This window comes from Megalopta genalis, chromosome 6, assembly GCF_051020955.1.
Source record: "Megalopta genalis isolate 19385.01 chromosome 6, iyMegGena1_principal, whole genome shotgun sequence".
NCBI lineage: Eukaryota > Metazoa > Arthropoda > Insecta > Hymenoptera > Halictidae > Megalopta > Megalopta genalis.
In genome coordinates this window covers 14,876,045-14,947,763 of record NC_135018.1, presented here as the reverse complement: position 1 = coordinate 14,947,763, position 71,719 = coordinate 14,876,045, and the positions used below count along the sequence as shown (strand labels likewise).

Below are 71,719 nucleotides of genomic sequence, written 5' to 3'. Positions count from 1 at the left end.
TTAGTGCCATGAACACGAATATCGTGCAAACCGACATAAACGCGTCCACTGCCTTCAAATACGAAACCGGAGGCAGGGACGCTTGACTTTTCGCGTGCTGCGTTGAAAGGGTCAGCAGAGACGTTACGCCTAGGGTCACTCTCGCTGGTGCTGCCTCCGGTTTTATCCAAAAGGACACCCACTGCGTAAAACGTCACAAATTAGACACACATTTGAAACGAGAGTATCAAAAAATGGAGCCAAAAATGTTCGTGAAACTATCAGAGAATTTTCTTACTCCTCGTTTAGTTCAAAATGTACAGATAATAATCGTAACTCGCAATTAGACTGCGGATTTAATGCATTTACGACAAATTGGTTGGTTGCGATTTGAAATAGATGAAAGATTAAAAGAATTTAAAAATGGACAATGTCTTGTCTTGAATCTAGTAGAGTGATTAAAGAAAGAATGAATTTACTGTTTAGTTTCTATTTCTTCCAAACTGTTTCCATCCAATGCAAACTACATTTTTATTTAACGCGTACAAACTATTGCCATTTATTTACTCGTATTCCTATTTGATGCAGACAATTTTTATTTTGCATAAAAATCCCCGGTCCGCTTACAATGTAACGATATCTTTAGATCGTCCCGATGTTGTTACAGTTTCGCGTCTCAGTTTCGCGATTTCGTCACAAATGCGTCAAATCCGCGGCGGTTTACAGCTACGAGAATTCCGTAAATTGCACGAACGTTTCAACGCGTACAACCGTGGAACATAAATTGGCAGTCCACTCACCGACATAATGACGATCAAACAAGTAGGAACGTAGGTGTGAAACAAATAGTATCCGAGCCTACGTTTCAGAACGAAGATTACCTCGAGGCAAGTGAAATTACCTAGAAAAAAGCGAGCATTAGCAGGAAACTCCTGATTCGCGGCTTCTAAATACAACGTGGAGAGATTCGACGACGTCGAGGATCCTTTGTTCGACCGTGATAGCCGTTTCATTCGAGAAATCGTCGTCCGACGGAATTATTATTAATAGCGAGCCGAATCCATTCTCGCATGAATTCGGCTGTTATTACGGACGAGTTTCTTTCTATTCACCGTGGCCGTCGCGGCGGCGTTAACGAAGCTCGGAAAAGGCACGAAGGGACGAGGCGTATCGTTTCGGCGCGTGGAATCGTTCGCGCGCGAAAACGACTCGCGTGAATGGACCCGCTCGCGGGCCCGCAAATCAGATTAATTACGCGGGAACAAAGGAACCGACGCGACCCGGCTCCCTTTCTCGTGACTCACCAGTCGAATAGACCTGCGTGCAATCGGCCGTGTAATTCTTAACCAGTTGCAGCTGCGGCAGCTCGATGTTCTCGTCGACGACGAGTGGCACGTCGGGATCCCATTGGAAGATCATCTCGTCCGTCGTGTGCGACACTGTTGACCGAGTTATTTTGTCGATGTCAAATCGGCCGGTGTTCGCCGAAAGCACGAAATTTAAAGATCGTTCGTCCGGGAACCAACCCCGCCTATTCGACGTCCCCGGGCCGTCCCCGCCCGAAACAAGGGACGCTCGTGTGCGAGCAGTAACGTCATCGACTTTTCAAACCGAAGGGGATTCGATTGCCATTGAATCGCAGCCAGCGGCACGGAAACGAACTGTCTCCCTTTGGTTGACAGGCGTGACAAGAAGATTCGACGTTCCGAGAGCGAAGAAGCTTCGGGGAACGTCGGACTGCGACTACGAGAACGCTCGATCGCAAGCATACTTCGAACTTTCGCGGTACAAATTTTTTATACGCGCGTCGAATAAACGACTTTAAAAAAAAATTACTTTAGGAACCCCCCATTTCCGGATTACGATTAGGAACCCCCCATTTCCAATCGCCGTGATCGTACGAAAATTATTCCACGCCGTTGAGAGTGACATTAGTCTTCGAATGAAATAAGGAATCCCTTTAAAGTGTATAAAAGTTTCGATTGAATTGGGTTTCAAAGTAATTGGACACATTGCAGAGAACGTACAGTGCGTTGAATGAGGTTCCGCATAAATATAGTTGGTAAATTGTGTAACAGTCGTTGCTACAAAGGAACGTGAATTTTTAAACAACAACATTTACGTGAACTCACAGCTTTCCATTTGCAGCTTGCACTCCTGCGTGTCGTGGGGATAGATCAGGAAATTCATGGCGCAGGATAGTTTCAATGTTAGTCTGAAACATGGAAAACAGATGCCTGTTCTTTACAAGAAAAATGATTGGAGAACAGTAATCTACCCTTTGCACTGGAAACGATTTCAATTGAAAAATTAACATATTTCTTTCAGCGTGTAGCAACCGTGATTTTGTATCAGTTTCAAATTGAACTTATTTGCTCGTAAGATAAACGCTTTAAATAGAAACCAATTTAACAATGTACAAAATTCCTTTAAAAGAAAAAATGGCGAAGCAATTTTTAGCGGCGCGTCAAAGTCGTCATTCGAGTGCAAAGGGTTAATTATTCGAACGAAGTTTCAATTCCCGATGAATTGCTCGTTATTCTGTAGAACTAAGGCGAGCATGGCAGCCAGTAAAATGATTCAGGCCGAGGTAAAGTGTATCGATTTGTTTGACTCTTACTTGACCATGTATAAAATAGTCTTGTCTTTGTACAGCCACAAGTAGTGATTAGGTATGGTCATCGTCTGGAAGGTCACGGATTTGGCGTTCTTGAAGAACGAGTCCGGCCGCCACATGTTCTTCAACCAGTCCACTTCTAGTAATCTGGTCGCAAGTTACAATAATCTTCCGATCAGATTCAGCGAGATCGAATTAGAAGACCGCGCAAGTCTTCGAAGACCGTGTCAATTTGATACGATCACGTACCTATATTCGGACGTCATGTTCTCCGGTAACCGTAATCTGTTATCTTTCCAGGTCTGAGCGAAAAATATATCGGCTGCGTAAGTCTACGGAAAACAAGTCACGATAATTGTACAATCGCTTGGAAACTGCAAACTTATTAAACGAACCGAAGCTTTGGCCAACGTCGAGCAATGAAAATCGAATGTAAAAGCAACGCATTTGGAATTTCATTTCTTATTATTGAGGCTCCCGCGATCTTGCCGGGTCTTACAGACTAGATCTTTCTGTAAATGTTGCACAATACCATGGACGTCTCGTCTATGGAATCGAGGCCCATCACGGTGACGTGGAAATAGACGACGGTTGCCTGTCCATCTTTCTTCGGCGGCCGCATCTTGTCGTAGAGCTTCGGGTCCTCCGGCAGGAGATCGTAGAACTCCAAGCTCCTCCTAAAATTGCACGTCGTCAACTCTTGTCGTTCAATCATTCGCGGCGTAACGGTTCAAGTATAAATTGCATCGCGATTTAATGGTTCCAAACGAGTCGTGAAACGACGACAGAAAAAGATGCTTGCGAACGGACTGCGGATCTTCGTGCATTCGGACTTACAAAAATTGCGCGACACCGCCGGTATTCGAAGTTCGATCAAATTTAACGAGGCCTCTACTAATTCTAATGCGAACGAAGCAGTTGCCACCGATGATAATCTTGCAATTAATTATTCGCCCGCACAAACATCGGCAGTCTTGAAACAGCGTCTACCATGATATGCGAATTATGTAATTGCACCCCGTGTACGTCGCATGCATGGCGAACTACTCGAACAAAAAATGCGAACCATGATTTGCACAGAAATTTGCGATCGTTTATTCAACTCTGAATCGTTTTGTACAAAAGATTCCAAAGTAGATGCTAGAATTAACACACTGTTGCACCGTTTGTTACAGATTTCGCAGCGTTTCGGTCGTTTTCACGAATCATAGAATTGGTTAGCGATTTAAAATTTAATTTTCGCATGATCAGATTATATTTAAAGATGCGCGGCAACGACAATCAACGCTTCGATCGCGAAACTCGTCCGCGTCGAGGCAGAGGAGAAAAAAAGGATATCACTGCGCGTCGCACCACCCGCGAATCACATGATGCAGTCCGTCACTATTGAAAACTCCGGAGCGCCGTTCTTCTGAAAAAATTTGGTGCTCCTTTGTTCACACCTCGTTGTGGTTCTTCTCTGAGACCCCACCGCGAGCGACGCAACTCCGCGGTGTTTTACTGCCGAAACAATAGAAATTTACGCGACGTAACTCGAAACGTTTCGGAAACAGAAACATATCTGTCTTTCTCTTTTGCCGCTGTCACTGCACTTCTGTCACTGCGATAATCCTTTAAGAGATTAGGTCACCAGACGTCGCGGCCACCATTTTGGTTTCCCAACTATCGCGCCGGATCTCGATTTACGAACGACCATAATTTCACTGTTTCCAATTGATTTTGTGAAAGGAATCAGTTGGCTCTGATAAATTCTTGATTTTATTCTGTTTAAACAACGGACGACATTGGAAATTGTAACGATTCGATGTCGAGGAAAAGTGCATGATTGAATATTGATGAATACCGTATCACGTGTTCCTTGTTTCTGCAAGAAAGCGCTTGATCGAATATCGACGCACGTTGTTGTTCATTATTTATTTTTTAGGAAAACAATTGATTGAATAGTTCAAGTATATATCGTTGTTCGTTGCTTTTGTGGAAGATAATCGATTAGATATTGATGGATATTGTGTCGTGTATGTATTCTCTGTTTTCGGGAGCACGTATTCTGAAGCAACGAACGCCGACTTTCGCGAAGCGTGAAATTAATGTAGACGTTAAAATTGATTTTGCAACACGAACCATTCTGTAATCGTTTCATTGGCTGTTTCGACATTCGAATTCAAAGATACCGTGAATGTCTTACAAAATTAAGAGTTGCTCTTGACGACGATCGTCGTATAGTTAATCGAAACGTCACTTTGAAATGAATTCTGTTCGAAAATACAGCAAGGATCTTCTTCCAACCACTTTGTTGACTTCGTCGACATCGGTCTCGAAATCCGTAAATATTATAAAATAAACCATAAATACGCCACAAGAGCTACGCAGTATACCTTCATTACTATACTCTCACAGAGATCAACGTTAACAACGAGATTGGCATCAAGAGCAATCATAAACGTGAAAAATCAAAGAAAAATTGTCCCAAGACCATTTCGATCCTAAATCTCCAGAGCATACCCTAACAGAAGACCCTAATCTCCACGCCGGAGCTTCCTCGTTCCCCAAAAATCATTTCGGAATACTCCGCGCACCCGAAACTACCGAACCCGAGGCTCTCTCCATGTGGAAAAAATATGCGTTTCAACCGGTGCACATCGTAAAATGTCGCAAGGTCCCCGCACAGGAGCATAAGTCCAATCAGGAGTGTCCTCTCCGGGTCGCCCTAAGATGGCCGCCTTGGCCAGCGAGCCGCAAAGGAGGGAATCGCGATTCACGGGTAGGATTCTTACTGAGCGTCCGCGGCGCGTCCCATCAGCAGGAGAAGAAGCACAGCCGATGATAGGATTGCGGAGACCATGCCGCCCCCATGCGTCTCGTCCATTGACATTCTTCGGGGTTGCTGCTCAGCGCATCTTCTTGCTACCAGAAGTCGAGGAACCGTGCGACCAGGCCGCGATACCGTACAGAAATCGCAATCGCGAAGCTGGCAAAGACTGGAGAAAGAATTCCGACGATCGCGTTCTTCCGGCAATGAAGCCGGGGTTCCCGTTGTTCCTGACGACCCCTAGACCGTATTCCTCTCTTTCTCTCTCTCTTTTTCTTTCTTTCTTTGCCGTCTCCTCTCGGTCCTCGGTGATCGTTATTCCCGAATCGCGAGGACGTGCGACCGTCGACTGACTTCTTCAAACGACTTTGCCGAAGCTGCAGAATCCTCATCGTCGGCGGTAGAGAGGCAGAGGTGGAGGTGGTGGCAAAGTTGGTAGCGGTGGTGGTGGCGATAGAGGTGGTGGTCCAGCATCGATATACCTACCCCCTCGTTCCACGTCCCTCCGCCCTCTGTTCCCGCGCGCTTCGGCCTCTTAACTCGATACAGAGGGAAGAAGAATGGGGTATAGAAGGGGTAACTCACGCTCGTGACGTACACGAAGACACAGGTTGGGAAAGGGTCGAGAGTATCGCGGAGGACCGGCGTCGTCGTCGTCGTCGTCGTCGTCGTCGTCGTAGACGTCGTCGACGTCGTCGTTGTCGGAGACGAAAAGAAGTGGTGGTAATCCCTCTGGGCTTGTACCGTCACGGTGCCCACCACGATCACCGACAAACTCACCCTCCCCCAATGCGGCATGTCCGTGGCATCGTCGTCGTCTTCATCGTCCGCGGATGCTGTTCTGCTGTAATCCAGCACTTCGGACAAAAGCTAATTGCACCGATCAAGGCTAACCGAAGAATAACGCTGCGGAGAACCTGGGTTAGCGGGCCTCCGCGTGGACAGCTTGTTCGGGGTCTGGTTGCTTCGTCGGGATTAGAAGTTGGGTTCAGGGGACTGACGGGTGATGATTTTGGGAGACTGTTGATAGAGAATGCTCTCGTCGCAATCCGCGTTCTCGAAGGAGGGATGTACTCAGTTACGGAATGTTGTTAACGTTTTGCGAATCGATTTGAGTTCGTATTTGTAGCAGGCTGATCGAAATATTTCGACAATTATTTGTATCGCGAAGAACTAAAATTGAAAATGTTGGAAGCTTTGACAGAAATTAAGGATACCTATATTTATTAGTTTCGAACCGCTAAAATTATTTGAGACAGTAAGACACGTTTGTTTTGACACTGTTTGGCGAAATTGCTGTAGAAATCGCGGTTTAGTAATTGCAATGAAATTTGTAATCGTTCAATGCCACTTTGATCGGGTATAATGGTACTCTATAAACAATTTATTAACAGATCGTCGACAAAACTATATCAATTTCGTCTATGTGTAGAAACAGTTTTCTTTTTGCGCTAATATAAAATGTATTAGTGGTCCTACACATGTTCGTTCATTTATTATTTGTCGATATTTGAAGAAAGCAACTAAGATCACCATTTTATATACGGTGAAAAAGTTGACAATAAGCAGAAATTTCTATTGCGCGAGTGAAATATTAATTATAGCATTATTTGATCGTTTCTAATATTATCCACTACAAATGTCCTTTACTAAAATTGATAGTGAACGAGAAATAAGAAGAAGAAGTTACCAACAGTATTTGTTCGTTCGTATTTGATGCATAAGATTTTACAGGATTAATTAATTTCAAACCACGCGCGTTGAATTTCGTCGAGAAATGCATAATGTCTGCAGTCATTGTTCTTTACGACGATCGTAAGCGAGCTGATTTTACTCCAGAGTAAAATGGTAGCATCATCGAGGCAGTCGAATTAATTTCATCGTCGAATGCACGTTGCAACGAACACGTTCGGCACTCGTTGCAACGCCGCGACTCTCCAGAGACTAACAAAGAAGAAAAGATCAGAGGTAGCGCACCGGATTTCTTTGATCGCCGCGACTGAAATCTTTAACCAGCGAAAACCAATCCTCCCGTGGTTTCTATTATCATTAGCGAAAGAACGAAAGGAAGAAACCGGACAGATACGTGAGGAACTCGTTGGTTTAGATATGCAATTATTCGAACGCTCGGGTACGGTTAACGGCAAGTGTCATCGTTTCAAGACGAATTTATTTGCATCTATTATGAACGGATCCATGCTAAAACATGGTCGGCGATTTATTCGAGCATTTCGTAAAGCAGCTTTGTCGGAGTTCATCTCGGTTACGAGATCGTGGGAGATTCGTTAACAGATTAATCGGAGTAATTCTGATGAAATTCAACAATTTTAGGAAACCTCCAAAATTATTCGGGGAGGTAACATTCGACTTCGGACGAACAACATAACGATCAATGTAAATCTTGATTCAATGCTAGGTGCAATGACTTGCAATCATTAGGTTCTCAATTAAATCTACGCTACCATATTTAATTGTAAATACACTATTCTGATTTCTATACGCTCAATGTTCTAAAATTATATTTTCTAATGCCAGAATTATGCAGTACACGTAGACAACTATAAGGGGTTGTAAATAATCCGACGAAATCATTATACTTGAATACAGTCAATACGGTCATTACAATCAAGAATCTCACTCGTTCACATAATAATAACAATAACAATTTTATGGTTCAAGAATACAACAAATCGTTGTAGCGATTATATAGCGAAATGAATCTTTTTAGTTTGTAAGGGCTGGAAAAACATGAACTGGAAAATAAAGGGTACCGTACAGAGAATAATTCGCAGTTTGATGACAGGGGCAATTCGCCAACCCCTAAACCGTTGTCGATACTGGATAAGGTATTTAGCAACTGGACTATTGTAGAATTAATAAAATTAAATAAATATTTACATTTGTCACGGATGATAAAAGAAAATCTTGAAAACAAAGTACACCGTACAGGGGATGATTCGAGTTCCAGCTCGATGGCGAACCATCGTCGCAATTAATAATATCAAATAAATATTTTTACTCGCCAAGGTTGGTAGAACAAAGCCTTGAAAACAAAAGGCATCGCAGAGGGGTATGATTCGAGCCACAGCTCGATGACAGGCAATTTGTCAGCCCTGAAACCATCATCGATACTAGACGAAGTATTTAGCGATCGTTTCAGCGATCGTTTAGCTACTTAGACCCTCGACGCTAGGGGCCCGTGCAATCACGTTCGCATTGGAATGGTGGTACCTGCTTTAAGGATGGATAGATTATGGCGTGGTAGTGTCGAAGCGACGAAAGAGGAGGGTGGGAAGAACGGTGGAACGTGACCAATGCCGAGGGGAAGAGGAAGAGGAAGAGGAAAAGGAAGAGGAAGAAGAAACGAAACGAAAGAGCCGAGGAGGGAAGAGGTAGAATCCTGCAGTGTCTCTCCTCTCGCTCTCGCGCCACCCTTCTTGAGGGTGACTCTCAGAGACGTTAACTACCGTGCTATTTGAAGACATCGTTGTCGACCGACGGGACACGCCGCTCGATATATCGATCCTCGAAAATTGTGCCGCGAATAGAATGCTACGTGTTCACGCGGTGCTCGTGCATCCTGAAGTGGCCGCTCTTCGAGAAGTTATACAGGGTGTTCCAGGTGTACGTTGGAATGGCTTAAGGGGTGGCGCAAACGGTTCAAACGGAATCGAAAATATTCTTCAGTGGCCTCTTAGTTTGCTGATTTTGTTGCTCTTATTTCGCACCGGCGATTCTAGCTTTCATCTATGCGAATAATTAGCTACGCTCTATTAAGCCTTTCTGAGCTAATTGGCTGAACCTCATGCTCTATACTCTACTGTATACTATGCTCTGTATTCTATATACTTAACTCTGTACTTCACATTAGCTTATAGAATGTAGATATTCTGATCGCTAAATCAATAAAAAAAGACAAAATAAGAAAAGAACTCTGTATTTTATATTTTACTCCTTATTCTATTCTATATTCTACTCTCTAGCTTATTGTAAATTGTATGCTGTTCTATTGTATGCTATTCTACACCCTGTTCTATTGTACACTCTATTCTATTTTATACTATATCCTACACTCTACTCTATTGTGTGCACTGTGTATTCTATATTCTACTCTTTCTTCTTTATTGTGTACTGTATTCTACATATATATTCTACTTTCTACTTTATTGTATAGTGTATTCTATGTATATTCTACTTTCTACTTTATTGGATACTGTATCCTATATTCTAACTTTTTACTTCATTGTATATTGTATTCTGTATTCTACTTTCTATTCTATTTTGCACTATATTCTACTTTCTACAGTATTGCATGCTGTATTTTACACCCTGTTCTATTGTACATTTTATTCTATTTTAAACTATATCTTACTTTCTACTCTACTGTGCACTGTATTCTACATATATCCTACTTTCTACAGTATTGCATGCTGTATTCGACAACCTGTGTTCTATTGTACACTCTATTCTATTTTATACTATATACTACTCTCTTCTCTATTGTGCACTGTATTCTATATCCTACTTTCTACTTTATTAGATACTGTATCCTATATTCTAACTTTTTACTTTATTGTATACTGCATTCTATATTCTACTTTCTATTCTATTTTGCACTATATTTTACTTTCTACAGTATTGCATGCTGTATTTTACACCCTGTTCTATTGTACACTTTATTCTGTTTTATACTATATCCTACTCTCTACTCTACTGTATTCTACATATATCCTATTTTCTACAGTATTGCATGCTGTATTCGACAACCTGTTCTATTGTACACTCTATTCAATTTTATACTATATACTACTCTCTTCTCTATTGTGCATTGTATTCTATATCCTACTTTCTACTTTATTGTATACTGTATTCTGCTTCTATACTATTTTGCATTGACTTTCTACAATACTGAATGCTGTATTGTATATTCCACTTCCTACATCTGCTGTATACTATATTCTATATTTTACTCGTTATTGTGCTCTATTGCATAATATACTCTATTTTCTATTCTATTGTACACTGCATTCTACACATGCTACATTCTACCCTATTCTACATTTTACTCTCCACACTATATTTTTCTCCCCGGGTTTCTCATTAGAAATTCCTCATTGACTCATAAACGACTCATCAAGCACGATTATCTAGTGATACATTTCCAAGCTTTTCGGGAGCAAATAATTAGACTTTAATCTCTCTGGATCAATTAACCAATCCTCTGTGAGTCAGAATGATTTAGATTACTTTCTAGTATACATTGTTATGTTTTTCCACTGAAAAGTCTCGAAAATAGATCTTGGCTTTTAGAGAAGATAATGTACGCTAAACACATCAACTATTAGAGATAGTGATGCTTATTTTGGATGGCTCTAAGATTCTCGAGGAGTTAGGGTGGCGTTGTAGGTTGTAGGTCAAGGTGTTCTTTCTTAACAGTTGTAGAGAATCATGGAACGACGATTATCTTTGTTACTTAGGTATATTTTTCTATGAAAATCAGTACAATATGAATTACGTTGTTTCTTCTGCAGCCAATGGAACAGTTAATAAACTATTAATTAAATTAATTAATAAACTGTACATATTTTAAAGTAGAATTCAGTTATCGAACCTTTCGTAACAAATTGTTGCTGTCAGATTAATTTACTTTTTGATCATTCTTTGTTTGCCTGAGAGATTTGACAATAGTAAAATGAATTCATTAAAATTGTACGATGTAACGCTGCATTTCGTTGCTGTCTTGTCATCGCTACGACCTGTAAAATTGTTTTCCGATGATAGTTTGGAATAGAGTCATCCTGTATATGCAGATACGTCAGTGCAACCGCTGCCCTAAACCGCATGTGTGCTCGCACGTACCGCAAAACGGGAGGGAAGCGTGGCCACGAGGGACGCTATGTGACAAGGGGTGCTTTCTGACACTATGTAACAATGACGGTGTCAGCCAGCAACGATGAAAAGGGTAAACTGTGAGCCAGTGAGCACGAGTATATAACAAGAGTTAATTATTGTTGCCTGTTTTCTTCGTCACCATTTTTTTTCGTAACAATAAAACCGATGAAGAAGAAACTGTGCTTTCACTTTATTTCTACTTTCAGCATTTAACTGTACAAAACCGTAATTGACACAATCAAGCAGGTTGAGATTTACTCTCAAATGTACGTTGCTTAATTATAAATGAAACGATTGCCGAGCGCAAATTCTCGATTAAAAGACAATTATATGACGCGTTGTAACGGAAGAAGTTAATAAAATTAGTTCGTGCAAATCCGGTTTCGGAAAATCGCGACCCGTTTCATTGGCCGCGATGTTGTTTTGCATTTTTAATTGGACAGTCTTCGTTACCCGCCACAGCTCGTCTCATTAAAGGGATGACACGGATAAATATCATTAATATACAAAAGCGGTCGAGGATAACTGAAATCGGTGTTTTTTGGTGGAACGACGCTACTTTATCGCGCGGCACGTGAAAAAGAAGCTACGGCCGCTCTCATTAGTGCCGGGACAACTAATAACATTACCAGTCTCGAATCATCTTCACAATTTACGTAGAACCGTCGCTGTAGAAAATTCGTTGAAGTACACCGTGTGTTTCGTGAAACATTCGTTTCATACTTACCGTTAACAAGCGACTCTTGTCATTGCACAAAGAAGTCGTAATTTATTTACAGCAACAAAAATTACTTGCTTCGTCCAGTAAAATTTGATCCGCGGGCCCTGAAATTTTGGTAAATTGTAAAATTTTTGTTTAAATCATTGAAGAACATTGTAGAGATTCTCGATAGACATACCTAGGGAGGTATAATTTATTTAATAATCTTACTTACTAAAAATGGTCTGCACATTCTAGAACTGGAATTAAATGTATAATAAAATTTTTGCACAAACCTTGGAAAACATTGGGAAACATTGTAATCAATAGACTGCGGATCTTAATGCAAAATAAAAATACATACAGTATTTGCACAGACATAACCTTATTACGTTAATTTGAATAAGTTGACAGTAATACAACAATATTTTCGAAGTATTTAAAAGTGTTTGCTGTTTTGCATTCGGTGTACTTATTTTTTTATCATAAATGCATGAAATTCATCAGTGAACTGCGAATCTTTATGCAAAATAAAAACGTTTTACACTAACTGCAGGAGCAAGGGTTGAGCATAAATTTATTCCTCTTCTTGGTAATTACGATAAATTAATTTGAAAATAATAGTGTTCTCAAATTCTATTAATATTGTCATCCCTTTTTTTTTGTTAAAAACGCATAAAATCCGCAATCTAATAATCATCGTTTTACGATTAGGTAGAAAAGAATTAGAAAAAATATTAATTTAATCGGCTACGGTCGGTCCATATGTTCCCACACCGTGTAGAAATGGGTAGTTTTTCTTTAAAAATCCTTGAAATCGTGTTTCGGGGGCGCATTAACGTTGCTGCGAGAAGCTACTACGGTAATACGCCCTCAGGGTGAATGTATTTACTTTTACCTTGACCTCGTGGCATTACCTTGAGAATGATAAGAACGAATTCCTTTTCCCTTCACTGATTCTAAGTCGTAGTATCGACCGGTCTCTTTGAAAAGCACCTTTCCACAATGTCTTTCTAATTGTCGAGTGCTTGATACGGTGACGCGACGACTCCGTCGGAGGACAAAACCATCGGAATTATAATTGTGGAAACATTTAGACACAGTCCGCAGAGAAAGTGCACCAATGATATTCGTTCTGAACCACCGCCTACCGTAATGTCAATTAAAAGTTATCTGTAATTTTGAAAACAATCTTCTTCTCCACTGGTAGACGGGAAAGATGCTGCGGTCCGCAGCCTCCATTTTTCTTTTCAAGGCGACTCGCAGCGTCGACTTTAAAAGATTCGCGTTAGTTTGTCAAATTTTAAAGAGACGATCGATTCTTAATAAACAGCCATCGAAATCATTAATAAAATCAACCAAAAAATCTTTATACGAACTCCCATTGTTCATGAGCCGTTGTATAAAAATTAGAATCAAAGAAAAGTTTCCTCTGTCAACTAAAAGATTATTCGTCGCAAAAATGAAAACGAAAATGCTGTTATACGTTGATTTACACGTTCTCGCGAATGTTAAAAATCTGCACGTGCGTTAAATGCATAGAAAACCGCAATTTAATTGTCGCTCGCTAAAGCAAAGCTATCGCTAAATAATTAAATAAATACTAATATAAACAATCCAAATAGTATAAATAATAAATTACTAATAACTAGACCGCAGACTTTTATGCGAAATAAAGATAGCCCGCATTAATTGTAAGACATAGGGACTAAATAGATATCTGTTTCTTTCCCTGATAACTTTAACGAGTTCGGTATAATGCAACAGAATTTTTATAAACTATTTAAATACTCGTTACATTTTGCGCTCGATATATTTTTGTCCTAAATGCATAAAATCCGCGACCTAATAACCAACAGTAATTAAAATAAAAATAACAGTATTTAGAAATTAAAAATAAGTAGTAATTAAAAATAAAATAGTAATTAAAAATAAAATAATACATAGTAATTAAAAATAAAATAACACTAATAACCAAAGGTCTCCCGTGCTTTTAGCGGGATGTTGATTAGAGTATAGACGATGGAGGAATGAAAGAAAAAAATCATAGTTTCTTAAGAAAATAACGAAGAATCTTTTCGTCTCCAGGATACACAGGATTGCTAACGTTGGACAATATCGTCGAACGTACAGGTTTCGGCGAAACCGATGTTGAATCGATCTCGACCGAACGGAAGACTGCATATTATCGAAAAAAAACGACGACATGCGGAACAGTATTCAATTCTGGAAATACCGCAGACATCATCCTCGTATTGATGGAGGGGGATCGTGGTAACGAACCATCGAGAGCAGCTTCTTTTTACCTCGACAATCAGGTCATTGGGCCTGTAACACCACTGGGAATAGCAGAATGCCGGTGAACCACTCGAACCGCTCCTTCAGCAATCCATTTCTCGGCTCTTTCCTTTCTAACGGCATGGCAGCCAGCCGCAGTATCGACGTCATGTACTACGAAAAATGACGTCATCAGACGCATGGAAATATATCAGGTCATCCGATAAGCGATTTCAACATTTTCTCCTTTGTTTTCGCTACCGGGAATAGCCTGCTTCAGGATACCGACGGCCATTGCGGCTCGAGATAATGCGGCTCGGAATGTAAACTCTGTCTTCGGGATTCTGGAAACACTGTGACCAGTCATTCTTGCAGCATGATCAAACTTCTCCACATTTTTACTTCACGTTCTGTTCGCTAGACTTGTTTCAACAAAATCTTATCAGAAGCAGAAGAATTTATATTTATCGCGTGTCCGCGTTAATTCTAACGATCAAAGTACTGATAACAGACAAATGAAGTTTGATTTCGATCTGAAATTGACGAATAATTGCGAACGGATTAATCCTCCTGCACCACAATTTATGTCGCAGTTATACGTTGATTGGCACTCTTGCGTTCTTAATGATTTCCCTGATAGAACGGGACAACTTTTGTTTCGCAATTTAGGCTGATCTGACCAGCGAATACAGTAATTTGCTCCCTAATTCGCGCTCAGATTGCGCCCAAAAATGGACAATTCTGGGAAAAGGAGATACGATTATTCGAGCCTTGCGGCTCGTTTTTATGGTTACCGATTGTCGACAATTATAAAAAAGGCTCGAATAATCGTATCTTCTCTTCCAAAATTGTCCATTTTTGTACGCAATCTGAGCGCGAAGTACAGAAAAATTACTATACTTGTTTGTTATGTTTAACGATGTTTCGTCTGTCTGAGAACAGTCAACTATTTGCCGCGTTTCAAGTTAGTTTTTAGAAATCAGAATTCTTCGACAGGAAAAGAATATTTAGTTCTGCCGGGAAATTATGTTATATATAGAACAGTGAAGAAGAATTTTGTTAAAGTTCCTTTCCTAAAGTTAATTGTTCTTCGTTTGACGCGGATCTACGAACGGACGTCGGTTCGTCACCCTCCCTTTTTCTTTTTCGGTAGGAACGTTCGGGTGCACTGTCAGATTTTTTCCCGCAGTAGGTTAAGGTGCCCCAGATAACAAAAAGAGATTATCGGTGCAAGATCATCGTATTATCGAATTCGAAGATCTATATTTGACGCGGTAAAGAAAGGGCGCGGGGGTGACGTTTAAGAAATCGAACTTGTCTCAAGTGGCCGAGGTGTTGTCAGCTTCTCTTCGATCACCGAACGGCAACGAAGCATTTACGTCAAAGACTCCGTGACGTCACTCGACGATCGGGTGTCTCGATTTTATGTTACACCGTCCTGGAACATTCTTGCTTCCAATCGAACGTTTCGATGAAATTACACATACGCGAGAAACGCAACCCCTTCCTTCGGCAACGTTAAGCGAAAGTTTTCTTCACTGTTGTCGACGAATTTCATTTTTGGTAAAAAAAGAAGAAACCAATCGTAGAATTTGTCGGCGACTTCGCCGAAATTAACGAAGGAACGAGTTTCGAGGAGAAGCTGTTTACAGTTAATTGGTCGAATTGAAATCCGGCCGCGGTGCCACCAGACGACTTAAGAAGCCGCAAAAAGTACTTCATCTATTAATTGCATCGCAGTCGGTGCTCAAGTGGCACATAATTAGAAGAACGAATCGGCCGCGGGCCTCAAAGCAGAGTGAATTGCATAAGAGATCAATACGTCGAACTAGCAACACGACGACGCTGCTTCACCCGTTAAGTACCCGGCAAGTCTATTTATAAGGCAAAACAGATTTTTCTAATTGCCGTGCTGGGTTGCTAAAAATATCTGCAGCTCTGATCAATCTCGCAGTGGGCTCGTTCCACTCCTTAACAACATCTTCAGGAATTCGCGTCACTCGCCATTCTTTATTTACCGCATTCGAAAAATTCGTCCGTTTTTATCCACTGTATCCGAAAATTCAGCTGTTCACCGTGTTTAGAAAATTATCTGCTCTTTACCTGTTACATTTATTTTATTTGAAACAACGTTACCTTTATTTGAAATCAATTTGTTCTCTCTCCTTCGAATGTTCCAATTTTTCTAGATCTTCTAACATTCGATATTCTTTATTTACAGTACTTGGAAAATCATTTATTCCGTCATTATCATTATTCTAATTATTTATCACAGTCTTCGTGAAATCAAGCTGTTAATCAACGCTTTCAAACGTTTCAATTTTTCGAAGCTTTCATATCCTGTGCAAAAGATTAGAATTTCAAGTTTAACGTTCGTAATTTAAGCATGGGCGATAAAACTTAATGCTTTTTATGATTTATCGTTAAAGATAAATCGTGTGAGATATTATAGCTACCGTATTTTTTTTTTTAATCATGTATCAGTATGAAAATTAATTTTTAACCTCTCTGTGCTCTTGGGATTTTACTTGGCCTAATTATATTTTTGTATCTATCACACTGATCATAACGTTTAAGAAAGACGCGTGAAGGAAAACCTACTAATATACATCTTTTTCCTTTTTTTAAACAATGAGTTCAATTCACCTGTGAGCTACAGCTGGTCAGAATCTTCTCAGTGGAGCAGGCTACGAAAGTTTGTCAATGACGAATTCCTGTACGACAAATGTACGAAAAGTCTTCTTCGATTCGTCAGTCTTTTTCAATCCAGAATAACAACGGAATTAAACTCAACACACCAATTCATAAATCAGATGTATATACAAGATCTAACAATTATAAATTACCAATCATAAAAGTAAGAAGCAATTTACGAAGAACCTAAACACGTCGACGAACTATCACGCTAATTTTACACGGTTTGACCGTCTGACCAACACGAATTGCTTATTACGTTAAATTTATTATTTACCTCGCCGGGGTCCTTCGCACCGTTTCAGTAACGATTACAATATCGACTAATTTCACAGGATTGAAATTTACTCGAATCGTGTTACTAATAATTCTCCGACTTGCCGGTGTTGAACAAAAAATTTGAAAACAAAAACAATCTGAAAACGCGGGAACCCGAAAGCTTGCTAGCAATTAAAGAACCGAAAATAGACGCTGCGGGGATTCCGCAGCCAGGAATTCGGGATAGAAGACTGCAAAGACATCGGTCGAGAAGACAACGTTAGGGGAAAGGGTGCAGAGCCCCAAAGTCGCGGCACGCGTTAAAGAGGATGGCAGAGATGCACGGCCAAACGAAATTAGGAAAAACGTCCAGATCCTGTGGACGAGGCTGGCTTTGCCCGATGACACACGTCGTCGTCGGTTGGTGTTTTTGCGAACGTCAGCTGAGGTACTCTTGGCCGAGGCACGTCGAGAAGTACGGCCCGGTGGAGGGACACGGCTACACGGCCTAGCTTGCCGTGTAGAAGCGTTTCGAGGTAGCTGGAGACGATGCACGATAAGCACGCCCGTTCCTCTTTCTTCTGACCTCACGCCGTTTTCATCCCCGTTGCAGCCGGCCCGAGCCAAAAGCCGTTTTCCCCACCGGGCCGCGTGCCTATTATTTTCGACCGATTGCCAATTGTCGTGCAACTGCCGACGTAGCTGCTCCTGCTGGATGGATCCCTGGTTCGACGGGACTCGAAAACAGCACCCCCGTTTTCGTCACACGATCCTATCATTTGCCGCAACCCTCCGCCCCCGGCCACATCGTTCTCACCTGCTTAGCTACCCTTCGATTAGATTCTAACTGCGAATTTCGTCACATCGAGATCGCGTTGTATTTGAAATCGTTTGCAAGAGAGATTGGTTTTTCGTTGAATTTCTGTTTCCTGTAAATCGGTTCCGGAGAATTTCGTTTTGTACAGATATCCAGTTAAATATCCTTTCCTTTTTTTTCTTTGGAATGAAACACTATGTTCGAATATATTCTAAATTAGTTCGACGAAGAAGATACAACGAGAATTGAACAGAATGTAAATGTATCTTCGGTGAAATACTTGCAAAACGATTTTCCATGTTTCTGTTCGAATAGCTTTACAATATTTGGAAGGTTAACGGATTCAATATTAACAATTTTATTGTAGTATTATTATATTATTATTTATATTATTTTTATATTATTTTTATATTATTATTTATATTATATTATTATTTATTGTTGTATTATTATATCGATAGTTGATTCGATCGAATTCTACTGCGGATTCGACCCTGTGGGAAATACGGTGTAAAAAATGAATAGATGACACGCGAAACTTTGGACGTGTTAGAAGAATTGGATAAGATCGTTACAATGTTTCTGATTTATTTAAACTGTAACTAGGAAAGACTAATCTTCGGTTGAAACGTTAACATGAAAGAATGTTTTCAATTTAAATCGTTAACACGAAAGAATGAGCTCGATCGGAATTTTTTAATAGGGAAGACTGACCTCGATTACGAATTATTGATAGAAAAGATTGATTCTGATTTGAATCGTAATTATATCTTGATTCAAATTGTTAACACGAAAGATCGTCTTCGATTCGAAATACTAATAGGGAAGATTGTAAAAAGCTGTGCCTTTAATTGTAACAAAATGAATACCGACGAAATCATCGAAAAAACTGTTGAAAATCAGCGAAATTGTTTCTGGGTTTCCACGATTGGCGGTGGTGAAGCGTGACGTAGGTATCGAGGAACGAAGAATAAGTGAACGGGGGTGCTGAGAACCGAGATTTTGGAAAAAACCAGAATCGATATGAGATCGAATTGTCTGCACTCGCCGATGACGCGCAAGATCAGCCCGTTACCTCGAGATTTCGAGGTCGATCACGTCCTCGTCCCAGAAATCCCGGTACGAGGAGAATGCACTCTCCGTTCATCCCCCGGAAAATGGCATACTCGGCAACTTGAATTAATTATTTCGTTGCGTCAAACATCTGACATTTTTTTAGCGACCGCAACCCTGCTTATTCCCAATAAGGAAATCGATTTACGCATTTCCAATCGAGATACTCAAATAATTCTAACGAGACTCCGGTCCGTCGGTTTTTTTACCAAATAAAACCAATTCTTTACAGACTACGATAAACAGCAGAACAGATATTAATTCTACGCTAATTAGTAGGACGTATTTTAGCGACGTACCTGGATTCATTTGTTCCACTTGGCGACACGTGCGATTCATTCTAGTGATCAAACTATGCGACGCGTGCTTCAATGCATTTGTTATTCATTGCAAACAAGAATAACACAAAAAGCACGGAGCTTTTACGAACGAAGTTTTGGGACAACGTCGAGACAGTGTTCGCACGTTGACCGACAAATCGGAACTGCAGGGAATCTGCAACTTCAAAGTTATTTAAAAAACCGAAACTGAGAAGTTGCAATTGATCGAGCGACTTGCTAAATTTACTATTGACTACTTTACAACAAATTAGGATCGAATACTGATCGAAGAGCGAGTTCGTCATGGCGGTGAACGTGTTAAGTAAACTACTGTAGCCTGCGAATTTCGTGCGTTCTCGACAAAAATGAGTAGGTCAAATGTAAAACGGCAAAAACGAAATTTCAAGATTTTCGAACATTACTGTGAACTCGTTCAAATTGACCCATTAACTGCCAAACTTCTGTTTCTGAATTTTTGACGGAGAAAGTCGTGTACATGCACAAAAAGTTGTGTAACAATATAATTATATTCAAATTATGTTGCGTTGTTAAAATATTTTATAGCTTTTAAAAAGTCCCAAATGGGGATTGTAACAGGTTACCATGAATAAAAAAAAGGAAAAAATTCTCTTTTATTGCATGAAAAACAAAAGACCGTGTAAGTGACACATAGTTACTATACCTCTGAATTACACATTTATGTGTGTGTGGTATTTAATTATAATATAAAAATCAAACCAAAAATATCATGCTTCAAATATGATAATTTTTTTTTGTGCGATCACTTACAGATGATTTCAAAATTTGTTCACTTGTTGAAAGGAAACGAAACACAAATACACACCGTCTGCTACAAACAATATCGATTGATGCGTATAAAATGACATTAAACTGTCAAACGCGCCTGATATATTCTTCGCGCCACACAAGTGGTATACGTAAAATTCCAAAATTCCCGGATGAGGATCGTGTTACAGTTAATTAGGTTAATAACAAAAGCATTAAACGTCTGTATAATTCCGGCACCTTGCGGTTAACCGGGAACAATTTTGATCTCGCATAAAAATCTGCAGTCTCGTAATCACATTATTGCGTTGATTTTCAGCGGGTTGGACTATTGCAAAAACGCTACGAAAAACAAAAAACGTGGAATTCCATGTGTTCGTATATTTGACACGTTGATTTCGTACCAAACGGAATTATGCTCGTTATCAATGTATGAAAAAAGTAATTATTAACGTGCATATAAATAGGTATACATACAAAATTTAATCACTGATATTGACAAAATTGTAAACGTTATAAATACGACGTTGGATTACCTTTCGGATAACTTTCTCGCGTTCGTCCACACGTTCCCTGTGAAAACTATCGTCGGCTCGCGTCGATCGACCACCGCGACAGTTCGGATCATCGATCGCCGTGTATCGATCGATCGGCGAGCATGGAATAAAGAAACGAATGCGTACAGTAGTAAATGCGTTTAATCCGTATCGAAAATAAAGTTCGCATATCTGAAGACGAACGTGCGCCCGGACTACAGTAATATCTCTCTCTAATTGACGCTCAGATTCTGCACAAAAATGGACAATTTGGGAAGAGAAGATACGATTATTCGAGCCTTGCGGCTCATTTTTATAATTGTGGACAGTTTATAACTATAAAAATAAACCGCAAGGCTCGAATACGAGATACGATTATTCGAGCCTTGTGGCTCATTTTTATAATTGTGGACAATTTATAACTATAAAAATAAACCGCAAAGCTCGAATACGAGATACGATTATTACCTTGCGGCTCGTTTTTATAATTGTGGACAATTTATAACTATAAAAATAAACCGCAAGGCTCGAATACGAGATACGATTATTACCTTGCGGCTCGTTTTTATAATTGTGGACAATTTATAACTATAAAAATAAACCGCAAGGCTCGAATACGAGATACGATTATTACCTTGCGGCTCGTTTTTATAATTGTGGACAATTTATAACTATAAAAATAAACCGCAAAGCTCGAATACGAGATACGATTATTACCTTGCGGCTCGTTTTTATAATTGTGGACAGTTTATAACTATAAAAATAAACCGCAAAGCTCGAATACGAGATACGATTATTCGAGCCTTGCGGCTCATTTTTATGATTGTGGACAATTTATAACTATAAAAATAAACCGCAAGGCTCGAATACGAAATACGATTATTACCTTGCGGCTTGTTTTTATAATTGTGGACAATTTATAACTATAAAAATAAACCGCAAAGCTCGAATACGAGATACGATTATTCGAGCCTTGCGGCTCATTTTTATGATTGTGGACAATTTATAACTATAAAAATAAACCGCAAGGCTCGAATACGAGATACGATTATTACCTTGCGGCTCGTTTTTATAATTGTGGACAATTTATAACTATAAAAATAAACCGCAAAGCTCGAATACGAGATACGATTATTACCTTGCGGCTCGTTTTTATAATTGTGGACAATTTATAACTATAAAAATAAACCGCAAGGCTCGAATACGAGATACGATTATTACCTTGCGGCTCGTTTTTTATAGTTGTTGACAATCGATAACCATAGAAAACGAGCCGCAAGGCTCGTGAAATCGTATCTCCTCTTCTAAAATTGTCCATTTTTTGTGGACAATCTGAGCGTCAATTAGAGAGACATAATAACTGTACGTCGAGAAAGTAACGGGAAAACGAACAGGCAAACAAGTTCAAGCATACGACAACCCTGTTCAGCCATTAGTATCGTATAAAACAATTGTCCTCGGTCGAATTCGCGGTTGCGCGGCTGCGATACAAATCGGTTCGTCGGACAAACTTAATCACGGATTCGGTGCTCCCGGGACCTCGAAATCAAGTAATAAGCTCATCCAGCCTCGATCATACCAGCATGCGCATACAATTCAAGGAGAAAGTCTCGTTACAAAGCACGGGCAACCGTTTCTGTTACAGATAATCTCTCGCGTTCGTTTGCGTCCGCGTACTCTGCATCGCTGCGAAGCGAGAATCTCTCGCGGCTCGAATTTGCCTCCCTTTCCTTTCCTTCTTATAGCTCGCGAGTTAGGGTTGCAAGAGCTCGTGGTTGATCTCGACGGTTCCGTGTCGCGCATTTTTAACCATTGTGCAGCGGTTCGGATCGATTTCTTTGCGATCTTGACGAATCGGAAACATATTTTGCAGGGTCGGTCGCCGGAAAATTAAGAATACACCGTTCTCCGCGGGGTGTCAAGGGTTAATTAACTTTTTAAAGATTTCGCGAGATTGCAGGAAACTGCGAAGGGAGATAGAGAAAACTATAATTATTCTTTCCGTTCGCAGTCAGTTGTGAACGGGATTAACGGAAAATATTCGAAAACGTACGGAGAGATAGAAAAATCCTTGTCCCGCGGCTTATACAGCTGCTGTTTCGAGGCCGCTTTCGCGCAATTGGATTCACGCTTCGTTAAAATCATTGTATAGCGTTCAAAAAGTATTGACGAGTTCGAGCGATTCGGTGGAAATTTTGTGCACTTCTTTGTGCGTTCAAAATACATTTAACGAATAGAGTTTACAAACTCTACCGCCAGAAAAAAGGGTGTGAAATTTTGATTCTCGCCGTCGTTGTCCCCTCACGCGCGTCGCTCGTTGACGCTGTAGAAAGCGATTTTTATCGATGGTACAATGATCAAGGGCCACCGGAGCCTCATTGATGAGAATCAATAATAATCGTTCGCCAACACCGTTTGAAACTTCGAATCGAACGAATCGCGTTTGTTGAACTTCTCGCGATGCTAAGTCGCGCAGCATCGAGCCTTGCACGTTCGCGCGAAAATAATATCGGTTGCTTATCTATAAAATCGGCTGAGAACCATGACACAATCTGACGTTGCAGCGCAACGATGCAAATTTCGGATACATCGCACGAGGAACCCAAGTGCTCGATTATTTCTCAAGGTCACAGATAGATCAAGGGTAGCGGACATTATTTGAACAACATCGCATTCCTTCGCTCCAGAATCTACTGCAGCTGTCGACGTCGAATTTTTAGAGCACCCGGTATCAGATGCGCATTTCAGCCAATGAGAATCTTGGAAGATCGATCGGAAAACATTCGTACAATCGTATCGTGCCGCCAATCCGGCTGCAGGCTGAATTTTCGAGAAATTCTTTTACCAAAACTATGCGTTACCTTTGCTAGTAAAAGCACACAAAATTGCAACTCGATCGGTTGATCGGTTACCGGGGTAGAAGGATCGCGTTGTGTCAGTTATGGCACTCGAAACATCCTTTCAATTATAGACTCGGCGTATTGTCTATTTTGAAATGGAGAAATATTCGATCTCGTTATCCTCAAAAATGTCTACTACCCCTAATAGCTTAGAAATCAAGAAAGTTGCGTCAGAGATGCGAGAAGGAAGCTATTGTTATAAACTTTCTTGCGCCAGTTGCGCTCATGATTTTCAGTCGCCGAGTAAGAACATTTTATAAAATTTCCTCTGTATTTCTGTAAAAATGAAAACATTACAATTCTTGGCACTTCTTATGGTTAAGGTTAAACATAATTCAGAAAAAAGAAGGAAAAAAAACGAAAAGGACAACCAGGGATTATTCGCTCAATTCGCAATCAGTCGATCCTAAACAAACGCACGGTCGCCGTTAAAGGCGACGACGAATTTCGACGAACCCTGTACAAAAAAGATTTATCTATTCTGTAACGTTCCTGGTTTTCTGAATCCCAAACGAATTACATTGTCAAACGCTATATGATTATTGCAGTCGAAAATTGATCGCCAGGATAGACTTATACAGGGTGCCTCAAAATTATGATACTTCCGGAAAATGGGGGGGGGGGATTCCTGAGATCATTTGAAGTAACTTTTTCCTTAGCGAAAATGCAATCCGCGGCTTCGTTTACGAGTTATTAACGAAAAACAGTGACCAATGAGAGGCGAGCTTGACTGGTATTGGGCGGCCAAGCCAACGAGCGGTCGAAGTCCAGTTCCGCTCACTGGCTCGGCCGTCTCTCGCCAGCTGACCTCGCCTCTCATTGGTCACTGTTTTTCGTTAATAACTCGTAAACGAAGCCGCGGATTGTATTTTCGCTAAGGAAAAAGTTACTTCAAATAACCTCAGGAATCAGCCCTTTCCGGCTGTTAACGTAATTACGGAACACCCTGTATACCCTTTGTACTTGTAATTGTGAAAGAAATTCGTCATTAGCTAGCACGTGCGCCGTAACTTTCAACAGCTAGATCGAAAACAACGGAGACTCTCGTTTGAATTTGCCGTGCGAGTAATGTGTCGATCAAAAATATTAGCTCTCGACGCATATCACAGCCGGAGTATTAACAGATTTTGATCCTTTCACACGAATTTTTGTGCTCACGGTTTCGCATACGTCCCCTGGACAAACGTAACGCTCCGTGAAGGCAATTCGATGTACTACATTCTATATGGAATTTACTTTCATTTCGCAGACGAATATTTCATCGACTATGTCTTCTTGTAACAACGATTAGGCGAATTTCAGATTCTTGATCGTGATTACAGATCGGTCAAGCTTAACAACAGAACATGCAAATTCGTCGACGGATTCTTATTGAAATAAGGATCAAGCAATAACGTGGTAAGAGAAATTGCAATTGGATGATTCATTGACGAATTCTTCTTTCAACGAAGATTATGTAAAGTTAGTAGGAGAAATCTGCAATTGGATATTTCTTAGACGAATATTTCTTATACTAAAGGGTAAATAAATTCCTTAAGATAAATTACAATTGGATATTTCATAGACGAATATTTCTTACAACGATGATTAAATAAAATTTAGTAGGAGCAATTTTAACTGAATATTTTTCATCGACGAAATCTCCTTGTAAAAAGATCAAGTAAACTTTTAAAGAGAAATTGCAATTGAATATTTCATCGACGAGATTTCGTTCGGACAAGGTTCCGGTAAATTTCGGAAGAGAAATACGAGAAACAGCAGGCGTCATTTTGGTGGGCGACAGCCATGCTTCCTTCGATCATCGAAGGCCGATGAAAGAAACAAATTACAAGCGCAAGGGGTTCGTTGTCCGCGCGATCGATCACGAAATGTCTTCGGAATGGGACCGCGTTGAGAAACGATCATAATCATCGTCGTAACGCTCCCGAAAGCTTCCTATCAATTCTACAGTTGCGATACGAACACTCGACATACACGCGATATGCAAATCGCCAAGTAATTATCAGAAAGAACGATTATCCTCGTTTGATTCGCTAAAAAGTGTGCATCGCTTGTCAGAGCTTGCGAACTCGCTTTTCCTTCTTCCGTTTTTTATTCCACTTTTTTTTCCGTTTTCTTCTTTGCTTTTTGTTACTATGACTTTGTCGTTAATTAGTTCCTCAAATCTCTATAAAAATGAATTCTTAACGGTGACACGTTAGAAAGTAAAAGGTAGAAAAATATATGCATACACCGCTTTACCGTTTCTCTGATCTTGTGCCGCGTGGTGGGGATCATCGGAAAAAAGCGTTTCCAGTCTCTCGTACACACATACAGAAAGCTCATCGAAACTGTGGTAAAAGGGAGGATGCCAATTTAAAACCTCTAGAAACGCCCCTCTATTAATCTACGCGCTCCTCGTCATCTTTTTTGTTTTCCCCTTCTTTACAGTTCGTCGAATCTACCGCAACGCTTTGTCATCGCTTCCGCAGCGCACTGACCGATGCACCACGATTTCCATCCGGTTATTCGATTACGGTAGCCCATAGTTTACATATGTATTTGTACTTTGTGTCGCAGGCTTACAAATCGGCTTGTTTACCGAACTGTTTCACATTCGACCAGAGTCCGGAGACGGTGGCCACTTGATGAGAAACATGCTAAGTGCGAGTTTAATGCGTTTGTTGCAACGCGTCGACACTTTAGAGTGCAATTGGAAACTTAATTCTTGGTGCAGAAAGACTTTCAACAGAGGCACCTACTTTATTATGATGTAGGTTAGTCTGTTCAAGTTTGTATTTGCAATATCTTGATGGTCAAAATTAAAATGACATTTGACATTCGATCTTCCAGTTTTACTGAGACAGAGTATGATTTTTATTAAAATAATTAGTCTTTCTGTAAGACTGAATATGATTTAATAAAAATAACTACTCTCTTAATAAGATAAAATAGGATTTTAATAAAAATACCTACTCTTTTAATAAAAAAGTACCTACTTTTTCAATAAGATAAAATGGGATTTTAATAAAAATACCAAACTCTTTAATAAGATAAAGTAGGATTTTAATATAAAAATTAATAAGATAAAATAGGATTTTAATATAAAAATTAATAAGATAAAAGATAAAAGATTTATCTTTTAATAAGATAAAATAGAGTTTGAATAAAAACGATTTAGTCGGAGTGCTCAATAGTGAAGACCAACCATATGTTTTCCTTTCAAGATAATTCTTACCAAAACTGTGGACTTTATTTACGTGCAGATAGCACGAATGCATTGCATAAAGAAAAAATAAATGTTACTGTATATACTCATCATAACGAATCATGTTTGTGACCAGGAAAGAATTCCTCGGAAAGAAAATATAAATAAAAAATTCAACAACAAGGAACAAGATCCTCGATCAAAAATGTCGTTCTTATAAGATCTAGAAATTGCTGATGATAAAAGCAACGAATGGATCAATCAAATTTCTGAATGAAACATGCGACCGGTTAATTGCTAAAAATTGTATAAATACCACTAATGAAAGTGTCTAAATGCAGCGTTAAAATGGCAAAATAGAAACAGGAAATTTGTCAACGAAGTTGCTAAGCAAATTGCAAAGCGATCGAAGCGATCCACGGTTTCTCCGGTTCACCGAATCGAATAACGCAGCATTGATCGTGGTACAACACGGCGCAGACTCTTTCCAAATAGACAGCATCACATTTTCTTCGCGATTCTCAGGTAATACAATGTCTACGCGGCTACAATACGTTCGAATAAAAAAGTTCCTTCGCCCGTCGGTTATGTCAAGCGCTGACTTCCCACTTTCTCAACTCTCGTAAGTCAAACTCTCTCTCTCTACAATCCTCCTGATCCGTCCGTTCTCGAGGGCTTGTATCCCCTCGGCGACACGAATTGGGACAAATATTTTACTTAAAAATTATCTTTCCGGTAGAATCAGCGCTCGAAAGGCTCGCTAGCTCGTACTACAGCAGTCCCCAGTTGTTAGAGTTCCCGCGGCTTCGATGCTTCGAGAATACGTAGTTGAGAGGAAATTTCAAAGTTCTAAAAATCACCAATGCTGTGGGCCCTCGGGTGTCAGACGTAACGCGAGTTCTTTCGAAATATCTCGAAAAAAAATCGGATTAAATATTTCGAAAACTGATCGAACTTATTTTCTTTTAATTAAAGAATACATTTTTCCGCGGCCGGGGAACCTATAATATTCCGAGTTACTCGAGATTTACTAATTTGTAAGGATTTCTGGAAAATTGATAAAAAAAGAAAGTGGACTTTTAAATGTCAGAAAATGATAAGAAACTTTTTTACACTTCCATCGAATCACTGTCTCGGAAATATCCTGCAGTTTAAGTGTATATTACATTCTTTTGTTACGAATTTTCCGACAACCCCTATAGAATAAAGCCCGTTTATTTTTGATAGTTGGAAACAACAACAAATTATATAATTTCTTATATATACTGACTTATCGTCTTATTTACCTTTGTTATAAAAAATGACATTCTTTTTGGCCTCCTAGACCAGAAGCGCCCCTTAAGTAGATGAAAAGGACGTTTTACTTTTATTGCGAATTGAATGGATGAAAATTCGAAGTACTTTCAAGAGTTGGTGCGAGCCAGTGACGTCGATGAAGCAGTGGGTCTACTAACCGGGGACTGTTGCACTCCGCCCCACTTTGCTGTCTCGAGCCCGGAAGATGCAGATTGCGAGCACGATGTCCGTGATTTCGTCTACTGCTCACACGACTGTGGAAAAAGCGACCATTCACGGAAATCAAATCGAGTCTCCGGCCAGCTGCGTCTTTATCCAGCGTCTGCCAGTTAATTGTCTCGCTTTCCTGTACTTCCGTTTCCGACTTGCTGATTGTACGATAGCGCCTTAACCGATTTTCTGTGCTCTCGAGACCGGGAACAGTAGCAAACGTTTCATCTCTTATCAAGAAAATCATCCGACAACGATCGAATTATTGCTCCGGTTGTGACGAAAATTAATAGAAGCCCCCGAGGAATCGTCGTTCCAGCATTTAATGTTTCGTTAATTTGTAACATTAACAGTGGTCTCGAAAGGATCGAGAAGTCGGCGCACACATAAGATCTATGGATTCGTAGTCATAGTTTTCCCTCCTAACGTCGCGCTGTTCATCCGTAACTTCCCTCCAAGTCACTCCGTAACAGTTAAAAAGTCCTCTTAAAATAACTGATCGGGTATCGAAAGTAGATGACGAAGAATATTTTTTCAAAGCATAACTATGATAAATCGAATTATTTACAGACCCAGCAGTGCAGCCTTCCGATATTTCAAAGCCGAATATAATTTTTACTTTGCTCGGATATAGGGACTAATTATTTCCCCGCCCACCGGCGGGCAGTGGTGGGGATAGAGGCGGCGCCAGGGGCGTGGCCCGAGCGCGACACTAAGGAGGGAAACGCCGCGCTTCGCTTTACCCTCCGCATTCTCTCGCAAAGCAACTCCGTCATCGCTCGTACAAACGGATTTCTCGGCCTCGGACAAACCGTACAACAACGCTCCTCGCTTTTTTCCCCGTTATCTCTTTTCTACAAAACGCCGTGAGTTCCTTTCGCTGCGTCCACACAGGGGATTGGTCGTCGAACGATACGAGAGGCAGTCATTCGGTGAAATCATCTCGTCCCGTCGTTAGGAAACATTCGGTTCGAATCGGAACGTACGTCACGGAGAAATCTAACCACGCTTTAATAAAGAGAAATGTTGTGTTCGTATCACGAAAGTGCTCGAAGCGAATCGTAACGAACGAAAAGAACAGCATCGTCGGCGATGCATTGTCGCGAAATCCAGGGAAACGTTAAAGCATCGGACCATCGGCGTTCTGTAAACAATTATTGTGGTATTTGAACAACATTACTGTATCGCGTCTGCAGCGTTCAATTTCGTCTAGACTCAACGTAATTGCACACTGGTGGATCATCTCGGATCTCACCGCTGCAACACCGACAATCGTGTATTTCCATTAGCTTCGGAAACTGTTTCGAGGTGACGTTTGCTCATTAGAGTTTCTTGTCCGCGGACTCGGCATACTCTTATGTATAGATTATACGCGTGTAAAAGTCAAAATACAAGTGAGACAGTCAGTGGAAAGTATACAAATGTGAACCCTACGGTGAAAGAAAATCGCCCGAGCCCCTTTCGAATCGAGATACCGACGAAATCGTTGCTCGTTAAAGTCGTCGGAGACAATTTTTTTCGTGTTTCCACGTCGGAACTGGGCCGAGAATGTTGTAGGCGGCCAGAAATGTTCGACCGATTGTTTCGGAAAAAGAAAAAAAAAAAGGAAAGAAAACCAGAGTGATGAGACGACTGCGATTCGCACGGTGTCATTGAACCGAGTATCGAACGATAATTATGATCGATACAAAGGCTACGAAAGTATCGCGAACGAAGAAATGCATCATCGATCGAAAGATTACAGAACGTATTTTGAAGCTTCGTAATAAAGCGCGCCCACGCTTAAAGAGTATAAAATGCAATTGTTTTTTCTGCTTTTCTTTCCATCTCGTGTGTTTTCGTTTGTTTGTTTGTGTATGTGTGTGCGTACGTTTACGTGTGTGTGTGTGTGTGTGCACCTGGCTCTGCGCCTCTGCTATGTATGTATGTATGTACGTATGTTGCTTCTTGTTTTCTGTATATCTTTATTATTTTTTTGTGCCTCTCCCTTTTCGTCACCATGGAAGTATAGTACTTATCTTTTTACATTCGTCGCTCGTCAACGGTGGTATTACCAAAATACTACGTAATATACGAAGATACGATTAAAAACGATCGGTTATTCATGCGTAATTATTCCTTACGATATAAAACGTTCTTTGAAAAAGGAAAGAAAAATATTCAGCAATATCTTATCACACCGTGTGTAAGGTAGATGATGCTCTAGCACACAGCGTTATTACCATTCCAGACAGAAGAGGGTTCAATGCCACCGACTTTTGTACGATCCCAAGCGTCGCGATGTGACGGCACGCCGAGGCATTCATCGGCAAAACGGAGGACACTGTCAAGCCCAACATTTTGTCCCTCTTGCACTTTTCTCCCCCTTACATTCTCATCGATAGAGCTTCCTAACGATAATCTTCTCACCATAATTTCACCGGTGGTGTGCTCGTGTACGAAGGGTCCACTCTTATCGCTAATCTGTTAGCTGCGCAAATTGAACGTCTATGCAAACACGAATTTGCACAAAGAATCATAGAACCGCGCCCCCTTTCGGTACGAAATCATTTTTCCCACACGCCCAGACCTTCTTACTTCGATTTCGGTGTGGAAGCGAGAAAACGCGATATTGAATAAAAAAAAAAAAGGTCACAGTCTTGGCTTCACTAAGAAAATTCATTTTCAATCAAATGGTAACGGTATCATAAGCTTAATTTAATTAATTCAATTTAATTAATAGTATAACGATCGCCATAATTTCGTTAAAGACGTACAATGTTCAAACGAAACGGAAATAATTACTACGAACACTTTGTCGTCTCTAGTCAATTCAGCTTACACATTAGCATGCTATGATACAAAGAATCGTCGAATAACTTCAGTTCCAAGAAGAAAACGAATCGTACGAATGATAATGTTGTAAAATCGATCTGTCGCGATTATATCATACGATATACGTCTAAAGAAACTCTTCTCACCACTAATCTATCACTTATATTTAACACGAATTTTATATAATTACCACACGAAGAAACTGTATAAATCATTAGAGGACCGCTTCACCTTCCATAAAAAGTTAATTACCTATCCGTGGAAACCAAACGATAGAAAAATGCTAATCAACGTAATTCCGCAAAGATATGCAATGCCTTCACATCGAATTCCAATAGAGATTTAAAGAGAATCCGCGAGAGGATCCGCGTCTAGTCTCGTATTTTCGAATAAATGCCTCGGCGTGGCCGCGCCTCGTTCGATTTTCTCGTGGGCAAAATCGAAATGGGTAAACGCGGGCCACGTTTGCCGTTGTTTGGCAACGATCTCGGGAAATGGCACAGTGATGCCCGCGAGTCCCTTCGCTGGTTGAGCATGTGTTAACTTGTCGGAATCGCTTGCAGCGTCGCAGAGGCTGGCGGTCCTGGTTTACCTGAGACAGCGCAGCCATTTTGGTAGCAGGGCCGCGCACCTCAAATACTCTCAAATGGATCCGCTGCTGTCACCCGGAAAGACCATCATGTTTTCAGCACCATAAGAAGGGGTCGGTGAGCTTCTGGCATCCAGGGAGGCCCTGCTCGCCGAGCTAAAGCTACTGGAACTTAAATCCTCGTAACTGGCAACCGATTGGCTGCCTCCTGTAACAAAGAAAAAGAGTTCCGTCCTTTACCAATCGCACGACTTCATCGATGGTTGTTGTTTTATTTTTATTGTTTTTTCTTTTTTGGTTTAAATATTCGTACGAGGCGCTTAACATGACCGTTCAGCGATTTCCGCCGTCGAAGTTTCCCGGCAATTATTTTCTCTGAAATGACCAAGAACAGGGTCCCGGGGGTAAACGAACAGATTAATCAGTCCTAGGTGTCGACGCATAATCCCCTCGATTCCATGAGAAGCAATTCCAGAAGCGTAATCGTGCATCTGTATTTCAGAATTACATGATCAAAGTGACGATTTGATGATAAGTTTTTGATGAATGTTGTTCGCAGCTTTCTTCGAATTTGTTGAGTGTACAATAGAGAATTTGATTCTTCGTGACCATTTGTGGAAAGTGATCGCAGGAAAACAATTTCGATGTTCCAAAGACTATTTCTATGGAAACTAGAAGTAGAAATTGTATCATGAAAGATTTTTCGTGGATAAAGATCGATGTATATTAATGCGGATATCCGTGCAACATAAAATATGTATGCCTCAATAGCAACAAACTGAAGTAAAATTGTAGTTTGTTTTCTTTATAGTATGTCTAACATGTCGATGTTAATGTTGCAGCTTTCTTAATGTAACTTCATCTACACATTTTTCTCATAAATGAACAAAACCCGCAATTTATTAACTATAAATATCTATATTAATCACCGGATTGCGGATTTTATGTATTTATGATTAAAACGAATCCGTACAATTGAAGACAGTAGAAAGATTTAACGCACACGAGCATGGATGTATAGTCCTCACGCAACAAGAAAGCGCCTTTGTGTTTACATCCCCTCTCTTACTAGCTGCCCCACTGCCGCAGCTAATGAAAGGGGGGATGTAAGCAAAGAGATGCCTTCTTGTCGCGTTAGGACTATAGTCTCAATATAGGACTATACTCTCAACTGATCGAAATTATTCAAGAATGAAACAATTTTCTGTCTGATTTCTATTCGTTGCATTCGCCGAAGACCATTTTTACTTTGCATAAATATACGCAGTCCATTAATCACTATCTCTGCCAAATTACTTTCCACAATTCGTTTAACGCTACTTCCCACTAATTGTTAGAAACAGTTACATGCATGTGTGTAACGTGCACTTACATTACAAAGCGTACGACTCGCATAACACGATTGTGAGAGATAACGTCGAATTTTCTGCAAGTTTATTGATCATCTTCTTTTCACATACACGCATACACGATCCGTATCATGGTTGACAAACTTTTTCTTTGTTTCGTTACAGCACGTTTCGTATACTTCGGCTACAACGATTGAAGTGCCGCTCTAGATAAAATCAGTATAACTCGGTAAGCCGATATTGATCGCCCAAAATCTCTGGATGGAGGGACTTAATCGATACGTGATTTTGTACAATTCATGAACTGACCTCGGCGTTATCGACTTCACGGATTACAGATAAAACACATGGATATTCATCGAACAAATATATTACAACTAAGAAACCATTCTCCTAACAAAGTTTCTTTTTTACACAATTTACAACGGGGGAAACACTCGAAAGCGTGACTTTCTTCTATAATCGGAACAAAGCTTGCACAGAACCTCTAGCTATTTTCAACCGACACTTGGATACAATTTAAAAATGTAGAAAACCAAATCGGAACACATTCTAAAAAGTTGTGAACCATCATCGAGACGAGAAAACACAATTTTATTACAGATACTCACCCAATCGGCATTAAGCTACGATACCAAATCTCAAAGAATGTAAGATATAACCTGATCTTGCGTAAAAAAATATTCATTAAAATATTTATTCTCCTCCTAAAACCACAATCGTGTCTGACGTACAACATTCGATACAGAACGGTCTTTAGAGAAATCTATAATGCACAATTAACGAACAATTTATATACTTTAGACTGCAAAGCTGATTCGTCGTTCATTCCGCGGTTTCGTACAATTTTTGCGATCATAGTTGAAACGAGAACTCGAAGAACCACAATCGTTTCTGTGTTTTAAAAAATCGATCGATCTCGATCAAATGTTTTGTGGAAACTTGATTGCACTGCACTTGCTACGTCGAGAAAATCATGAATCATAATAATGTAATCTCTGATGCTTGCTTCGTTTCGCTTCTCAGACCGGACACAACGCATTCCTTTTGTTCTCTTTATTGTTGTCCTTAACACTCCAAAATCTGGTATACCGTGGAAAGAACAGTGTCGAGCCGTCGTACGTGTTTTCTTTTCGTTTAATGTTTCTTTCACATACAACGTGTAAACTTAAAATATTCACAATTCGTTTTTTTTTTGTTAGTTTTGTCATCCTCTGCTTTGTTTTCTCGTTCGTTATCCGCTAATGTCGTTTTTCGTTGAATTGTTCTAACTAAACGGGTTCGATCCGAGCGAGATCTATTCTAGACGTAAAGGATAGTTTACAACGATCATTTGCTTGGATCGATCAGCTGCGTCGATTCATTGTTACAGACAGCGTGGGCGAAATGTAAACAACGGTGACAAATTCTTCGATTTTTATCGTGGGTCGTTCACTGAGTTCTGCGCGTTGTTTTGACACTTTCATTGTTGGCAGTTATCTAATACGGTCTAGGTTCATTCGAACAGTTAGCTAATTGTTCTTTCAATACATTTGAATTTTGTAGTAAAAATTCGTAATAAAAATCTATAATATCGAGTGTCGCATGCGAGCGATAATAATGTTTGACTAGGTTTTGAAATTCATTTGTACTGCGACGTATTAGAAAGAACTGAATTTTACTAGGATTTTTAGAATTCCAAAGCTTAGAATTCCGATCTTTAGACTAAATTGCAGCTTTTTCTAGTTTCGGGTTAAATAAACATCGATTTCGTAGAAAATTTAAACGCGCTAAAAGTAAAGAACAAATAATTGAGAATTTGAGACAACGTTGGTGGAAATTTTAACTATAGATCGTTACTTAACAGTACATCAATGATTGAGGCTTAAAATTTACTTATTCGATCGTTTTGCACTTCGATTCGTATTTTTAAACAAATGCGTCGAGTTAAGTAGAAATAAATAATCTTACGAAGATTAAGAATCGAGAACTTTTTTTACTGAAGAATTGAAATAACGATTATATACGAATATATAATACACATCTATTTAAAACCTATCTTTGATTTTAATTGATTTCTCAATTTTTAATATATATTAATTAAATTATACCTCTCGATACGAACACCATAATATCATATTATGGTTTTTTTTCATGCTTCTATACTCAGAAGAAAAAAAACACTAGAGAACGCATAATTATTCGCAGAATTGACTATCTTCATTCTATTTTGACTACAAAGAATCTTTTACGCAATGGAATAAAATTTTACCATATTTTAAATTCCATAAAATTAAAGATTAATAATTCCAGGCTTGGTAAATATTTCTGTAGTCACACAGTATTTTTTAATAATCTCTTACAAGATTGTTTTTTAAAAGGAAGTTATTCTTTTAGATGTAGCACAGCCATGGAAAAACCTGTCGCTAGGCTTCTCTAACAATCGGATTACACTTTAAGACATTAAACAATCCTCGTATAAACAGTTCATTACAATTATAACGAATCTTCTAATAAATAAAAGAAATATCTTCCTTATTTCAGATTTCATAAGATTCACATTCTGATTACTGGCAAAGACTTAAAAGTATTTCAAAAATCACAGATCAACCATTCTGGGCTTCCTATAGCTCCTAATAATTGCTTTTAGGATTATTATTTAAAAGAAAAGTGTCGGACATAATCGAGTCGCTGAAATAGAATATCGACACAATTCCAGTAAAGACAAACCATGCATTATGAAAACAGAAATTCGTATAAAGATGCAAGGTCTATTGAAAAATTGCGAACTACATTTTACGTTGAATTTCTCTAAACGAAAATTCTCGTCGCAAAACTATTACTACAATAATAAATATTTTCCATTATCAGAGATAAATTGAAAAAAAAAAATCCACAGAGCTTAGTGAACGACCGAATGAAGCAGACAAAAGAAACAGCACTTTGCTTTGCGGTGTACAATGATTATACACAGAACGATGCACCTTGCCACGTACAATCGAATCGTCGTAAGCAAAAATTCTCTACAATGTACACGAAGCTTGCTATGAATTAATTATTGAGATCTCGGATCACGTTCGAACACAAACTTCGAAGTTGATCTTACTATGCTATGCACAATTCGGAACACAATACGTTTTCTCTATTTAACCATAAATTAAATCGTTCGGAAATAAATAGTACTCTCTTTAGTAGTTCGCAAACAGGTAATAGAAAAAGTAGTAGAAGAAGAAAAAGTAGAAATAGAAGAAGAAGTAGTAGTAGTAGTAGAAGAAGAAGAAGAAGAAGAAGAAGTAGTAGTAGTAGTAGTAGTAGTAGAAGAAGAAGGAAAAGAGCTTTCCTAATTTCCGCTTACCTAATTTTCGCTTTCGTTACACGCATTCAGACGAAGAAGTAACTGCAACTAAACGTACAATGGCTCGTTAACAATATTCTTCGCGGCGAGTTTGTCTGAAATTTGAATGATCTTCACACGACGAACTCTCGTTAATACTAAATCTGTTTACGTTCATTTTGTTTCGCAGAAATGGTTGCTGAACCGAAACAGTGCTCGGCGATCTCTCGATATGAAACGTTAAATAATCTCTTCTCGTTATTTAATACATCGTACAATCTTCTGTTTTTCGTTTGCGTATCCGTGTGCAGCCCTCGCGCGACAAGAAGGCACCTTTGTACCTTCCAATGTAAACGACGTAAAGGTGGCCTTCTTGTCGCGCGAGAACTATACTTATCGTTTCGTCATTAACGTCTTATTTATATATACAGAATTATATTACACTCTAGTATGCGCCCCGCGGCATACGTTATACACCGTTAACGAGTAGTATACCTAACGGAGGTGGGAACAGAATCGTTCCGCTGTTAGAGACCACGTGTCGTTAGTTTTGCCAACGACACGGATGTACCAAAAAGGTAAGCACAAAAAGTAAATTAAAATATCGAAACTAAGGTCGAAGGTGCATGCTTGAAGAGTATCGATGGTTCTCGCCGCCTACACTCGTAATTAGAGAGCACTAGACACAGGCATTCGCCTACTCGTTCCGATGATCCCGAAGCAAACGAGACGACGTTCAAATATTGATGCCCGAAACGGATGAAAATGTGTGTCCTTCGCTTATGCTCTAGTAATATAGGTACCAGTTTCATCTACGATTAATACTCGGAACAATATTGTGGTTCGTTCGTTCGTTCGAAATCTGTATCGTTACCAAAGTTGTGCTAATTCAATTTCCCAATTTACATACATTCTATTTCTTTCAATTACATAGTAATTCATTTACATGATTCAAACCTTTTAGTTGACTCGATTACTAATTATTTCGACCACGAGGGCAATTCGAATACAATAAAATCGAAGTGCAATGCAACTGGCATAGAATGTAATTGAAGTACGGTTCTTCAAATTACAGTCCAAAATTTTGATGAAGTCAGGTACATTTTTATATTTTTCTCACGTATTATATATTACTTCTATTCTGCATTAATTAGCTCCGATTTCAATTCGATTCAATTACATCGCAATTCGCAATTCGCAATTTCAATTCAATTACAATTCGAAATTCGTAAATTCAATTCAATCGCATCTTAATTCGTAATTTTAATTCAATCGCATCTTAATACGAAATTTTAATTCAATTACATCGTAATTCGTAATTTTAATTCAATTACATAGTAATTCGTAATTTTAATTCGATTACATCGTAATTAATGTAATTCAATTGCTTTGTATTTTGTAATTACACTCCAATTGGAGATCTGAGTTACGAATCAAAATGTGATTGAATTGCAATGTGATTAGAATTCCTTGAGTGACTCAATTGTAATTCCGCACAACCCTGATCGTTAAACAGATGTACATATACGTCCGCGAAATTGGCGGTAATCAAAGTTAATGAATGGAGGGGAATACTGTGGAATACGCCCCTTATCATACTTGTTAATTAAATTTCTCTCTCTCTCTCTCTCTCTCTCTCTCTCTCAATGTGAAAATCTTCAAAATTTAGACGAAACTCGTTCCCCCAATTATTGCACAGTGCTCGATACGCAAGATGAAACACGTAAACGTAATTAGTAGACTGCGGATCTCTGCGCGAAATAAAAATGTTCTAAGTTAATTACACGAAAAAAGTAAATTGCATCCAGATGAATCTCCTTTTCTCGCAATTTCGAATGAGTCGGAAAATAGTGCAACAGTCAATTTTAATGAATATAGATCATATTCTTGTCGGGGATGTATAAAATCCGCAGTCTAGAAACGCTGGAAAGGGCGAACAATGTTGCAGAAATGATGATCACACATCGATCCGCGATTGTTATAGCGATCGAAGCTGAAAGACAACGCAGTGGACGCCGAGTGCGCTCGCTTATCTTCGTAGACAATTTTGCTCGTTGGTCCAGGAAAATTGTTTCCCCGAACGATCCAGAAGCGATAAATGATAAATGATATTGTCTTTGAGGAATACTATCCGCGCGATCATTGTCGGGCGCGAATCGTTTCATCTTGTTGCAGAATTTCTTGGTTGCTTCGATTTTGAAAGAAATCTGTCGTGTTCCAGAAATATTACACGCGTCTATGATAGATTGCGGATGATTATAGAAACTCTTCGGCGCCGTTTTACCATATCCTAATTGTAACGCGATCCTTGTTAAGCTTATGTGGAAACAAAATGAACCTTTCCGTTAATCGATATTCAACAGTTACACTTAACGAAATTATTATTTTACAGTTAAAGTTAGTGTCAATAAACGACGCGACTTACGGGGATAATACTTGAACCTACGAATAAAAATCTTTGAATCCACTATTTTTTTTTTTTTAATCAAGAGTTAAATGTAACTCTGTAAAGACATGTATGTATATTCTTAAATTCGTTACTATACTGTGAATTTGATGCATTTACGGGTACGTGCAACTTGAAACGGTAAAAGAATTAAAATAATTGTAGAAGGTACTATATTTAATTAGCTACGATTTTTAAAGAAACAACGAATTGTCTATTATAACGTCTCATGTTTCACGTGATCGACATAGAAAATTTGTATCGTGCATAAAGATCTGCAGTCTACATTATTGCACAATTTTCTGCACCCAGTTTTAAAAGACCAAGGTTACTATAGATTAATAAAATCCGCACGCTGCCGATGGTAAATAATAAAAGTCATGGTGAATCGGTGTGATTTCGAAGAATTATTTTCGCGAAAGAACGTCGAAAGAGGAAAGAGAGATATACGCGATCGCGAAGGTCGTTTTCCTCGACGTAGCAGCGATACAGCATGTTCGCGAGCGTAATCGCGAGGACGAAATCGTCGACGGAAGCTTTGTACTAAAAAAAAAAGAATCTCACCGTAATTTCGCCGAAATAAAAAAGAAAAAAGAAACAGAACGTCTCTAGTCGTCGATCATTTGTACTAGCAACGAGTCTTAAAGTGAATCAGGTGTTCGATATTTTCCCTAAAATCATGTTCCAACGGAGCAAATACTGATCGCATTATGGTCGTGTGCGACGAAGTCCGACTTTGTCGTGAGGAAATAAATAAATACGGAGGGGTCGAGACAATACAGAGGAAAAATTGAACTAAGTCGAACGAAAGATCCAGCCATCACCATGCTTCCGGAAGTGTCGAACAATTGTAACGACGTCTATTATATCTAGATTTCCTGCTTAATTAAAACTGGCCACTTTCTCATCTAAAGCTGAACGGTTAACTTGCAGGTGCCTACGTGTTCCGTGTGAAATCATTTACATCCTAATCGCTGGACTGCGGAGTTTCTGGCGGAAATTGCGAAACGAGACAAGAATTTTACGAATCTTTAAACCGCCGTAGCCCAATATTTTTTTTTACCAGTTGTAAACGATTTCTGTAATTCGAGATCAACGAATATGATTTGGACAACGAATTCGAGATTCATTGAAAAATTCATGCACAACTTCTTTGATTAAAAAGTAGAAACAACAGAAGATAATGTTATCACGTCGTGGCTAAAATGAGTCACGCCGACAAATCAGTACGCGTCAATAGAAGCTATATGGAAGATTAAAGAATTTACACATGTTATTAACAATCGATTGAAATTATCAAGAGAACACGTACATTTTTGCGTGACCTCTGTCGCAGGCGACGCGAGAAATGTTCGCGTAAAAATCCGCAGTCCGCTGAACGTACACTGATATAGTCGTACATCTTTGGCTTATTTTTTTTTATCGTTTCTCTGTTTTGCTTTCGTTTAAAAACACCGCGGGATTTTTCTAAGAGATACAATTCGATCCACGAAGGGTATCCGTAAAAAAAGGTGAACCTTCCGAGCCTGTTAACGTCGAGAGACCCGGGCCTCGAGTTTCTAGATCCTTAATTAGTGTACCCGAAAAAGTTCTGTCGTATTCAAACCCGCCGACGATTGCGTGCTTATGGTTATTGTTGGATAAGTTACTCTTTTACCCGTGTTTCCGATTAGAAGATCGTTTGGTTAACAGGTCGAGATCAGTGTTATCCGTCTGAGAGATCATCTTTGTCCCAGACACCCTAAACGTAGAAGTTTGGAGGCTAGCTCGATCGTAAGGAGGATAATACTTTAGCGTAACGTCGTCGGCGCGATCGACATCGCATTTCCGAAGAAGTTCTCGGCGAATTGATTCGAAAGTGGCCGATAGATCGACGCGCGACCCCTTGTAATGAAGACCTGCATCATTAATCAAGAACTGTCTCTGCACGAAGCGTGCCTACCGGTGCTACCGAAGCTACAGTTTGAATCAGGGATTGCGCACAACCGAGAGAGACCTTGAGAGTCGACCTTTGAGAGCAGACCTCCCTGTCGATGCACAGTAATTGATCCTCGAGCGAGGTCTGCCTTCTCGTTCCTCTACGAACGGAGTCCTAGATCGTCTACGAAATACCTGTCAAGTTTTTTTGGAACCTTTGAACACACTGAGTGAAGAAACCTCCTACGTCCGAACGTTTTAGCTTAGAGGAGCCTAAACACATATACGCGATCCCTAAAACCGAATCTAACGCGGCTACCGTTCACGTCGTCGCGCTCTCGAAACTAGCACATTCAATAAATAAAAAGAGCTTCGACCAGACAGATAACTGGCCGGGATAAAACGGGACACAGGTGTACCGTTGTCGAAGAGTGCACAGGTCAAAGTCACTTGTAATCTCGCGTTGTTTTGGCTGTCCAAGATTTTTGAGCCCAAGAAAAGAGAGCGAAGAGTTGAGAGGGAAAGAAGATTGTACAGAGACTGCCGTGTTCTAGACTCGCCGACCATTTCGGTGACTCTTCGAGCGGCCATTTTCTTTCGACAACGGTAGACAGGGGTCCCGGTGTCCGCGGATTCTTGCGCGCGTACAATGCAAGAAATTGCTTTATGCATATCGATATTATACAACACACGTCCAATTATCATACGCATTATGAATTCATGTGATCGAAGGTTAGGATGAATATAATTACCGGTGAACTTGCACCCGATTCGCAAGATTTGTAAATCACAAATCAACGGAAATCCTTCGAATTCAACGGGATCAACCTCGTAAGACACTTTAAATCGCTATTCTTGTGAGTATCGCGGAAGTGCGTGCAACCGTGACACGATGCAGGCGTGATCCTTTTTCTGTACACCTTGGGTCAGCTGTCGATGTGTAAAATTAATTAGTAATTGTACTATCGATGAGCGCCGATGGAAAAATATCCTAAGAAACCTGCCGTGAGAATGAGCTCGAAGAGGGACAATGAGGTCACCGGTACTCGGATTAAAAAACTAAAGAAGTATAAAAAAATCCAGTGCCGAGAGCACACAGAGCACAGATATTTCTGATGCTCGAAAGAAGCATCGACGACGACGGATTTGTCGTTCCTAAAGTATTGACCTCAACTGAGAACCGAGAGTTCTCGTGGAGCTCAATTGTTAAACGAAGAAGCGTTTTCGTGGAGCTGAAAGGTGACGAGCTCCAAGCTACAGAAGAAGCGCTATTGCAGCTTCAAAGACAAGGGGACAGAAACTTCCATCTTCGCGGAAAAAGAAATAATAGCACTATGGATTTTTGCTAAGATTGAACGAAGAACTTGTGTAACACGTTGATTCTGCTGAAAATTTTCACAGCAAGTTAGTTATGTTTCTAGTTGCAACAGTTCTGTCTCCTGGAGCGACATCGTAAAAAAGAAAAACAGCTTCTCGCTGGAAAGCGACACGAAGAAGCATACTGACGACACAGCTGGAAGAGAACAACCGAGCTTCCAGCTGGAGGAAAGGAAACTCCGTCGCAGACACGTGGGATACGTGTCGTCGAAGGAGCTCGTAGCTCTGCTTGCTCATTCTTTTAAAAAAATGTTCGTTACGGCACAGATACTGGAAATATGGAACATTAATATAGAATATTATCCACGTATGTTCCACAATTTCAAATGGTCCTACTGTGAATAGTCTCCGAGCAATAAGAATAGTGTGACAAATTTTCATTCCCACCTCCGAAAATTAACAATTTCAGATAGGAAAATAATCGAATATTTAATGAGAAACTGTTCTAGAATTCATCAAAGTCACCATGTTATAACCAAACATTGTCCCGTGAAAATGACGCATAGAACCACCAACCGTCCCCGAAACCTTTAGCGACTATAGATCCTGATCCAGAAATGACGATTTGGGATGAATGCTCGAATTCTCGAAGAATCATAAATATTTTCGCAAGACGGCTTTCATGGAAAGCATTTCGGTCTCGGCGTGGCATAAAGAAGATAGTAAACGATCTCCGGGTGACAGATTTATACGGCGGGGTGAGGGAGGGGGCGGGAGGAGTGTATACGTATTGTGCAAACTGAAAACCGTGACCTAATCGCGACCGTGCGATTCTCGCGCGATTTCAACATCTGCATCGTCCGAATTACGTGTCTAAATCATACAACCAGCTAGAAACTAGAAAATCAGTATCTTATTGTAACTCATGTATGCACCACACGGACAGCGCCCATAGAGTGGACCGAATTAGCTCGACGACGATTCAGAACTGTCGAGGAGCCAAAAGAATAGTTATGAAATCGGTTTTAAACCACAGACGGAGTTGCTTTTTGTTACATAGGGATTTCGTGTTCGTTTGATCGGTTCGAACATGGCGCATGCACATCCGGTAGAACAGCCTTGCCCTCGTTACCTTGAAGATGTCATCCTCCCAGTATCCTGATCAATTTCACTCCTGAATCTACTTCTTATCCAAACGAGTATACCTCTTTAGAAAACATTCTCGAAAAATACCAGATCTCTTCGCCATAATCAGGACACTTTGATGGACCGAGGATCTAAGCAATCATTCGCGCGCTCTCTCTCTCTCTCACACACACACACTCTCTCTCTCCCTCTCTGTCAGCTATTACGCTTGATCACCAAGGTAACGTGATAGTTTGCTCGGGAACCAGGCGAGTTCCCGGGTGGAATTCTCGCTAGTCGGCTCCGGTGACTTGCATCAGAAGAATATAGAGGGCAAGGCTGGCCCTAGGTACATCCATGCAATCCTCCACTCATCTGCGTTTTTTCTGCCTCGGCCTGTTGCCTTTCTTGGGGATAGCTACCGAGGGGTTCGAGCCGCTGTCTACGCTTCGTTCGACCACCTCGCGGCTCGAGAAATCCCCATCAACGAACACGACGTTCGCGTTCAACTCATCCGAGGAGTTCCAGCGCTTGGGAGCAACCGCTTGCTCGGAGTCGCTCCTCTTCTCGGGATCCCTCTCCGGCTCCGAAGAGTCCTCCTTCGAGAATGCTGGGTCAGCTTCTAGGACTCCGTCGTCTTTGTCCTTATCAGTGGCTTCCGGCTTGGGGGATCTCTCCTTCTTCTCCTCCGGCTCGGCGGGGCTGGAGAGGTCCACGAGAGGGCAATACAGAGGCTCTTCGACTGTGTCAGTCTTCGCCGCAGCTTCAACCGGCTTGGACTCGCGATTGGAGTCGTTGTCCAGCAGTTCGGAGAGGATCGTCGACCTGCGGACCTTCTCCTCGATGGCAGAAGGCAGCAGAGGCTTCGGCTTCGGTTTCGGCTTCTTTACAAGCAGAGCTACGAGCTCCTTCGAGGACACGTATCCCACGTGTCTGCGACGGAGTTTCCTCTCCGCGTCGTCAATGTGCTTCCTCGCGTCGCTTTCCAGCGAGAAGCTGTTTTTCTTCTTTACGATGTCGCTCCAGGAGACTTGCCCCGAGGATTCTTCAGTGTCCTCTTCTCCGAGCTCTCGCAACTTCTCCCGAGTCGAGGACTCGCTCTTCCGAGACTTCTTGTCGTCGGCGTCCTCTATGCTAAGAGCTGCATCGAGGTTCTTATCCTCGAGCTTCTTCTTCTTGACAATGTTGCTCCAAGCAGAGTCTTGACCAGAATCCTTGGAGTCCGTCTCAGCCACGGCTTCCCGAAGCTCGTCGATCACATTGGCCACCTTCTTTGACGAAGAGTCGAGCCCTTTCTTGTACATAGGGTCTTTCTCAGGAGCGCTGCATTTGGCGGGAGCTGTAGATTCCGCTTCTTCTATAGCGTGGAGCTTTTCGTCTTTCAGCTCCACGAAAATGCTTTTTCGCTTGACAATAGAGCTCCAGGAGAACTCTGGGTTCTCTGGTGAGCTCATTTCTTTAGGAACGACAAATCCGTCGTCGGTGGTCTTATTAGCATCGGAAATATCTGTGCTCTGATTGCTTTCGGCACTGGATTTTTTATACTTTTTTAGTTTTTTAATCCGAGTACCAGTGACCTCGGATCCGGAGAGGATTTTGCACTCGGGAGTGGTCGTGGGATCCGTCAAGACCTCCATCTCGGCCTTCTGCAACGCGTCTATGTCGATGATCTCGATCTCACCGGGTGATCTTTTAGGAGCGACGTTGGAAGGGGATGTTTTGTTTTGACGTGTCTTGATCTTCTTCAAAGGACTAGAGTTCTCGGCTCCAGGGTCTTTCGCAGGCTCCTCCTCCTCCTTTTTCTCTTTGCTTTTCCAATTCTCAGCGGGCTTTATGATCACAGTAACGTCCGCAGCCATGGTGTCGCTCTCAATTACTACCACATCCTTTGTTTTCTTCGAACTCTTCGATTTCGTGGACTGATCCTGCGTCTCCTTTTTTTCATCATTGCTGATGTCAGGCATAGCACAGACGTCCGAGTATTGGACGTGCTCGAGATCATCGTCGGAGAAGGTACGCTTACTAGCATTCGAGTCACGATCGCTTTCCTTCTCAGCTTCTAGCTTCAGATCATCGCTGCTCTTCCTATCAGAAGTCTCGATCAGTTCCGAAGTATGTATGTACTCTAAATCATCATCGGATATAGTGTTCTTACTGTTTTTTCTTTGCAGAACTGGCGAAGGGTTCTCACAGTACAGACCGTGCCCACAATTGTCACCCTCGCAGCACTCTGCTTGCTGCAGCTGAGTGATCTCGGAGCTCTGAATGTGCTCAATATCCTCGTCAGATGGAACCAGAGTATTATCTTTCCCACAGCAAGCTGTCTCCACTATGTGGTACTCGCTGGAGCTAAAATCATCAGTCGAGTCTGATGGAGGATACTTGTAGGCATCGGAGTCAGCTGCGACATCCACCTTAGGTTCCTCCTTTTTTTTCTCCGCTGAACTCTCAAGCTCCACGATCGGTTCCATCCTCTTCTCAGACTTCTTGAGCTCAGCCTTCGCCTCTTTCTTATCCTGCGCTGTAGAAGAACACTTAGCCTTTACTTTGGACTTGTTATCCTTCTCTTTCGACTCCTTCTCTGCAGCAGTCTTGCTCTCAGTACATTTTCCTTTAACCTCCCCAGCGTTTCCAAGCCTCTCATCCTTCCTCCTATAACAGTTCTTAGCATCCTCACAGGAAGTGTCCTCGATAACAATACTGTCCTCATGCTCCTTAAGAACGTACTTCTTCACCGAAATCTTGGGCTCCACCTTCTTCCCCGAAGAAGAACCTCCATTCTTCTTCTTCGCTTCGCTTGACCTCCTGCAGTGCGAGACGCCTCTGCGAGCCAGCTTATTCTCCATTAGCACGACGCTCTCGTCGTCGTAACTGACCACGTATTGGGCCTCAGACATGCTCCTCTCGTGTGCTTTTTCCTCCTTCTTGTCGAATCTCTTGCACCAGGCAGTCTCCTTTGCCCGGGTCATAGGGCTGCTGGGTATCTCGCCTGGTTCCACGCACAAGCTCAAGCTGGTAGGAACATCCCTGAACACCTCTTCCTTCTCAAAATCTATGGAGGTACTGCCGGCGGGATTGGCAATCGCTGCCATCTCCACACAGAGCGCTTTCCTCTCCTTAACCTCGTGAATGTTTTCGTCGGGGACACTGTCGATCGCTGGCTCGCTCGCCGAACGCTTCTCCGCGCAGATCTCTGTAAGATCACGCAGGGTCTGGCTTTCCTGGTCCAGGTCAAGGTCGCCGAGCGACGCAGGACCCTCCTCCGCGCACACGCTCCTCGGCGGCTCCGGCACGTGGCTCTCCTCCGCGGAGTCGAACTCCTGACTGGAGTTTACGTCCTCCTCGTCGGCCGACACGGTAATCACGGTGCCAAGAGGGTTGACGACTTTAGTTACCGGTTGACCCACCCTCTCAAATACCGATCGCCTCCCTAGTAACAGAAAAAGCCATTGGCAGGTATCAATAGCGAGAACTTCTCCAGTTTCGTAAAAACTTTCTCGTTTTGTTTCATTCATTTCTTTGGTCTTTGTGAGGTTGCGTGTGTTGGGACTAGATGTTTCTCTTGGTAGTAGTGGAATGTCATATGAGAGGGGTAGTCGTGAGAATGAACGGAGAGTGTCGTGTAAAGGCAGAGTGGTAAAAAGAGCTTTTCTAGGATCTGTTGTTTTCACACTGCACACCACAAAGACACAAGCCTCGTCGCTTTTATATTCTTTTTGCATTCTCGGGGTTGAATGGTACAAGAGAGTAGCACTGGGTGCTTGTGTAGTTATTCGACGTTGGAAATGTTGCGTGAATTAATAAAACAAAAATATAAAAGAATGTAGAGAGATACTCTTACAGAATTAGTAGACTGTCCTCAGCCTTTATCAAAGTGTTCACTTCGACTCGGGGGATAAATGTTAAAAGAGACATATACATTGCTGCTAGTAATTAGAAGTATATATATATATATATATATAAAGAGAGAGAAATATATAATGAATATAGAACCTCATTACAAGGGAGGAAAACGGAGATACCTGCCTCTGGCCAGTTCTGTATCCACCGCATACTTATAATCTAACAATCATCCGTCACCAAATGCAGAAAGCGCAGCCACTGCATCTATTGATAGACGCTTGTGCTCGCAGGCATTGTTCCAACGAGATGCCAACAGATTAGTATCAATTACACGCCGATTTTTTCTTTCAGCAACAACGCGAGAAAGAACTTTCTAACGGTGTGGTATTAAAGAGTGTGAACGATCGACATAGATAGAACTGTTTCTCCCTGCGGAGAGCAATTTCATCTATGTTATTTAAGTGAATTTATACTGCATTCAGCAGGAAGATTCTTCGATTGTAAGAACGTGTTACAATTCACGTGAACTCGCAGATGCTCAGAAACGTATCGAATATTTCGGATTATATCTAATAAATGTTTTATTGTTCGTTGCTACGAATCCAGCGTATAAAATATGAAAGTATGTGAGCGTCGACAAATAGGACACGTCAGGATGTTGAGAATTCTCTGTTTCAAAACAAAACTCCACACACCTCATCGAGCAAACTTACTTACCTGGCGCACGATGAGGGGCAATCGACGTTTCTAACATCGCCTCGGCCAGGTCCTCCCGCAGCTGATTTTCCCCGCCGCAGACACTCGCGTTCTCGCCATCTAAGTCTCCATAGGCTTCCATGAACCTTGGTGACTGCTCATAACTGCCTGGAAAATAGATGAACAGGTCAGACAATCAATCGACATGCTCCACAAATATTTGTGTAAACACATCTGAATATATATATAATATAATATAATTATCACTAAAAACAGTAACTACTACACTACAATACAAAAAAAACAGAAAAGCAATGTACAATAATTCTCGTAATTCTTCGCTCGCCGAAGTTGTAAGCCGTGTTCGTTATATAATTGTCGATGTATATGTCGCTTGTCGGTATATAATGTCGATGTTCGTCGCGTTCTGCCTCGTGCCCTGCGAGCACATCCTTTTATGTGCGCTGGCCGAACGTTACGATTCTTTTTTCGAATTTGGCCGTTTCGTTCGACCAGTGCCTAACGCTCACCGATCGTCCTAGCAGCGTCGCGATGTTTAGATCGCGACGTTCACGTATGCACGCACACGTACGTCACGTGGGGTTAACGCACGGGAGTCCGCTAGCACCCATCGGTTCTTGTGATTTTGGAGGTCGCTCCGAAATCGTAACGCACTCGCGGACGCTTCGGCCGTTAACCGTCGACTCTTACACTACTGCGAACATTCTTTTCATGCACAAGACACTCGAAAATCAATTTTATAAAAACAGTTAATAACAAATAATTATTATTTTAACTCCAATTATTAAAAGTAGCACAATTGGATCTTGATACATCAACAGGAAATGCAATCTTGATGATAAATTTGCAACAATAGTGAAAATGGAGGCTAAAATCGTGATAAGATAACCCAATTGTCCATTCGAACAATATGATTAATGGAATCAAGCAAATAATTGCATCACGCAGATCAATCATTCGTTGCGATGAATTGTCCACTATTTGGTGTAACATTTCCTTTGAATAGAAATTAATTTTTTGATTTTGAGACTTACTTCCTGATCCATCGATTACCACGGGTACCAACGATCTGGATGCGGTATGCGGCATATTCATAGGGTTTGATCTTGCTGGTCGAGATCCACCAGTTACGCCAATTTCAATGGCTTCGGCCTCGACCAGATTTACGGGTGCTCTGCAATTATTTGGAAACCATTAAATTACAATACATGCCAGTACGAATAGACATAATTTACAGTGACCCACAAAAGTGTTATGTATATATATTTTTAAAAAACTGGACTAAGTGACTTGAATTTTTTTTAAATGATATTGAGACTAGCCTACTAGACGATGAGCAAAAAGCTTTTTTTAAATTTTGCTATTACTTAAAATGGCAAAAAAAAAATAAAAATCTCTCGTTTTCTAACTTTTATTTTAATTTTTTATTTTAAATTTATTTAAAAATATTTGTTTTAATATTTGAAATATACTGACAAATCGATCCAATATACTCAAAACGTAAAACGAAGTCTTAAAAGAGAATCGGTTTCTAGGACGAAAAAAAAATATTTTTAATCATTAAAAAAATGTCTTTAAAGTCATGCGAATAAACCATGTGATATGAAATTGGAAAAATAAAGCTTGCTTCATGAAAAAAAACATCTGTCTCCAACGGGACACGAATCTTAGTGTAGTGTCTTTGTAGTCGGCCACCTTACCCACTCCGCCAACCAAAGATGTTAAACATGCATGAATATTTAGATATATATCGGAATGTGCACATTACAATTTTTTCTTTCACTTAAATCGCATTTTCTAAGTTAAAAAATTGCTTGTTTTAATGTAATAACGTTTAAAATGATAACTTATACTTGTGGTAAACTCATAAGTAGTAATTTTCTTCCTAACAGCAAAACCGACGACAAATTCGGTTTTCATTTTTTCTGACAATGACGCAGTCAGACGAAAAATCTGAGAAAAATTAAGCACACTGCTTCTGATAATACCTTATTAGGTTGTTGATATAAAAAAGATTCCTATTTTTGTTTTCGAGAAATCTTCAATCTCGGATTTTTTTTTGGTTTTCCATTTTTTATAACCACAGTTTACAAATGAAAAATATGAAAAAATTCTATAATATGCGGCTTATTGTCCAAAATAAGCCACATTTTTTTCAAAATTTTAAAAGGTCACCAGAGGGGGAAAAAGTGCACAATCTATTTTACTGTATAGCTACCCCCACTGACAAGTTACAGGGTTGAAATTTTGCACAGATGAGTTTTTCTTACGAACGGTACTGTACTCATCAAAGAAATCTCTATGGGCAATTTTGACCATCTGAATTGGCTAGGCCCTTTTCAGCATGCATAGAAGTTACCGACATCTATGAAATAGATTATATAAAAAAGTTAAAAAACGAGAATATTTTATTTCTTTTTTGTCATTCCAAGTAATAGTAAAATTAAAAAATGGCATTTTAGTCATCGTCTAGTAAACTAATCCTTCTATTGTTTAAAAAAAATTCAAGTCGTTTAGTTCAGTTTTAAAAAAGTTATTACGTTTTAAAAGGTGTACAAACACTTTTGTAGCCCATGTAAGTATTCTGAGGAACTAACCCACTGGTCGCATTGTAGATTTTAAAGACAAACTGTGGACCCATCCAAAGCCGTCTATGGGGTCCAGCATGTGTCACGATTTCCACTTGACTCAACCACCGATCCTCCGCCAAGTCCATCTCTTGGATGCCTTTTGGTAAAGTCGCGACACTCAGCAGAGAACTGGATGTCGGTAACGGTGGCACGATTTCAACAGAATTCGGAGATCTTATCAAAGGCCACTGGCCCTTTGCCTCGACCTCCAATTCGATCATTGTGTCATCGCACACTTTCTCTTTTGGTACACCTGTAAAGTACCATTATTTTTTAAATTCCGGAAGTGTTTAACAACATTAAATGATTTCTTGAAAAGTGATAAGAGTGTTCACCTGCTGCTGGTTTCGGTTCCAGGTCGTATTGTATCATATTTCCATGGCACGCCATGATGAACAAGGAATCTACCGCCCTCTTCATCACTTTGGCGGTGGACTCTCTTTGCGCATACATCCATGCTCTCGGAGGAGCGAAGCAAGCGCAAATTTTTAGTGGTAGAGTCGTACTATCGTCCGAATGCAATCGTTGTCTTTGTTGCGGTCTGCTGAAAAATATCATAAATACAAGTTTAGACCGCAAGCAACAGTAAAAATAATCTGCTGGTGGTTCCAGCGCTTAAATTTGATATATAGTGTTATTGTGATTCTATTGTGAATAATACCTTTGTTGAAGTTGACTGTTCGTGTAGTTCAACGTAGACTGCTGCCGTATTTGGGCCAATGGATGCAATACGGTTGGGTGAGGATATGGAGGGAGTCTTGGATTAGAGTAAGGGTACACCGACAAAGGCAATTCTGAATGGGAAACCGGAGAATGAGATCTGGTACCATCGTCCATTAAACCAGCGCTTCTATGAAATCTCGAAAGTCTATTTACAACATGAGGTGTGGAATGGGTGCGCACCCCCACTGGACCACCGTAGGGAGCAACCGGAAATACGTGGGTGGTGCCTCGTACTGTAGAAATTGCCGCCCAACGGGTGTCGCTGGAGAACACCATATCCTATGACCAAAAAATATTTCAAGTGAAAACGACAAATTATGCATGTTGCCACATGTCGCCTCGAACAGAGTTCGAAGTATTAAAATTCATTGTACCTGCACTTTGGCTGTTGTGTCTCCGCGATGCAAAATATATAAATGGTGTACTGCAGCTAACGTGGGGCCGCCCGGATGCGGCTGAATTCTAAATACATGAAAATCATGCCCTCTTTTGTCAGCGGTCAGCAGCAATGCGCCGCTCAAATCAAAGGTCATGGCAACGATAGCGTCGCTGTGGGCAGTAAAATGAGCAATTACAGTTTCTACGTTTGGGTCGTCTAGTTCCTTCTCCTCTGCAACTTGGAGATCTAGAATCGTTATCACACCCGGTTGAGTCATATCATTGCCACTATTATTGACGACTATAAGCGATGCTGAATTGCCAGTTAGACTGGACGCGACCGTCTCTCCTAAACCGCGCAATCCTTTGCCCAAGGACTTCGCAGCGTAGAGGACAGTCGCGGTGTAACTTTGAACTCCTTCTCCTTCGCAGCCGCCGCTGCTTCTTTTCGCTGGTAATAATTTCTTTTCGCTAGAAATAATGGTGAAGCAATTAAAAAATTTATTCGGTTCTTTAGAGTAACGTTTACACGTGTGTCCTCTTACCTGTATGCAAGCCATCTTGTTCCTAATGCGACAGGATTTGGATTTGGACCAGGACTGGCATAGCAGGTAGTGACTGTTAAAACGTCTTCCAAAGTCCGAGCGTTGAACACTGCAATTTTTTCTAGAAATGTGACTACTATGGATCGCTTGTTCGCCAAAATGTCGCAAACTGGAGTTTTAAATTTGATGCTTTTCGCTTGATCTCCCGTCTTAAGCGATATGAAGCTAATATTACAGAACTGTGGACCAGGTCCAGCTGAATCACACACTGCCACTAACGGCCGTTTCGACTCAAATAGATCGATACATTCATCGTCAGTCTTTGGATTTGGTAAAATTCTCAGAGTGCGGACCACCCCTTGTCGCCATGATAACACTTCTGTTGCTTCTCCTGTTGCTGCTATCAGCCACACCTGCGTTTGCATAAAATAAACTTTAATGCACAATGTGGTGCGGAAATCCGAAAAAATCAGTTAGGTAATTCTTAAATATTTGCTCGATTCAACAACGAATATAGATGGGTACAAAGTTATATGTATCAACAAAGCTGCATTTACAATTTCTGGTGCTATAGTACCAAAGTACTAAAATTAGCAATTATGTATATGCATGAACCACCTTTAGCATTTCACTTTAATGCATTAAAAAATTTGAATTGAAATATTCTATCGATTTTTATGCAGTTAGAATACTTGTGAATTTCTAAAAAAAATAAGATATTCTATACACCAACGATTCTGAATTTTATAAAACAAATTACGCAAATAGAAATTTTTTGAAAGTTGATTAAATATGAAAAAAAATCAGACCTGAACCCCAGTGGTATAACCAAGCACCAGTAATAAAGGTGGTGTATTAGAGCCTTCATTGTAGTCTGGATATAAAACTGGATCATTAATGTCTGCATACTCAAAGCGTGCCCATGTTATAGATTCCTTGTTATCAGAATTGAGTGTGCTGGTATAAGCCTGCTCATAAATAAGATAAAATATATTTTCAATGAAAGAATGTTAAAAACGACAATGACCTGAAGGACCAACCTGTGGAACTATATCATTGATAATATCAGCAACGCTATCTATTATTGATCGATCTACTATTGGCTGAGGTGACACAACTTGAGCTCCTTTATGCACACCGCGCCTTGGAGAGTCTGCAGACATGTTTTCTTTCCAAACTCTATATTTTTACCTAGAAAGAAACATATCAATTTATAACAATGATATCCCATGCGAAAAAATATTATATACTTAATTTATAATTCGAATATGTTATTATAATTTTAAAAAATGAAGGAAGTGTTATAATTTTTAAAACTGTTTAAAAAAGCATTAACTTCGCTGTAAATAAAAGTATTTTTACATACAAGCGATTAAATGTTAATTTAAAATAGCATTTAAACATTCATCTACCTGCCCATAGCTTGTACAAATGATACACTACAAAAGAAAATAAATGAATACTTCGTTTACGATTTAAAAAAGCGAAGTTGACTATCAATTCTGCTAAACGAAACACAACTACGCACATTCAAAGTAATCTCTCGGAAAAACTTGAAAAAATATGCCAACGAAACTCGGGTAACACTTACTACGCGCGAAAATTTCCATTCATTATAAGAAAATTAAGTGCATGCAACGCACACGTTTCTATTAATAATAATTATAGTATTGTAGATAACGATAAGAAAACAAATCGGGTGAAAAAAATCGTGATCATTATTTAAATATAATGCAGCAACAAAAGGGATCGGTACGCCAAAGAAAAATACCCGAAAAGCAATCGGTGCGTCGAATATCGCAGAAACGAAGTTGTTGGGGAAGGAGTGGGAGAATCTATTTTGCCTGTTAAAGAACATTACACAATCCAGTACAGCTGTTCGTGTTGTACGCTCAGGGACAATTAATAAAATACGAACCGGAAATATCAAAACGGCGACCAAATAAGAATGCCCGGATGATTTTCCTATCGTTCCAGCAAGATCGGAAAACACATAGGATCCCAGAAAGAGAAAGATAGACGTTTTGCCGTGAAACGAACGACCCTCACATTTCGTCGAACAAAGGGGGTAGAAGGCAGATGGGTCACAAAGCATTCGCTTCACGCAATTTCTATACTACTTCACCGAGCAAACAGATGTCTACAGTGTCGATCATTTTAGGATGAAGAAAGCGCAGAACGTTCGATTTACCTCGCCATAAAACTGTATCCTCATACTGGGAAGTTCGCCATCTCGGAAACGACCTTCTACTGCGTCATTCTGCAAGCGACTAACACAACACGACCAGAAAACGATAGTGATGTCACCCCGCCCGCGAAACGTCGATCTTTTTGTTCGAAATACGAAGCGCGTCGGTGACGTTTCGAGCTGCGACGGAGATCGTCCGATCCGTTCGCCGTTACGAACCGCCGAAGAGGATGCCTCGGATACCGTCGCCCGTTAATGCGTATCGCGTACCATAACTGCAGCAACGGTCCGTTTCGTTGGAAATACGAAAACAATAATCAGCTGATTCAGATAAGGAAATGGTGGGAAAGGAGGGGAAAAGAAGAGAAAAGCGAACCACGAACCCTCGCCGATCACGATAGCCGAAGCGCGGCTAGATGTCACACTCGATAGAAAAATCATGACGACACAAATTCGCGACTAATTTACATTTCCAGTCTTCAATCTTATTTCCCTTTATTGCCAAAATTTAATGTATTATTCTATTGTTCTACCAACTTTTCGCAACCATTTCTTTGTTATGATTTTAAAGATTTTTAAGTTTGATCAAGTTGCATAATTTCTGAACCCTTTCACACCTTTCATTTAGGCGTCGAGACAATGATCTCAGTGTATGTTCTAGGGATTTATAGATGTATTTTTGAAAGTATAGGATTCAGATGCATTATTTTCGTTTGTAAAAATAATTTTATTTTATTTTTTGTTGAGGATGTTATTTCATAATGTTAAAATTATTTGACGGAGTTTGTGACATTTATCGCTAGAGGGCTGTGTTTGGTAGTCGATTCTTGAAAGCGGTAAGTACAACTGTGGAAGTTTGAGCTTTGCCAATGTGAAGATATCTATACACAAGTTACCACAATTTGATCATGACTTTTCACCTGTTATAAAAAGAGTGATATTAATATTTTTCTAATAATATTGTATATGTCTGTAATATATAGAATTTCTGGTATTGGTATGACTGCATCAGTTTATCAATCTAATAAGTACATGTTGCTATGGTATTTCAAGGCAACAAAATGCTCCTTGAGTTTCTAAATTATTACAACTTCTGAACGGATAATACAGTAAAATTCAGTGATGTCATTGGTGAAAAATATAATATGAAAGCCAAGCATTCCGCTTAACCAAATTCATTACTGGAATACTATTAAAACAGCGATCGAACAAATCGATATTATATTTTTTCATGGAGGTGTATTCATTGTCGGATTACTATAGAAACTGTTCTTAAGAAACGTATGTTCGTACATATGTATAGTCATCGATATCAGCGCCATCTCTAAGTACACTTATTTGAATTTAAGCGGTACGTTTGAAAAGTAATAAGATGAAATTGAGAAAGCACCTCTGTGTGTGTGTGACCATTTTGATTTAAATATATACATAATTCCATGGAACACAAAATAAATATAATAATTTTTGTTAGAGAGAAATATTTTGAAGAATATAGTTAAATACCTTCTGCATTTTCTCATTCAAACACCACCATTGATTATTATATTTGTTTAAAAACAAATAATATTATTATAGGAAAAATAAAAATAATTTCATTTGACTTTAACATTTATATGCAATTTGTTGAAATGCATTTCACGTTGATTTAAATATAAATAACACTTTTTGCTTCTGCGTGTTGCACCATACTTTATTTTACCGTACTTATTTTTTCGAAATGCTAGATCTAAGCAAAGCCTTTCATTAAACACAATTTGTAAATTGCTTGCGAAAATAAACATTTCTAATTTTAGGTTCGCATGTTTATGTTGCGTGACGCTTCGTAATTACGTAATTAAGCTGCAGTCAAAAGCAAAATTGATGGACACAGCTATTCTATCTTCAGAATTTGTCATTCCGTGCAACAATTACCCTTAATGATAGAATATAAGTTATCTTATGGGATCGAAAACATTTGTTTTTAACTTCTTATACATTGCCGCCGCTCTAAGATTGTTTTTCACTTTTTCCGAAAGAAGATGACCGATTTTCAAAAATTCTGCTACAATTATTTCAAAACAAAAAACAAAAGGAATGTTAAAAATTTTCCTCGGAACAATAATTCCAAAACAAATACTCAGATTAAATTACAGACGGTGATTTTTCTGTTAACAATAAAAAACCTGATTCTTCTATCGAAAAAGTGGTTAAATCTACAGCTATGAATCACAGCTCAGAAACAAGACATTAGGGTCGCGCCGTCATTCATTCAAATAAGGGAAAAATTGGCTTACCTGTCACATAATCGATTTAATACGTAGACCGATTAAATTTATATCTTTTAACCGGAGCTAGCTCGAAGAAGCATGATGCCTAGGCTATTCATGCGGCTCGATAAATCTTGCAGAGACTTATAAAGTACAATACCCGAACAGGTTGCTATAATTACCCCGAGTCCTGCCGAAGATTCATATTTCATGTCGGGTGAAATGCATAGGAAATTCTTGTCGTGGAATGCCCGATCCTCTGGTGCACTGTAATTATCTGTGCGTGTATTTGTGTAGCTGGTAGCCGACTTAATCGGTAAAGTTTGCGTGTCCTCCATGTCACCGATGTCCCCGTCCTGTAAGCCGAAAGGCATGGTCTTAGAAATGTGCCGGCTTCTACAGTTTCTCGCTGAGCCTCGACCAAGATAGATCAAAGAAAACGCGGTTGCAATCGAGTCTAAATAAAGTAGTAACTCTTTCAAACATGATGCGCCGGAAAAGGGTACTTGCGCGCTTCCGTCGCGAACTTAGAAAAATCGATTTTTAAACAGTATAGAATAAAAATCCTGGGTAATTAATACATATATATAAAAAAAATTGTTTGCAGGGTGGTTTGAAGTCCTCGCGGAAAATGGCCAAGAAAACGGTACCAGCGGCATTGCAAATCGAAATTTCAAATAATGAAGACTGGGAAAAGCTTCTGCAGAAGACCGGTTTAATAGGGACATAATGACCTTACGCATAGGAAAATTGTATTCCCAGTTTTGTTAATTTCGAAATTCATTTCTCAGTGGTGGATGTTTATTCGGAATGGAGCGGACCATGCACTGGGATGGTGAGCATCCTGAAGAAAATTAAAATGGAGATCGGGGGAGACGCGCTAAGTTATGCCACGGTAACTTTCTATTATGATGTTTGTAGCGTAATTTTATTTGGTAATTATTATTGTCGTGGATTCACAGGCAAAGTGTGACTGCATCACGGATCTAGAGCGCTTCCAAGGAAAAAGCGAACCGATTTGGATGTTCATTCACGTAAATAAATTAAATTACTCTGCTAAAAAAATAATATCATCTTGGCTTATGAATATTATCGATTATTTATTTAGAATGGTCGGATGATAAATCTCATGTTCGGCGCCCAGTGTCCGCAGTTGCTGAAAATGTTGACAACAGAATTGCAGAGGGTGCAAAATGGTGATGAACATGAGTATGTATAATTATAATAAAAATTCTAGTCGTCAAACATTAAAAAATATTTATGCTAAAATCATACACTTATAGATTTTCGTTAAAAGTGTCGGAAAGAAGTCCAGAAGAAGTAAAGCAATTGAAAGTGATCGAGGAAGCTAGGATAGCTAAAGAAGCGGCAAAGAAGGCTCGGAAAGGTTTCAAAAAAATTGATTCAGAACCCCGCAATTTCTATTAATTTTTATACTGAAACTGTTCTCCTAAATAAACATATAGAAGCCGAAGCAGTGGCGCGTTACGAAGCAGAAATGCTTCACTTAACTACTTCATTAAAAAACGAAACTTGTCTCCTACTCTATCCATGGATTTTCAAAGATGAAGAGGACCATAAGAGGGACAAAAAATCTAGTCCACCATATGTAGAATTAGTTGAAGAGATACTACCAGGGAACTATATTGTTGAACAGGAAATACGGAAGCGACTTAACGATGACATCCTCGACAAACTTTTCAATGAAGTATCTAAAATAATTTACTTATGATTAGGAACATAAAGGATTAATTAAAATGTAATTGATGTTTCTGCAGTCTGATTACGTATTGCCACAAAATCACAAGAATTTAGTAGTGGATGGCAAGTGTATGTTTATGAGGTTGAAAGTGGCCGAAGAAAAACCGGATGTTAATGTCCATACAGAATTGATGAGTCTATTGTTTGGTGAATCAGAATTACCGCATGCGGAAACAGTTTTCACAGAAGAATGGTACTTTCACTTATTGAGATTATTGCTAAAGTAGATTTATTATTAAATTTATTTAATTTTGCAGTTATGCGGGTCGTCATAGACCCGCCTCCGCAGCACCGGAAAATGAAACCGAGATTTTCCCAATCGCATGGACACCACTAAATTCTAGAAACAAGGCAATCGTTTTTCGCACGATTTTCACTACGTACACGAATAAAACATATCCAGTAAGTAGATTAATTTTCATTTAAAATTTTTGAAGACTATTTCATTTACATAGTTTTTATTTTTCAGTATGAAGACAAGGCTGCAAACGTACCTATAGTAGTATTCAAGTACGATTACACGCGAAAAAATGAGTTGGAAATAGTTCTAGAAGAATTTGAAGATGAAGTAGTTAATTTTGGTATTTTTGAATCTGATAAACCACCGGATGCAAAAATTATTGCTAGAAGTATCAATGAATTTGAGGAAAACACTAGGGAAAGAACCGGGTGAATATTTAAAAGATTACAAATTATCGTATCTAGGAAAACTTGGGTACCTTGATAAGATGTAATATTTCTGTTAACAGATACGAGACGTTTGTGTGTGTGGTAAAGAAAGTAGGATGTGAAGCCTTCTTGGGGTTCGCCGGTATTGGACCGTATCATGTTAGTGAAAATCCAGAAAAGGGGTCCGAGGAATCGCAATTATATTTTCCGGATGTTACTGGTTTAGAAGAAACGCAGTCGGATGATGACGATAAACCGGAGGAAGTGCCAGAGAATTCTGAAGAAAACAATGAACCACAAACATGAATTATCGAACTCATATATACTTCTAAATATTTTTATTACTGATATTCAATTAATATTTTAGTCATCGGAGATGGTACAGGTCAAATTGATCTCACTGATTTATATTTTAAATTTTTCAAAGGCTATTATATTATCACCGATAAATAAACTATTAAAAAATATATGCAGTCACGTTAAAACAGAGGAATTAAAAATACCAGAATTGTTGTGAAGAAGCCTACATTTATTTTCCAGCCACCTTGGCTTGCAATATAAAAGAAAGTAGAAATAGACAGATTGCCTAACTTTTGCAAGTTAACTCAAGGGTAAGGTACAATAAATGACGGCAAATAACCAATATTTATTTCTTATAACCACAGCTACGCCTACGACCCCTTGCTCTCTCGAATTTCCTTCCTTTAGACCGTACTAGGGGTTTAGTGTGCGAGTGTGGCACACCAGGAGCTGGTCCAAAGTGTTTCACTGCTTCGCGTGCCTTGCGAGGTCCTTGCATCAAGACTGTCCTCTTTCCAGTAGGTGCACGCAGTGCCAACTGATCAAAAGTGATCAGTTCACCTCCAGCCTTCAAGATACGGCCTCTAGCTTTCTCAGTAACACGTAGAGCACAGACCTATCACAAACCAATAACTTATAATTATTGAATCAAGAAATATTAAAAAATTAATTTTTATTTTGCTAATATACTCACTGTAAGTTTAGGAATTTCAAAAATCCTAGCATCGTCAGTTACTGTGCCAACGATTACTGCAATGCAACCTTCACGTCCAGGTTTCTTCATGAACCTGACAACGCGTGCAAGAGAAATAGGCGGGCGATGAATCTTGCTCATAAAAAGTCTTTTAAGAATGATCTTGTTGAATTTGGAGTTTGTACGTCTGGCCAGGAAACGGTATAGCTATAACAGTGATAGAATCTCATATATTTGTAGCACAACTTTATGAAAGAAAAATTACCATAAAAATTCGGAGAAAATAATACAAAAGTACTTCATAGAAGAGATTTACTTTTGAATGTAAATTTTTATGGTTTTTATAGGTTGCATTGTGTCAATTTATATAATCATCCTTAGCTTGATGCGTCCAGACGGAATAGGAAAATTGACTAGATTTTTCTATAGCGAACGTTCAAATTGGATTAGTACAAAAAGTGTACTAACACAGAGTGCGGCTCGCAAAATAAATTTCCGCATCTAGAACTCACGTGTTTGACAACAAATGCTATGGCACAATGTACACAATCATGTTATCGAAGTAATATTAATTAATGTCTAACAAATTACTTATCAAGCAGCTAAATATAATTGGAAGGACTTAAATAGCATTCGCTGTGTAACGCCGTGATTAAAAACTGTTTAACACGTGATAGCGCTTACCTTGACGAGAAGTCGCAAGTAGACATCTTGCGATTTAGGTTCTGTTCGCCGAACCTTTCTGTCGTGTTTATGATTAATGTCAATACCCTGCAACGAAAATAATTTTCGTTAACCATCTTCAACACTTTCTCAATCTTATTAGGATTCGTATTCGTTGCAATTCACAGAGATGTGCCGAATGTCTATGGATTTTCGGAATCTAGCGAATTCACCTCACTGCCTTACCATTTTGATAAACCGGAAAAGAAATGGCCAAGCACGAACGCGAAGTGAATGGGTTCATAGAAGCGGATCTTGCAGAGGGCGCTGTTAGTTGCGACGAGAGAGCTGTTCAGATTTCAAGAAGAACTAACAAGCGAAAAACCTCGGTAATAAATTGTCGAAGAGATAAGCGTGAATTGATTTATCCGTTAACGATGTACAAATTAAGGGGCTAGAGTAGTCACATGACTTTACGGATTCTGCAGGTCGATATCTGCTGTATAGTTTTCGTTATATAAATATTATTTAGACATGTGCAGCTGCTTGATAAATGCGAGATGGAGCCACCGAATGAAAAAGAAACTCAATTCAAATAGAAATATTCTTCGGATCGATGTTTTCTTATAACTTTTGAACCATTGGAGCTACTGCAATGAAATGTTCGCTAAAAATATTTAAAATATAATCATTCTTGACTTTAAGTAATTAAATATTATTTGTATTTGTTAAGCAATAATTTTTAACTAATTTTGATTGATATTTTTGATAAATATGGAAAATAAATCTTGAAAATAGTTTTTGATTTAATTGTCAAAATTTTATTAAAATATGCAAAAATATGATATTCGCAAGAGGTTTACACGTACTTGATCTATGACTATCATTCATGTGAAAGTAGATTACCGAATATTTATTCTTCCAAAGTTTTTCTTTATCTCGAATTGTGTTAGTTAAATTTTTTTAAACATTAGATAGAAAAACAGACAAGAGAGAACTAGAAGGTTTCATATTAGAAAAAGAAATTCTTATAATTATTGTAGCCGAAGGTTAACACTTTCGGAGCGATCTTCGAAATTACGTAGTCGATCGGTTTCGCAGCACCCAGGCGTTTACCCCACACGATGTACGTGTGCGTGCGTACGTGAGTGTCGCGATCTAAACATTGCGAATTGCGACGATGCTAAGACAATCGGCTGACGTCGGCCGCTGGCTAGGACGATCGGCTGTTGCCGGCGGCTGCTGAACGGTCGGCTGACGTCATGCGCTGGCTAGGACCATTGGCTGGTATCGTGCGCAGGTAGGACGATCGGCTGGCGTCGGGGGTTGCTAGGACGATCGGCGGATGTCGGGCACTAGTTGAACGAAACCCACAAAGTCGAAAGGACGCACTCGTAGGTAACGCGACAGAACACAACAGAACGCGACGAACGTCGTAAGGCAATTTACGATTATACAATCACGATTACGGTTTAAGATACGAATAACGATAGGGGATTATAATATAATGAACACGCCTTAAAAAATAGAATAGTTTCCAAAACCTACTATCTCTAAATTATTATTAAAACAGCTAGAAATAATAAATGCATCGATAGAATATTTTTGATGTAACGATTCTTCGATAAATTCGTGCTTTAAAAATTACTTCGTATCTTCGACGTTATTAATTACCTCCACTACTAAATGTTACAACGAAATAGCCACGAGATTATTTAATAATACCATTTGCAATAAGAATCCTTTGTTAAGAATTAAGATATAATATAATTTTAAAGGAAAATTAGGACGTGAAGTTATAATATATTAAATTGTTAAGAAGTAAGATATAATATAAGTTTAAAGGAAACTTAGTGCTCAGGCATTCGCGATTTTCCTTAGACTTGCGAGACGAAATTAACAACGCGTTGTGTTAGCGTGGCGAGAAATTGCCAACGCGTTGTGTTAGAATCGCCTTCGGAGCGACCTTCGAAATTACGTAGTCGATCGGTTTCGCAGCTCCCGGGTGTTTACCCCACACGATGTACGGGTGCGTACGTACGTGAGTGTCGCAATCTAAACATTGCGAATTGCGACGATACTAAGACGATCGGCTGTCGTCGGCCGCTGGCTAGGATGATCGGCTGTTGCCGGCGGCTGCTGAACAGTCGGCTGACGTCATGCGCTGGCATGGGGCGCAGACTAAGACGATCGGCTGGCGTTGATCGTCAAAGGCAAGGTTAAATTTCTTTGCGTTTTGTTAAATCCGTTTGTCCTTTGTTTGCTCGCTCGACTCAAAGTCATTGCTCGATTAGTCGTTACTCGTTTAGTGGAAAAATCAGTTGCATATCAGGAAAGCTCCTGCAAAAGTGATATTATAAATTAAATTGTTAAGAATTAAGATATAATATAATTTTCAAGGAAAATTATTGCGTTAAATTACTTAATTAATTGTTGGAACGACTACTATAACAGAATATAACAGAAAATGTACAAAATCTAAGTAAATTGGATTTTTTCACTCGTGTCAGGCAGTGCACAATCAATTTTATTGTTCGGAAAGTTTAGTGTTAATAGAAATTCGCTCTGCTTCCTTCTATAATCGAAGTTAATTAATTTTCTATTTAATTCGAATCTAAATTTATTTAACATTCGGTAAAATTATTATTAACAGTTGTTTGGCAAAATCGTATCTCTAATATCAACGCGAATTTCCAGGTGGTTTCCAATAATTTCCAAATCCTGTCCAAATGGAAATTAATATTTTGGATTAAAATCTGAGATGTGTGTTCCTCTCTCCTACTGCTGTTTTTGCTGCTGCTATTGCTACTCCGCTCCTACTTCCATTTACTTCTTCCTACTACAAATTCCAGACCCAACATCGCATCGAAATGTAAGTCGCATGCTCTTATTTTACCAGTAGTTTCCTCAATTTTTCGAGTACAGTGACCACATACTTATTGCGAATTCTATCGCATATGTAGTTAGGATGTTTTCTTTTCGATGATTTGCGTTATCCGTTTGAATTTAATTATCGAGTAATTAAATTCGCACGCATTCGTCGAAACAAATTAATTTTGAAGAATAATTTGAAACTAATAACCCCATTTTAGCTACGATTGTCAGGTCCTTTATTTTCAGATTCTTTATTTTCAGGTTAATACTATTGTAAGACAAAAATTATTGTGTATATTATCATGTATATTATTATGTATATGTATTGTTAACTGGTCACTGTACTTGCTGCAGTAGTAATAGTAGTAGTAGTAGTAGTAGTAGTAGTATTTGGGCTGGCTTTTCCGCCCCAACGATCAGCGCAGATGGGCACATCCGCGACTTGCAATAGCGTTGCGAAAGAATCTCGCATTGATTCGCTTCATTTTCAACAGAGATCAAAATTAGCGTAGCGAATAAAACCATTGCGATTATCATTAGCATTGAAATTGATTATTCAAAGTATATCGTCGCGAATGAAATAATCGCGATTTCATTAGGTTCGATATGCAAGAAGCATTAAAGATAGTGTTGCGGATAAATACGATCGCGTTTTAAGTTAGAAGATTTCGAAGATCATTAAAGTCCATTCGCTTTTGCATCTCTGTTCATTGAATTAGCGTCGCGACGACATAATCGCGTTGCAATAGCTTCGTTCGTCTTTCAGAGCCCATGCTGCAGCTGCAACCCTTCGCAGTGCAGGCATTCGCGATTTTCCTTAGAGTTGCGAGACGAAATTAACAACGCGATGTGTTAGCGTCGCAAGAAATTGCCAATTCTTTGTGTTAGAGTTGCGAAAATTGCCAACGCGTTATGTTAGAGTCGCGAAATAAATGCCGCACTGCGAGTAGCCGTTCCAAGGATCGCTGCATCATTTCTTTGTCACTTTCACTTTGATTTTCTCTCTGGCATACAAAATCAAATTGTAATTCTCATATTCGGAGTCAATCTCCTCACGTGGGGGGTACGTTAGCGTTCTTAACTTAAGTTTGGTAGATTACGATTTTTCCATTTTCTGAAAAATTGCACTTTTGTGCTGTTGCCGATTTATATTTTAAGTCGGCTTTCGAAACAAGATTTCGTTCAAAAATTGATGAAATTGGTATTCCTCCGATCGGAGGTCCCTCAGGGGATCGCTCATGGGTGGGGCCCGTGGGCGAGTACGGAGGGTAGCGTTAGTTTATAAGTCGTTGTTGTAAGAAAGGAAGCCATAGCGAAATCCGACTTCGTTCTGGCTCCCTTTCGGGTCTCTAAAGCAGCAACCTCCTCGCGGTGAGATCCGGGCAATCGGTATCATTATCGACCTAGAAAATGTTGCCAATGGCAATGTTTTTTCAATCGGGGATTATACCGAGCAAATAGCTGCAAAATTTATACTGTAAAATGGTGTGTATTGTAAAAGTGTGGTCCCTCAGGGGCTCGCTTGCAGGAGGGGTCTGCAAGCGAGTACGGGGGGTAGCGTCCCCGAGGTACCCGAGTCGCTAATTTTGCATATGTCCAGTAGTATTGCCTTAGCTTTACATTTTCGCATCTCGTTTTTGACTCCGCCACTGCAGATAGCTGTGGTGGCCTTGCTTGCGCATACTCTTGGGTAATTCCGGACATATCTCGATGTTCGACGAGTGACCATGCGGCGTGGTGATTCGAACGCGGACCCTCCTTCTGGGGAGGCTCTCGCTTGGCACATTCGCTATATAAGCCGTCCTTAGCTCTCTCTTGGGGGCGGGGCGCAGGGCGAGAAATCCGACCCATTGTGGGATGATCCAACTTTGGATCATCATTCCTCATGTGATCGCGCCGGTCATCGTGATGTGCGAGGCTCCAGACTTGTGCGAGCATTGTACGCGTCGCGTCACCCTCGAGTCAGTGCCTTCTGTCCTGACTCGCACTTGTTTCTCACTTTGAAAGAATCACTGCCATCTGCACTGATTCATTTTGGTCTCCGTGGATCGGAGACTTCTTCTTTGATCCACTTGGTCCGCAAATAGTACTTGACATATGCGAACGTGTGAGTGAGTGTGGGCGTGTGCTAGCTAGCAGGCGAGCGTGTGTGTTAGTTTATAAGTCGTCGTTGTAAGAAAGGGAGCCATAGCGAATTCCGACTTCGCTCTGGCTCCCTTTCGGGTCTCTAAAGCAGCAACCTCCTCGCGGTGAGATCCGGGCAATCGGTATCATTATCGACCTAGAAAATGTTGCCAATGGCAATGATTTTTCAATCGGGGAATATACCGAGCAAATAGCTGCAAACTTTATACTGTAAAATGGTGTGTATTGTAACAGTGTGGTCTCTCAGGGGCTCGCTTGCAGGAGGGGCCTGCAAGCGAGTACGGGGGGTAGAGTCCCCGATGTACCCGAGTCGCTAATTTCGGATATGTCCAGTAGTATTGCTTTAGCTTTACTTTTTCGCATCTCGTTTTTGACTACACCACAGTAGAAAGCTGTGGTGGCCTTGCTTGCGCATACTCTTGGGTAAGTCCGGACACATCTCGATGTTCGACGAGTGACCATGCGGCGTGGTGATTCGAACGCGGATCCTCCTTCTGGGAGGGCTCTCTCCTGGTCGCTGTTCGGCCAGTAATCCGTCCTTAGCTCTCATTTGGGGGCGGGGCGTTGGGTGAGAAATGGTCACACAGGTTTACCTGCGTAGGCTCCCACCTAGTGCCGATTCAGACGGGTAAGGCGGCCTAACTTAGTTTTAGGTCGCAGGGCGAGAAATGGCCACTCACTCCCAATGTGGGATGATCCAACTTTGGATCATCATTCCTCATGTGATCGCGCCGGTCATCGTGATGTGCGAGGCTCCAGACTTGTGCGAGCATTGTACGCGCCGCGTCACCCTCGAGTCAGTGCCTTCTGTCCTGACTCGCACTTGTTTCTCACTTTGAAAGAATCACTGCCATCTGCACTGATTCATTTTGGTCTCCGTGGATCGGAGACTTCTTCTTTGATCCACTTGGTCCGCAAATAGTACTTGACATATGCGAACGTGTGAGTGAGTGTGGGCGTGTGCTAGCTAGCAGACGAGCGTGTGTGTTAGTTTATAAGTCGTCGTTGTAAGAAAGGGAGCCATAGCGAATTCCGACTTCGCTCTGGCTCCCTTTCGGGTCTCTAAAGCAGCAACCTCCTCGCGGTGAGATCCGGGCAATCGGTATCATTATCGACCTAGAAAATGTTGCCAATGGCAATGATTTTTCAATCGGGGATTATACCGAGCAAATAGCTGCAAAATTAATACTGTAAAATGGTGTGTATTGTAAAAGTGTGGTCCCTCAGGGGCTCGCTTGCAGGAGGGGTCTGCAAGCGAGTACGGGGGGTAGCGTCCCCGAGGTACCCGAGTCGCTAATTTCGCATATGTCCAGTAGTATTGCCTTAGCTTTACATTTTCGCATCTCGTTTTAGACTCCGCCACTGCAGATAGCTGTGGTGGCCTTGCTTGCGCATACTCTTGGGTAAGTCCGGACACATCTCGATGTTCGACGAGTGACCATGCGGCGTGGTGATTCGAACGCGGACCCTCCTTCTGGGGAGGCTCTCGCTTGGCACATTCGCTACATAAGCCGTCCTTAGCTCTCTCTTGGGGGCGGGGCGCAGGGCGAGGAGTCCGACCCATTGTGGGATGATCCAACTTTGGATCATCATTCCTCATGTGATCGCGCCGGTCATCGTGATGTGCGAGGCTCCAGACTTGTGCGAGCATTGTACGCGTCGCGTCACCCTCGAGTCAGTGCCTTCTGTCCTGACTCGCACTTGTTTCTCACTTTGAAATAATCACTGCCATCTGCACTGATTCATTTTGGTCTCCGTGGATCGGAGACTTCTTCTTTGATCCACTTGGTCCGCAAATAGTACTTGACATATGCGAACGTGTGAGTGAGTGTGGGCGTGTGCTAGCTAGCAGGCGAGCGTGTGTGTTAGTTTATAAGTCGTCGTTGTAAGAAAGGGAGCCATAGCGAATTCCGACTTCGCTCTGACTCCCTTTCGGGTCTCTAAAGCAGCAACCTCCTCGCGGTGAGATCCGGGCAATCGGTATCATTATCGACCTAGAAAATGTTGCCAATGGCAATGATTTTTTAATTGGGGATTATACCGAGCAAATAGCTGCAAAATTTATACTGTAAAATGGTGTGTATTGTAAAAGTGTGGTCCCTCAGGGGCTCGCTTGCAGGAGGGGTCTGCAAGCGAGTACGGGGGGTAGCGTCCCCGAGGTACCCGAGTCGCTAATTTCGCATATGTCCAGTAGTATTGCCTTAGCTTTACATTTTCGCATCTCGTTTTAGACTCCGCCACTGCAGATAGCTGTGGTGGCCTTGCTTGCGCATACTCTTGGGTAAGTCCGGACACATCTCGATGTTCGACGAGTGACCATGCGGCGTGGTGATTCGAACGCGGACCCTCCTTCTGGGGAGGCTCTCGCTTGGCACATTCGCTACATAAGCCGTCCTTAGCTCTCTCTTGGGGGCGGGGCGCAGGGCGAGAAATCCGACCCATTGTGGGATGATCCAACTTTGGATCATCATTCCTCATGTGATCGCGCCGGTCATCGTGATGTGCGAGGCTCCAGACTTGTGCGAGCATTGTACGCGTCGCGTCACCCTCGAGTCAGTGCCTTCTGTCCTGACTCGCACTTGTTTCTCACTTTGAAATAATCACTGCCATCTGCACTGATTCATTTTGGTCTCCGTGGATCGGAGACTTCTTCTTTGATCCACTTGGTCCGCAAATAGTACTTGACATATGCGAACGTGTGAGTGAGTGTGGGCGTGTGCTAGCTAGCAGGCGAGCGTGTGTGTTAGTTTATAAGTCGTCGTTGTAAGAAAGGGAGCCATAGCGAATTCCGACTTCGCTCTGACTCCCTTTCGGGTCTCTAAAGCAGCAACCTCCTCGCGGTGAGATCCGGGCAATCGGTATCATTATCGACCTAGAAAATGTTGCCAATGGCAATGATTTTTCAATCGGGGATTATACCGAGCAAATAGCTGCAAACTTTATACTGTAAAATGGTGTGTATTGTAAAAGTGTGGCCCCTCAGGGGCTCGCTTGCAGGAGGGGTCTGCAAGCGAGTACGGGGGGTAGCGTCCCCGAGGTACCCGAGTCGCTAATTTCGCATATGTCCAGTAGTATTGCCTTAGCTTTACATTTTCGCATCTCGTTTTAGACTCCGCCACTGCAGATAGCTGTGGTGGCCTTGCTTGCGCATACTCTTGGGTAAGTCCGGACACATCTCGATGTTCGACGAGTGACCATGCGGCGTGGTGATTCGAACGCGGACCCTCCTTCTGGGGAGGCTCTCGCTTGGCACATTCGCTACATAAGCCGTCCTTAGCTCTCTCTTGGGGGCGGGGCGCAGGGCGAGAAATCCGACCCATTGTGGGATGATCCAACTTTGGATCATCATTCCTCATGTGATCGCGCCGGTCATCGTGATGTGCGAGGCTCCAGACTTGTGCGAGCATTGTACGCGTCGCGTCACCCTCGAGTCAGTGCCTTCTGTCCTGACTCGCACTTGTTTCTCACTTTGAAATAATCACTGCCATCTGCACTGATTCATTTTGGTCTCCGTGGATCGGAGACTTCTTCTTTGATCCACTTGGTCCGCAAATAGTACTTGACATATGCGAACGTGTGAGTGAGTGTGGGCGTGTGCTAGCTAGCAGGCGAGCGTGTGTGTTAGTTTATAAGTCGTCGTTGTAAGAAAGGGAGCCATAGCGAATTCCGACTTCGCTCTGACTCCCTTTCGGGTCTCTAAAGCAGCAACCTCCTCGCGGTGAGATCCGGGCAATCGGTATCATTATCGACCTAGAAAATGTTGCCAATGGCAATGATTTTTTAATTGGGGATTATACCGAGCAAATAGCTGCAAAATTTATACTGTAAAATGGTGTGTATTGTAAAAGTGTGGTCCCTCAGGGGCTCGCTTGCAGGAGGGGTCTGCAAGCGAGTACGGGGGGTAGCGTCCCCGAGGTACCCGAGTCGCTAATTTCGCATATGTCCAGTAGTATTGCCTTAGCTTTACATTTTCGCATCTCGTTTTAGACTCCGCCACTGCAGATAGCTGTGGTGGCCTTGCTTGCGCATACTCTTGGGTAAGTCCGGACACATCTCGATGTTCGACGAGTGACCATGCGGCGTGGTGATTCGAACGCGGACCCTCCTTCTGGGGAGGCTCTCGCTTGGCACATTCGCTACATAAGCCGTCCTTAGCTCTCTCTTGGGGGCGGGGCGCAGGGCGAGAAATCCGACCCATTGTGGGATGATCCAACTTTGGATCATCATTCCTCATGTGATCGCGCCGGTCATCGTGATGTGCGAGGCTCCAGACTTGTGCGAGCATTGTACGCGTCGCGTCACCCTCGAGGCAGTGCCTTCTGTCCTGACTCGCACTTGTTTCTCACTTTGAAATAATCACTGCCATCTGCACTGATTCATTTTGGTCTCCGTGGATCGGAGACTTCTTCTTTGATCCACTTGGTCCGCAAATAGTACTTGACATATGCGAACGTGTGAGTGAGTGTGGGCGTGTGCTAGCTAGCAGGCGAGCGTGTGTGTTAGTTTATAAGTCGTCGTTGTAAGAAAGGGAGCCATAGCGAATTCCGACTTCGCTCTGACTCCCTTTCGGGTCTCTAAAGCAGCAACCTCCTCGCGGTGAGATCCGGGCAATCGGTATCATTATCGACCTAGAAAATGTTGCCAATGGCAATGATTTTTCAATCGGGGATTATACCGAGCAAATAGCTGCAAACTTTATACTGTAAAATGGTGTGTATTGTAAAAGTGTGGCCCCTCAGGGGCTCGCTTGCAGGAGGGGTCTGCAAGCGAGTACGGGGGGTAGCGTCCCCGAGGTACCCGAGTCGCTAATTTCGCATATGTCCAGTAGTATTGCCTTAGCTTTACATTTTCGCATCTCGTTTTAGACTCCGCCACTGCAGATAGCTGTGGTGGCCTTGCTTGCGCATACTCTTGGGTAAGTCCGGACACATCTCGATGTTCGACGAGTGACCATGCGGCGTGGTGATTCGAACGCGGACCCTCCTTCTGGGGAGGCTCTCGCTTGGCACATTCGCTACATAAGCCGTCCTTAGCTCTCTCTTGGGGGCGGGGCGCAGGGCGAGAAATCCGACCCATTGTGGGATGATCCAACTTTGGATCATCATTCCTCATGTGATCGCGCCGGTCATCGTGATGTGCGAGGCTCCAGACTTGTGCGAGCATTGTACGCGTCGCGTCACCCTCGAGGCAGTGCCTTCTGTCCTGACTCGCACTTGTTTCTCACTTTGAAATAATCACTGCCATCTGCACTGATTCATTTTGGTCTCCGTGGATCGGAGACTTCTTCTTTGATCCACTTGGTCCGCAAATAGTACTTGACATATGCGAACGTGTGAGTGAGTGTGGGCGTGTGCTAGCTAGCAGGCGAGCGTGTGTGTTAGTTTATAAGTCGTCGTTGTAAGAAAGGGAGCCATAGCGAATTCCGACTTCGCTCTGACTCCCTTTCGGGTCTCTAAAGCAGCAACCTCCTCGCGGTGAGATCCGGGCAATCGGTATCATTATCGACCTAGAAAATGTTGCCAATGGCAATGATTTTTCAATCGGGGATTATACCGAGCAAATAGCTGCAAACTTTATACTGTAAAATGGTGTGTATTGTAAAAGTGTGGCCCCTCAGGGGCTCGCTTGCAGGAGGGGTCTGCAAGCGAGTACGGGGGGTAGCGTCCCCGAGGTACCCGAGTCGCTAATTTCGCATATGTCCAGTAGTATTGCCTTAGCTTTACATTTTCGCATCTCGTTTTAGACTCCGCCACTGCAGATAGCTGTGGTGGCCTTGCTTGCGCATACTCTTGGGTAAGTCCGGACACATCTCGATGTTCGACGAGTGACCATGCGGCGTGGTGATTCGAACGCGGACCCTCCTTCTGGGGAGGCTCTCGCTTGGCACATTCGCTACATAAGCCGTCCTTAGCTCTCTCTTGGGGGCGGGGCGCAGGGCGAGAAATCCGACCCATTGTGGGATGATCCAACTTTGGATCATCATTCCTCATGTGATCGCGCCGGTCATCGTGATGTGCGAGGCTCCAGACTTGTGCGAGCATTGTACGCGTCGCGTCACCCTCGAGTCAGTGCCTTCTGTCCT

At 41.0% G+C, this 71,719-nt stretch overlaps 4 protein-coding genes across 8 annotated transcripts in view; 1 reads left to right on the top strand and 3 right to left on the bottom strand.

The window, feature by feature from the left end:
* ort (glycine receptor ora transientless) overlaps nt 1-5,783 on the bottom strand; it is a 10,895-nt gene extending 5,112 nt beyond the window's left edge. Inside the window, exons 1-8 of the mRNA XM_033468043.2 lie at nt 5,371-5,783; nt 3,129-3,273; nt 2,846-2,928; nt 2,600-2,743; nt 2,112-2,194; nt 1,284-1,418; nt 780-880; nt 1-181 (exon numbers count right to left, since the gene is read on the bottom strand). The exon at nt 1-181 is cut by the window's left edge and continues 137 nt beyond it. Of these exons, the coding sequence (XP_033323934.1) occupies nt 1-181; nt 780-880; nt 1,284-1,418; nt 2,112-2,194; nt 2,600-2,743; nt 2,846-2,928; nt 3,129-3,273; nt 5,371-5,468 (970 nt within the window). The 5' untranslated portion in view covers nt 5,469-5,783. The remainder of the gene's footprint in view (nt 182-779; nt 881-1,283; nt 1,419-2,111; nt 2,195-2,599; nt 2,744-2,845; nt 2,929-3,128; nt 3,274-5,370) is intronic.
* Nucleotides 5,784-20,090: 14,307 nt separating this feature from the next.
* On the bottom strand, nt 20,091-54,614 carry LOC117219144 (uncharacterized). Of its 4 annotated transcripts, XM_076522808.1 has the most exons (12): nt 54,289-54,614; nt 53,138-53,288; nt 52,907-53,065; nt 52,098-52,510; nt 51,549-52,023; nt 51,113-51,453; nt 50,787-50,995; nt 50,419-50,704; nt 48,856-48,995; nt 47,822-47,968; nt 43,684-46,691; nt 20,091-32,002 (listed from the first exon to the last, which is right to left on the bottom strand). In XM_076522808.1, exons 2-12 carry the CDS (start codon nt 53,258-53,260, stop codon nt 31,967-31,969), a joined length of 5,337 nt encoding a protein of 1,778 aa, XP_076378923.1. In that variant the 5' UTR covers nt 53,261-53,288; nt 54,289-54,614; the 3' UTR covers nt 20,091-31,966. The 4 variants fall into 4 exon arrangements, with proteins under 4 accessions (XP_076378923.1, XP_076378920.1, XP_076378922.1 ...); XM_076522805.1 differs by lacking the exon at nt 20,091-32,002 and having other exon boundaries at nt 33,212-46,691; XM_076522807.1 differs by lacking the exon at nt 20,091-32,002 and having other exon boundaries at nt 33,212-46,691; nt 50,787-50,992.
* Nucleotides 54,615-54,771: 157 nt separating this feature from the next.
* On the top strand, nt 54,772-59,600 carry LOC117219244 (uncharacterized). Of its 2 annotated transcripts, none has more exons than XM_076522809.1 (11): nt 54,772-55,121; nt 57,139-57,253; nt 57,323-57,426; nt 57,494-57,565; nt 57,640-57,740; nt 57,815-57,918; nt 57,998-58,239; nt 58,310-58,485; nt 58,550-58,694; nt 58,762-58,961; nt 59,042-59,600. In XM_076522809.1, exons 2-11 carry the CDS (start codon nt 57,163-57,165, stop codon nt 59,265-59,267), a joined length of 1,461 nt encoding a protein of 486 aa, XP_076378924.1. In that variant the 5' UTR covers nt 54,772-55,121; nt 57,139-57,162; the 3' UTR covers nt 59,268-59,600. The 2 variants fall into 2 exon arrangements, with proteins under 2 accessions (XP_076378924.1, XP_033324118.2); XM_033468227.2 differs by lacking the exon at nt 54,772-55,121 and adding an exon at nt 55,137-55,636.
* RpL18 (ribosomal protein L18) lies at nt 59,470-61,003 on the bottom strand. The gene is made up of 4 exons (XM_033468247.2): nt 60,865-61,003; nt 60,640-60,726; nt 59,956-60,162; nt 59,470-59,877 (listed from the first exon to the last, which is right to left on the bottom strand). Exons 1-4 carry the CDS (start codon nt 60,865-60,867, stop codon nt 59,608-59,610), a joined length of 567 nt encoding a protein of 188 aa, XP_033324138.1. The 5' UTR covers nt 60,868-61,003; the 3' UTR covers nt 59,470-59,607.
* Between the last annotated feature and the right edge of the window lie 10,716 nt (nt 61,004-71,719).

Bases quoted from the DNA above. Each gene is read 5' to 3' on its own strand.
- LOC117219144 (XM_076522805.1), bottom strand. From the start codon at position 53,260: ATGTCTGCAGACTCTCCAAGGCGCGGTGTGCATAAAGGAGCTCAAGTT. The intron at 50,705-50,786 runs GTGAACACTCTT...GGTACTTTACAG, and splicing joins GGAACCGAAACCAGCAGCAG to GTGTACCAAAAGAGAAAGTG. The intron at 48,996-50,418 runs GTTAGTTCCTCA...AAATAATTGCAG, and splicing joins ATCTACAATGCGACCAGTGG to AGCACCCGTAAATCTGGTCG.
- RpL18 (XM_033468247.2), bottom strand. The intron at 60,163-60,639 runs GTAAGCGCTATC...TCACTGTTATAG, and splicing joins ACTTGCGACTTCTCGTCAAG to CTATACCGTTTCCTGGCCAG. The intron at 59,878-59,955 runs GTGAGTATATTA...GGTTTGTGATAG, and splicing joins TTGAAATTCCTAAACTTACA to GTCTGTGCTCTACGTGTTAC.
- LOC117219244 (XM_076522809.1), top strand. From the start codon at position 57,163: ATGGCCAAGAAAACGGTACCAGCGGCATTGCAAATCGAAATTTCAAAT. The intron at 57,741-57,814 runs GTATGTATAATT...ATACACTTATAG, and splicing joins CAAAATGGTGATGAACATGA to ATTTTCGTTAAAAGTGTCGG. The intron at 58,240-58,309 runs GTATCTAAAATA...ATGTTTCTGCAG, and splicing joins TCGACAAACTTTTCAATGAA to TCTGATTACGTATTGCCACA.